Source organism: Leuresthes tenuis, unplaced genomic scaffold (genome assembly GCF_036924035.1).
Source record: "Leuresthes tenuis unplaced genomic scaffold, fLeuTen1.0.hap1 SCAF_17, whole genome shotgun sequence".
Taxonomy (NCBI): Eukaryota; Metazoa; Chordata; class Actinopteri; order Atheriniformes; family Atherinopsidae; genus Leuresthes; species Leuresthes tenuis.
Genome location: NW_027325371.1, coordinates 4,610,913 through 4,671,860, shown reverse-complemented (window position 1 = coordinate 4,671,860; position 60,948 = coordinate 4,610,913). Strand labels below are relative to the sequence as shown.

The 60,948-nt window shown below is 41.3% G+C and overlaps 2 protein-coding genes across 2 annotated transcripts in view; both read right to left on the bottom strand.

Annotated features, from left to right (window-relative positions):
• Window positions 1-524: 524 nt before the first annotated feature.
• Window positions 525-41,418, bottom strand: gas7a (growth arrest-specific 7a). Its single transcript, XM_072369167.1, has 14 exons — window positions 41,371-41,418; window positions 34,586-34,712; window positions 30,824-30,901; window positions 27,802-27,887; window positions 25,122-25,184; window positions 20,321-20,410; window positions 17,956-18,071; window positions 14,007-14,081; window positions 11,000-11,078; window positions 9,262-9,393; window positions 6,779-6,902; window positions 5,432-5,511; window positions 5,062-5,160; window positions 525-2,297 (listed from the first exon to the last, which is right to left on the bottom strand). The coding sequence occupies exons 1-14, from the start codon at window positions 41,371-41,373 to the stop codon at window positions 2,184-2,186; spliced, it is 1,266 nt and encodes a 421-aa protein (XP_072225268.1). The 5' UTR covers window positions 41,374-41,418; the 3' UTR covers window positions 525-2,183.
• A 5,682-nt stretch (window positions 41,419-47,100) lies between these two features.
• The window catches only part of LOC140273252 (myosin heavy chain, skeletal muscle, adult-like), a 16,515-nt gene continuing 2,667 nt past the window's right edge, over window positions 47,101-60,948 (bottom strand). Inside the window, exons 5-38 of the mRNA XM_072368771.1 lie at window positions 60,821-60,932; window positions 60,658-60,750; window positions 60,488-60,551; window positions 60,315-60,413; window positions 60,125-60,228; window positions 59,908-60,046; window positions 59,719-59,837; window positions 58,712-58,861; window positions 58,312-58,482; window positions 57,917-58,223; window positions 57,750-57,841; window positions 57,135-57,222; window positions 56,927-57,044; window positions 56,695-56,818; window positions 56,472-56,608; window positions 56,133-56,388; window positions 55,805-56,047; window positions 55,333-55,509; window positions 55,118-55,263; window positions 54,950-55,040; window positions 54,482-54,871; window positions 54,267-54,393; window positions 54,070-54,188; window positions 53,800-53,996; window positions 52,379-52,562; window positions 52,130-52,295; window positions 51,921-52,045; window positions 51,498-51,806; window positions 50,213-50,416; window positions 50,002-50,127; window positions 49,739-49,909; window positions 47,566-47,670; window positions 47,393-47,488; window positions 47,101-47,319 (exon numbers count right to left, since the gene is read on the bottom strand). Of these exons, the coding sequence (XP_072224872.1) occupies window positions 47,101-47,319; window positions 47,393-47,488; window positions 47,566-47,670; window positions 49,739-49,909; window positions 50,002-50,127; window positions 50,213-50,416; window positions 51,498-51,806; window positions 51,921-52,045; window positions 52,130-52,295; window positions 52,379-52,562; window positions 53,800-53,996; window positions 54,070-54,188; window positions 54,267-54,393; window positions 54,482-54,871; window positions 54,950-55,040; window positions 55,118-55,263; window positions 55,333-55,509; window positions 55,805-56,047; window positions 56,133-56,388; window positions 56,472-56,608; window positions 56,695-56,818; window positions 56,927-57,044; window positions 57,135-57,222; window positions 57,750-57,841; window positions 57,917-58,223; window positions 58,312-58,482; window positions 58,712-58,861; window positions 59,719-59,837; window positions 59,908-60,046; window positions 60,125-60,228; window positions 60,315-60,413; window positions 60,488-60,551; window positions 60,658-60,750; window positions 60,821-60,932 (5,368 nt within the window). The remainder of the gene's footprint in view (window positions 47,320-47,392; window positions 47,489-47,565; window positions 47,671-49,738; window positions 49,910-50,001; window positions 50,128-50,212; window positions 50,417-51,497; window positions 51,807-51,920; window positions 52,046-52,129; window positions 52,296-52,378; window positions 52,563-53,799; window positions 53,997-54,069; window positions 54,189-54,266; window positions 54,394-54,481; window positions 54,872-54,949; window positions 55,041-55,117; window positions 55,264-55,332; window positions 55,510-55,804; window positions 56,048-56,132; window positions 56,389-56,471; window positions 56,609-56,694; window positions 56,819-56,926; window positions 57,045-57,134; window positions 57,223-57,749; window positions 57,842-57,916; window positions 58,224-58,311; window positions 58,483-58,711; window positions 58,862-59,718; window positions 59,838-59,907; window positions 60,047-60,124; window positions 60,229-60,314; window positions 60,414-60,487; window positions 60,552-60,657; window positions 60,751-60,820; window positions 60,933-60,948) is intronic.

Below are 60,948 nucleotides of genomic sequence, written 5' to 3'. Positions count from 1 at the left end.
AACCTCTTCTGAATTACCAGATAAAAACTGGATTCTTTATTTAGTTTAGGTCAGTTATTTCTTTCTTTAGAATCACATCATTCATTTATTCATCAGTTTATTAACTTATCTTCAAAGTCACTAAATTGATTTGTACATTCTTCTTTTCACTACAAACATTGAACCAGTTTGTGTCTATTCTATCACAAAAATATGTTAATTAATGTCTGTTTTGACTGCAGGATCCATTATAAACTGATGTTTTAATATCAAGAGAATTTAGGGGCACTTTTGGTTCAACAGATTTTGGCATTCATGAATAAATGAGAGATTTCAGCATTTATAAGATTATATGTGCTGATGTATTCCAAATGCTTCCTTCTAAAGAAGTAAATAATATTAAGTGTATTGCTGTTTTGGAGCACATGCAAATTGAATTTGTTGACTTGTATAAGGTATTAAATTTCATTTTTAAATTGGACATCCTACAGATGTAACTGAAATCCCAACTTCCCAGTACGGTTACATAATGACACAATGGGACATTCAATTTTCAGAGAGATTTATTTTGGACACTGCATTCCTCAGTACAGTCTGGACAGAGGTCACGTATGATCAAACATCCTTAAAACATCGGATTTAATGGAAACGTTCACCACACGGGGGTAGTTAACTCAACCGTTACGTCATCGTGAATTCAAGAACATTTATTAAGAACATAATGACACTTGTGCACAACACTGACACATTAAAACCTCTACAACAGATACACTATTAGTTTGGGCTGAAAGCAAAAGATGTCCTGCAGTTTACTGATGACTTTTAATTATGTACCACAAAACAAAAAAAATGATAAACATCTCTCTCTTTTCTTTTTAGACGTAATATTTTGTGCCTCGCAGTTCGATTTGTTAATCATTTGTCCTTTTGAAAACTTAAAGAGAGCTGCAGGTGAAAGGTAATGATGCAAATGAATCTGGAACAAACGTACCACAAGTTTAATGTAAAGACGACAGACGGACACACACATGTAAACACGGACAAAAACTGTACATGCAGTCTCTGATCAAATGGATTTTATCTGCTTTTGCTCAACCAGATCGACCGAATCCCACAAAGCAGACCTTTGACCTTTCTGTGAACACGAAACTGGTTGGTTTTTGCTTGCCGCTGCATGTCAAGTCTTTTACTGAACACCACCATAAAGATATTCCCTGCACATTGACCAAAAATAAAACAAACAACATTGTACAGTGCAAACATCTGGTCGGCCCTGAACATCTGCGGACCTGTTAAAACATTTGACAGCAAAATACATCGAGCCAGTATGTACAAATGTACACTGATGCAGAGAAGAATATATCAAGAACATTCCAGGTATATAACCGTTAGGCACTAAAAGGTGTTTCAGTGTAACTTGGACCACCTTTTTCCTCCAGACAGATCCAGAAAAGACCCCGGCCTAAATCTGATCGACCACATGTTGGTACTTAAGACGACATAATCAAATTCACCTTCCAAAACTCCACGTGTTTTGAACAATTGAGGTTACTGGATATTAATGCAGTACACTTTTTTATGTGTGTGTGTGTGACAAAGCTCCTAAATTAATTACAAGATACAGATTACCTTGTGCAAATTCAATAAACTACACCAAAACAACCATCATGGTTCCACAAATTGTGCAGCTCTCCGTGTACGATAAAAGCAAGATATTCAAAACATGCATTTCCACCAAAACGAACCAGCAAAATATGAAAATATATCATATTCATTCTAAGATCTCAGTATGCCTCAGTATCTGTATCTAAAATAAAGGTAATATCAATTATCACTTTTTTTTTTTAGTTTACTCATACTGGAAAAGTGTTTCTTGAAGCTAAAGAATTTAAAATACATGTTTTTTTTTATCTTTTCAACTTTACAACAAGTAAACAGCAGAGTATGTTAAATGGCATTCAGTAAGCTAATGTTGATTATGATAGGGTTAAATTTAGAAGGAACATGCTGGTACTTTGATCCATTTCTGGTTCCTGGACTGCGTTGAACCTTTTACTCCTCGTGGTTCCAGTGAGAGAGGATGAGCAGACCTCAGGAGTCTGAACATGCACCGTCCGCAGATCAGTGTAAGCAGAAATGTTCTGGGACTCTGTGGACGCATCATAATACTGAAAACAGGATGGCTGATCCCAGGTCAGGACGGTTTATATGTCCATGTCCACAGGTCGAACCTCACTGGTTTTGTTCTCTTTCACCCACAGCTCTCTGTCTTTGGCTGGATCCACGTTCTGCAGCAGCTGGTCCACCGGCTCCACCATCTGGAAATACATGAACAACAATACGGCCCCATTAAATTCCAGCATTTAAGTGATGTTATTCAGGCCAGACACATGAGTAAAGAAGGAGTCAAGGGTAAAGTATTCCTCCTCTGCACTGATGGTGCTGCTCCGCCCTCCTGTGAACCTATAACCTCCAGTCCGTAGCTCTTCAAAGCACCACCAGCACCGTCAGATAGCAGGATCTAGCACCGAGTATGTTGTGGAGTTTAGCAATGATGCCCAGTAGCTAATTGTTAAAGTAGACTGGGTCTCTGAATCTAAATAAGAGGCGATATGTGTGTGGCTACAGACAGCGTTGCAGTGAAAAAGTCAGTCAAAGTACTTTTAATAAAAGTGTGAATCCATCAAAGCACAAACGTCACTGTTCCAGGAGCTCCACATTTACAATTTAATCACAACGTTTCCTCCTCAGCTTAACAAAGCACAATGTTACTGCAGAGCGCAAAGCCAGCAGAGATATAATTAAAACAGTGGAGAGAGAGCAGCAAATAAACAGTAGAGACTCTCACTGTGAGCTGAAATTAAACAAGTGCGAATATAATATGAGAATTTGGCATCAGCTCCAACGTACAACTTGACAGGATTGGTTTCTTAGGTTTTCATATGTATGAATTTCTGACAGTTTGAATCAGTGATTTTTACACTACCGTTGGTGCACTTCAGATGGAGATAGTCAGTCATGGGGCTAACGCTTAGAAACCTCAATTAGTAAGAGCCAAGAAAGTCCAAATGTGAAAGGAGTTACTAAAATTTTAACATTGCATCTATTAACCCAAAGTGTTGGCCAGAAGAGACGAAACAGAGAGAGGTCAGAGAGCAGCAAACCGACAGTAGAGACTCTCACTCTAAAATTTAAAAAAGTGCACATATCATATGAGCATTTAGCCCAGATGTTGGCCACGATTACAGTATCCCTTCCAGGTGTTAAAAATGTGAAAATCCCTCACCAGAGCATGTGTTTCCTTTGTTTCTGAGCTACCATAGGAACAATATAGCTGATTTTCTAGAGGAAAACAGCACTGTTTGTACATGCAAATGTCTCAAGATAAAGAAAACGTGTTTATCTTAATTTTAATCTAGAAAGGACATTTTGTAGATATTCAACACAAACACTGCACACCTCAACATTCACAGCCGGCTTTGGCTAAAACTAGAACCTTTACTTGTCTACTTTAAACAGCCTTACTTAACTATCAAGTTTCATATAAAAGACATCTATAAAATGTCTTGTACATTGCTCAGTGTGTATCATATCTTTGGAATTGATCTTGACAGCTGGCACACAGAGGAGCACCATGTTATGCCACATCCCTACAAAGCTGACAGAAAACATCTCATCAGATTCGCAGGGTTTACTCTGCACCTCTAAATTGAACCGAGCACCAGCGACTCTTTCTCCGAGGCACCGAGTGATCACAGAGTGTTGATGGAAGGCTGTTAAAACATCGACGCTCTCCTCAGGGCTCAGTTGAAGTGGCACGCAAGTCAAAGTGGCTGTAATGACTGTCAATTCGAATGATTTATGAAAACCAGCCATCATTCAGGCTGATTAAAGCGGTGTTTGGTTTGTAAAACAACTAACTTTTAACTTTTTAACTTTAAATGCAAATAAACAAAAAGGTTAACCGTGATGACAAGTGAAACTAGAGGAATAAATAGTTTGAATAAAGGTTTTGGGGGCTGTACTGAGGAGAAACTCATCTTAATAAAACCTTTAGAAGGGATTTAACCAGTTCTTTTCAAGAAAATGTGATGATACTATAGAACCAGTTTGATACAGTGGATTTGTTGAACAAATTGAGCTTTTAAAACAAGATAACTATAAATCTGTCTCACAGTCTCACAGTCATGTTCTGCCTTATTGGTTCGTTGACACAAAATCATTTTTAGAAATTGCTTTTTTGACTCCTGTGATTTGATTTCTTTTTTCCCTTCATGGACCTGAACAGGATAAAGTGGGTCTTTTAAGGCTTTTTTTCTATCCCTCCCTAAAAAAAACAGCAGAGACTGAAAGAAAACGAATAACCAAAACTACAATCATCCAAAAAAGATGACTAAATGACTGCAAACAGACATAAATGGATAAAAATAGATAAAAACATTAAAGATACAAATATGCACACAGCTACAGAGACAGAATAGTTGCATAGAGGCATTAACAACCACAAAGAGACAGAAAACAGCAACAAAAAGACTAAAACAACAGCAAAAAAGCATAAAATGGAAGGTTGCAAAATAGCTAAATAGGGGATTAATAACTCCAAAGATTTGGAAAAAGAGAAATAAAATTATAAACAGGCACACAACAAAGTGAAATAGCAACAAAAAAAGACTAAAAACAACACAAGAAGACAAAATAGCTAAACAGAGGCTGTAAAAGCCACAAAGAAAAAGAAAAATACGACACAGGGATGAAAAACAACTCCAAAGAGAATGAACAACAGCAAAAAAAGCTAAAGATGGAAGTTTGCAAATGTTCAAGCAATTATGAAAAGACAAAACAGCTTCTAAGAAACCTTACTGTCTATTAAAAGATGGAAAACAAACACATAACACTAAAGACAACAACAAAGAAATGTGTACAAAGAGATGCAAAAATAATGCAAAAGAAATCCCAAATAGTCCCAGAATCCTAATAAAACAACATGAAATGACCACGAAAGCAACCAACAGAAGAAGAAAAGTCACACATGATCTAAATGTCTGGTTTCATTGAGGAGGCCCATTAACAGCGGAGACTCACACTCTGGTTGAACATGTCGGTTTCATGTCGCAGAGTCGTATACTGACGTAGGTGCTGCTGAATCCACTCAATCCGCTCAACCTCCAGCTTCTCCAGCTCCTGCAGGGGAAGGAACACGACCAGAAAAACATGTACCGTTGTTGTTCAAAAAGCCCCCTGCTGAGTGCCGTATGTTCAATAATAACAGCAAAGTCAGGTTTTAGAGAGCATTAAAATCAGCTGTAATTAATAAGGTTTCAACCATAATCTGCAGCAACTTTCTGAAAGATTTCACGTGAATATTTCATTTCATTGAACATGAAACACGAGATTAACACAGGTTATTTGAAGCGTTAAAGTCAGCACTTTAGTGTTATTATGGAAGCTTTACCATGCTGGTGGTGACCATTTCCTCAAACCACTTGGACTGGGTTTGATTGTAGAGGTCCACGCAGCGCATCAGATCATCGCCTGGAGAAAACACAGCAGATCTGATCATTCTTTCCAGCCACGCATGCTGCTTGCAGTTCCGCGGTGCTGGTCAGCAGGGGGCGCTCAAGGATCACCACTTATCTAATCTGCTGCAGAAACTCAGACAACTCTTTGTTTAACGTGAACATAAAACATATCCATCAGTTTCGTGCTTTATTGGACTGTTAGACAGCATATCAGCGTTAGCTTTGAAGCAGTACATGTGAAACTAAAGCTGAAGAAACATTTAATAAAAGCACGTAACTCACTGCAATGAATATTTGTAACTTCTCCTGTGAAAACATATTGTTTAAACACACACGTCAGTTTATTTGGTGCCATTTGGTGATTATAAATGCTATGTTTTTCACAGATTCTGGCACTATTTCCTTTTATTTTCTTTTAAAAAGTCAGAGTTTCACCACTTATCTCTGTTTAAAAGAGCAGTTTGAGGTTTCTTTAACACTACAGACGACTTCCTTTAATGGAGTTTTCTCACTCTGGTGTGCTTTTACTTTAATCTTTTAAGTTTAATCACACAGAACCATGACAATACATTCTTAAAGCCTCTCCATGTGGTTAAGGATTTACGATCTCTCTTAAAATCCGAATTGGATGCACTCTCCTCTTTCACTGTTTCACTGCTGGCTAAACTCTGCAGATGCACATGTCCTGAAACAGATACTGAGGCTTAATGAAATTCATTCAGTGCAGGTAAAACACATCCTCGTACCTGCCAGCGACTCGTTCTGACATATTGCCCAACCTGGAGGCAGCAGCAACGCGGAGCTGACCTCATTTAACTCTGCTTCATGACCGCTATTGATTAGTCCTGTGGACTGTGACTAATCTACTGAGAGCAGCAGAGAAAGATGAGTTCCTGCAGAGTTCGTCCTGTTCTGTAACGGAGAAAGACTGCACCAGGAGCGCTCTGATGAAAATATCAAACACAACCTGGGTCGGACAGGATTTCCTTCTTTTACTGAGCTTCTCATTTTAGTTTTTACACATTCATTAAAAACACGGAGAGCCAAATTATGATAATCGTGCACCCACACAGTCACCAGGACATCACATTGAATATGAAACCTTCATTCTGCAGACAGATATGGACAACAATTTGTTGTCAACATGCTTATTTAGCTTAATGTCAAGCAATTTCTCAGACTTTTGACATTATTAACCTCAATTTTCAGTTGTTTCCTGCAGCAGGATCCGACTATTTAAAAACTTTCCTGAGATTGGCGGCACACAAGCGACCTCTGACCTGCTTGCGTGGATTTCCGCCGGGCCTTCTTTATGTCCTCCTCCGTCTTGTTGCTGAGTTTGATCTCCAGCTGCTGGGTCTTCACCTCCAGATCCTTCTGCCGGTCTGCCAGAGCTTTACGGGACTGCGTCGAACACACAAACACATTGAACACACATTACAGAAGCCATGAGCCACTCTTTGTAATCCTCAGATTTACTGTACCTATGTCTGTTATAATCATTACAGCCTGTTCACGTTGACGACTGACATCTGTGCTGCAATGCTGGTCTCATCCTTTAATCTGTTTTTTAATCCATATCATTGAGTCTTTTCTCTTCTTCTGTGCAGAGGCGCCTCTCCAAGGTTATATGCTGTAATAGTGTTCAAAATAAACATACTGTATGTGTTTCTTTTACTCACTGAAAGCTCATTTTTCAGTGCAAATGTAAAGTCGGGCTCATTTGTGCTGAGGAGCCAAGGATTTTCTACTCTCACAGCATGTTGTAAGTGCCAGCTGATTTGTTTTGGATCGCTTTTAATGAGACGTGCGTGAAAAGAACGGACATCCTCATTCAGTTGGTTGTAAGGTTTAATAAAAAGAAATATATAGTCCTTACCAGGTCTCAAATTGAGGTAAAAACATCCTCAAATGACCAACGAGACACGACATATTAGAACTAAAGCATATTGCAGAAGAAAAGAAAAACTCTCTCCAGCGTTGCTTCAGCTCATTGAGGTTTGCAGCATTGGTTTCTGCACAGCTCTCTTAAGGTCCCACCACAGCATTTCAGTCAGGCTGAGGTCTGGACTCTGACTGGACCATTGCAGCACCTTGATTCTTTTCTTTTTCACACATTCTGCTGTAGATCTGCTGCTGTGTTTGGGATCATTGTCCTGTTGATGAGCCAGTTTCAGCCCAGCTTTAGCTGTGGGACAGATGGCCTCACATCTGACTCTAGAATACTTTGGTATCCAGAGGAGTTCATGGTGGACTCAATGACTGCAAGGTGCCCAGGTCCTGTGGCTGCAGAACCAGCCCAGATCATCAGCCCTCCTCCACCGTGCTTGACAGCTGGTATGAGGTGTTTGTGCTGATATGCTGTGTTTGGTTTCCTCCAAACGTGCTGCTGTGCATTATGACCAAACATCTCCACTTTGCTCTGGTCTGTCCAAAGGACATTGTTCCAGAAGTCTTGAGCTTTGTTCAGATGCAGCTTTGCAAACCTAAGCTGTGCTGCCATGTTCTTTTTAGAGAGAAGAGGCTTTCTCCTGCAGCCCTTCCAAACAAGCCATCCTTGTTCAGTCTTTTTCTAACTGTGCTGTCATGACCTTTGCCATGACCTGGAACACCTCTGACTGTGGCCTCATTGAATTTAGGGCGTTTCCAACTCATCACGACTACGGTCACACCTACATTTATTCCACTTGTGATTTGATCACTTTGGATGCACGTCAGCAGGACTTAACAGCCCCACAGTTACAGACTGGTTTAGTTAACAGAGAATCTTTACTTTGAGCTTAGCATCAGCACAATTATGAAAGCTTTTTATGATTTATTGTATCTGTTATTGTTTTATGTTTCATACATTTCATATCAAATGGATGTTACCCTATAGAAGGTAATTAAAGTTAAAATGAACTGCACAGTGGTGTGGTTGTTCGCGATTGTCACCTCAAAGTAAGAGAGTTCCAGGTTGAGATTCCAGCCTTTCTGTGATGGAGTTTGCTTGTTCTACCTGTTCATATGTGGGTTTTTTCCGGGTACTCCGGCTTCCTCCCACAGTCCGGTACATGCATGCATGTTAAGTTAGACCAGCGTACCCTCTCTCTCGCCCAATGCAACCCTACATTTGGATTAAGTGGGTTTAGAAAACGGATGGATAGATGCTTTGTGGGAATGAGCACGTGCACTGCAGCAGAAGAAGTGGTGAAATACTGAACTAAGTGTGCCTTTTATTCTTCCCTTTACAGGTGTAGTTGAGATAATAAGGCACAAGCAAAAACTCTCAAAACAATGAGCACAAGGATGCCTTTTGGCCATTTCTAAACGTGGGAAATGAAGTATTTATATCTGATAGAATCTAAAAACAGCTGAACATAGAGTATTTATTTACCAGCAACATTTCTTTTCATAAAAAGAACTCTGTGGATGTCAAATGTTGGTGTTGAAGAAGCTTGTGACTTTGCATCTGCTTGATGGGAATACAGCATTCACATATGCAGCCACCCACCACGACATGTTACTGAAATAAGAGTGAAAAATAAAACTGACAGAGAGGACAGAGGCGGCATCCATTCATGAACTGATCCAGCAGGTGGGAGGCAGCAACAGAACACTGGGCCTACATGGACGGAGCGGAGGAGTTCCTGAAATTCTTCTTATTATGTCACCTCTCTGATGTAAACAGGCCCTTGTGTGTGTGTTGTGCAGTGTTATCACTGGGCTCAGGTTTGGGAATTTCTACACATTTGAGCTCTCTGCTGCCATGCGAGCGTCGTACCTTCTCCACGCTGGCGTAACGGCTCGCCAGCTGCTTCCTGAGGTCAGCGATGTGGTGGTCGTACTTCTTCAGGTCCTTCTTGAAGTTGTCGCCTCTGAATGTCAGCAAAGGTTTCTCCACCTCAGAGTGCAGCTGCGGACACAAACCACCAAGCCGTTGGTTAAGTTAAGCGTGGTGTCGGAAACCGCTTTTCTTTGAGGTGTAAGAAGAAAAGAAAGAAGCGTTTTTGCGTCCTGAACAGAGCTCTCTTCAGGTCTGGGCATAAACAAAAAACAACATGATTTAAATTGAATATTTCTTTTACATCCTGTCAATATTCCCACACTGCAGCTGTCAGGCTTTCTGCAGATATATCTGTGATGATGTGTTTCTAATTTCCGGTAAATTGAAATCTTCATGTAGTTTATTAGCAAGAAAACAGGGACGAGTTGATTTTGCAGCTTTAACATTTTGTAAACAATAAATAAGATTTCTGAAGTTTAAAGAAGTTTTCTGTTGACAAAGTGTCCTGCTCCAGTGTTTACGTACTGTTTACCAACTCAGCTCCTCATCTTACTGTTTACTCCCGTTTCATTGCCATTATTTCTTTATTAGTTTTGTGCTAATGCCTCGGTTTAAAATCATTGCACATTGGAAAGTGGAGCTAAATGGTTTTTTATTGCTAATAGGCCTGTTTTCTGTTGTGCAGATGCATCATCATGAGGGAAAACAATAACATTTTTAGTCTCTGCTCCTCTTTTCCTTTCCATTGGAGAGAAAACAGTTCTTTAATGACACTTTAATAAACACAAGATGCCCGTCAGCAGGGTTGGTTTTCATCGCAGAATGCTTATCGTGCTAATGCCAAAGCTGGAGTGTACTTTATTAAAACTCAGAGCAAAGGGAGCTACAGTTTCTGTAGGGTTGATTAATCCTCTCATTCACCTCGTAATCGTGGATTACCTCAACCTATAATTCAGTGGCACAGAGCCACAGTGGAGCAGGCCTGTGGTGCCCTGAGTGGGGGCTCGTCAGAACATGTAGCTAATTAATTAGACAACAGAAGGCTATGAAAAGCTCTGAGGCTGCTTCTGCTTTTGAAGCCAGTGCATGCTTTCTGCATCACTGGTAATTGGACTGGGGAAGGGTCATTTTCCTCGGTCAGCACAGAGAACGTGAAGGTAAACAAGGCCCATCACCTTAGGATGTGGTCGGATTGAGTATCTGTTCTTCCAGCAGGCTGAAAACATTAAACACTTGAACTGAAGGTGCAGAAAACTGCAAACCAAAGGCTATGACACAGGGATGAGAAAAGTCTCGACTGATGCAAAGAAAGTCATTTCAACGTCTATGTTCTCTCCGCATTGAGAGGAGCCAGTTGAGGCGGTTCGGGCACCTGATCAGGATGCCTCCTGGTCGCCTTCCTTTGGAGACGTACCAGGCAGACCAACTGGGACAAGGTCCCAAGATCGACCCAGGACTCACTGGAGAGATTATGTCTCTCCATTGGCCTGGGAAAGGCTCGGGGTCACCCAGGAAGAGCTGGAGGAAGTAGCGGGGGGCAGGGATGTCTGGGCATCTCTAGTCTCCGTATTGCCACTGTGAGCTCATGTGGACTCAGTGGTTAAGAAGACGGATGGATGGATGTTCTCACAATATGATTAGTCACTTTGTCTTTCAGATGAGTGTTGAGCACTGAGACTGAATCGTAGTTAATAAACTAAATCGATTAGTTGACTCTTGTTTTAAAAGTAGATACCTTGTTGGAGAACTTGAGGTGAACTTCAGCTTCATCATGGAGGCTCTTCTTCAGCTGAGTCCAGGCCTCTCCGAGGGTCCTGGGAAAACAGCAAAACTTGTAAGATTGTAAGAACTCAGAGAGCAGGTTTGGCATTGAAACTGAAATCGATTCAGGAACTGAAAAAATAAAATGTACATAACATCAGAGCTTCTTATCTCTGCTTTGATTTTCCACAAAGCCGCTTGAATCTGAAAGGAACGTAGTTCTGCCTCCAAAACTTCTCCCATCAAAAAGCTCAAACTTCTTTAAGAAATAACAAGTAAATAAATAATCTCCCAACAAACATGAAGCTGTAATTGGCTATTTTCACTCCTTGTAATCAATGTTTTAGTGGTTCATTTGAAAATAACTCCATCTCTAAGCAGGTATTAGCCATGAAAGGGAGGTAAGCTGTAATTATCTAATTATTCAGTCAAATGGATTAAATCTCAACACGGACCTTTTTCAGAACAGAAATTTATATTTCTTGATGGTTTGCCGTTGTGTGTGTAATTTTGGCATTAAGTAGTGAGTGTACAGAGCATTTTGTCTGTTAACTAACAAGCCAACTGGACAACTTCCTACACCTGGACAGTCTCAGCATCTCGGAAAAAGAAAACATTATGTGGTACATGTGACAGAAGCTATTTTCCCTCACGTTCCTAAACATGAAGGCAGAGTAATCTATCATTAATAGAAAGCTGAGGGTTTAACCTATCAAATGGTTTTATGTTGGGTTGACAGGATAGCAGATGCAAACAGAGGACACAGCAAAGTGAAATCCAATGGCCGAGGTTTATGAAACAAAACGGGGGCCAAAACCAGCAATTCAGTGTGTGGGAGAAGCTCAACAGATGAGGGCGAAGGCAGAAGGAACAAATGAAACATGCACTGATAATATGGGTATTTCAAGAATCTCTTAGAATAAATAATGCAAAGGATCAAGGCTGGAAAGGCACCAAGAACAGAAAATCAGAAAGAATGCAAAGATTTCAGGGCGTGGATGGTGGGAATAGAACGGTGATCAACAAAACAGGTGAGAAGCAAAGAAGCAGAGACTAAATCAATTTAGATCTTAAACAAAACTGAATCCGAAAGGTTTCTTTTTTTATTTATCTGGTTATTGCTTGAAGTTTCACCAGAAACTGAGAAATAAAAGGTTTGTTAGGATTTGTGGACTTTGGCTTTGTTTTCCATGTGTTTGTTTCTCTGTGTCTTGTTTCTATTCAGTTCTTCTTGTCTGTCATTGGTTGTCATCAGGATTTATTCTGCTTGTATTTCTTTAGATTTCATTTGTCTTTTTGTTCGTAGTTTACTCCCTGATTGTGCTCTGTTCTTGTTCTTTTGTTTGAGCTTAGTTTGTGTTCTTGAGTTTTAGTTTTTTTTTTTGATGGTGGTTTATAGTTTTGTTTTTGTTATTATTACTTTGGTCAGTTAGTCTTCTCTTATCTCAGTTTTGTTTCATTTTCTTATCCATAGTTTTCCTGAGTTCCTCCTGTCTGATAATTAGCTCCACTGCCACACCTGTTCACTATCCTCAGCTGCAATCACTCACTACTCAGTTCCCTCTCACAACATTTGTCAGATCTTTGTCATTAAAACCTCAGGTTCAGGTTTATGATTTGTTACAGTTCTGGTCAGTTTATAGCTTCAACTTCAAGTTTAATTTCTTGGTGTTCTGGCTTGGTTGCCCTTTCTGTTTGAGTTTTAAACAAATCAGTTCAAGTTTCCTACAACCTCCTGCTTTTGCCTTTGTCTGTATTTAGGTCCACATCTCTCCATTATCCACCAAATTATAACAACGTTTTTGTGCAAAGTTTAAAGAATTATAAAACCAACAATTTTAGGGATCTTTTTAAAACAAAACATTGATTTATCAAGGCTTTAACTTGACTAATAAGCTTCTCCACATTGTCCCTAAAGACTGCTTTTCATGTAACTGCCCTAAATTCATCTGCACTGGGTTAAAGGTTTGCTGTAAATTTTGAATTAACCGGTTTAGCCCTTTTACAGCAGCATGAACACTGGACACAAAAAAAGACTTATTTTTGTCACACTTGTCCTCAATAGGACAAGGTCCCTGTAAATAGATAATACACATAATAAATGTGTTCTGAGTTTGTCAGTCATCTCCTTGTGAACTCCAGCTGGCAACTTATGTAACTGCAGTTAAAGGAGTACATGAGGAGCCCTCTAGCATCTTCAACTCTGGGCTCTTCACAAAATAAACCCAGCTCTCTTTCATCTTATCGTGCCAAGAAAATTTAAATAAGAAGCCATAGTTGTCCTGGTAGCGCTGGCATCTAAGGAGGAAGTGTTTGCATGAAAAAGGCAACTAATTAGTGAGAAATTAGATGCATAGCTAGCAAGCTAGGTTAGCAAGAAAAGGCAAATGTATAAACACTATTTAACAGGTGATTCAAAAGTTCTTTATGGGAAAGATAATAAGCGTTAAAACAAAGTGCAGCAACAAGAAAACATGCAATAAAAAAGACTATTGCTTAAAAAAAACTTGCTAACTAGTTAGCAAACTATTAGCCACTGATGCTAAAAAGACACAATTGTGTCATTTATTCAAGATTTCTGGACAGCCCAAAAGATCTTGAACAAAAAAATGATGGAAAAATAATTAAATTCTGTAACTCCACAATTCAGTGCAACATAGTTGTCAGTATTTTCACCTGTTTCCAACATTTATTTCCAAACACAGATATGTTTTACAGCAAATTCGACTTTCTGGCTGATATACTTGAGTGAATGCCTTTTTCTTTCTGTCATTTTTCTGACTGGCAAACATGATAATTGAAGTAGCTTTTGAAAGAGCAAAACACAGACAAAGAATTCTGGGAATAAGTCTGTTTTACAAAGGCCTATCTTTAGTTGGAGCTATTGTAATTACTGCCACTGTACGGTTCTGCTGAGGGAACTTTTGAGCTGCACTAGCTGATTCATCCCTCAGCTTTCAGCTTCTGTTTACAGCACTCACCCTTCCTCTTGTGCTGCCAGGGGGCTCAGAGACAGCTTGGAGAGGTTCTTGGCATATTCCTCCTCAATCTTTATCCTGAAACACAAAGATGTGAAGCAGCAGCTGTCTGGCTGAAGGAAGGACAGTACCTGCTTTGGTAAAATGGAAAGAATGCAGGCTTTGAATAAGATACTTCTCAGACAACAAACCTGACTCTGGTGAACTGCAAATTATAAAATCCAAATGGTTTTTATATCTATTCAGTTAATAAACAATACTTTTGTGCTCCTGCTGTATTTTACAGAGCAGGTCATTTTCAGAGTGGCTGTTCATATCCTTATCTACATTTTAAAGACAGAAATTAGCTCATATTCAGCCAGGGTAGCCATGTTTGTGCCCTGTGTGACATTCACTTCCTCTCCCGGCCTCACATTTACCGTCCACACCTGAGTAAATCTGTCACCTAATGAAGGTCACAGGACTCTTTGACTTAATGTTCAGATTCTCATGGGCACCAAGCAGCTTGGCGAAAAACAGCAGCAAAGATCAGCACTGAATAGAACTCTGCTTTTCAGGAGTTGTGAAAGTTTATTCAAAGGCTATACTTCATGAACTCCCCACAACTCAGAGCGGGATGTGAATAGAGCGCTCTGTTTTTCTTTTCTAAAGTGGCGCCAATTAGTTTATAAAACGATGCGTGAGATCGGATGTTAAAGTTCATTAGTAGTGCTTTTGGGATCCCGATCTGGATTCTTTGCTGAGATCTATAGCTCTTTGATTGCAGGATGCAAGGAGAGAGGGCAATACCCTTTTGAACCGGAGTATCTGGGTTTCCATTGCAGTATTTGATTTGCATTTTGAAGATGTGAAAAAGAATAGGAAATCGTAAAAAATCTGAAAAAATACTACACTCGCTTGGGGGGATTTTTTTTGTCTGCTTTTTGAAGAAGATTTAAAACGTATTTGTGGGAATGGACACAAGTTTGGCAGATGATCTGACCTGGCAATGATTCACCAGCTGTTTCGGGTCTGAACTGGAATTCAATAAACTTCTGACTGACTGGCGTCCTCCCAGATTGAAATAATTCCTAAAGAAGAGCTCTCACTATTTTCCTCTTGTGGATATTCAGGGCAGTTTTTTGTTTTTTTAAATATTTCTACTCAAGGTTTTCCTCCAGTTAGGGCAACTTCTTCTACTGAATTATTGCACTCGCAGCGTCGCCCATACTGCTACACACCGAGGTGTGTCTGATCAAAATATTGCTTCAGATGTGCACCACAGCCTATTCTGCAGGAAGGAACTTTGGAGATGATGCTGAAGCACAGCAGAGAGGGAGGGAGAGGTGCCTGCAAGTTAAGCTCATTCAAATATTCAAGTCGACCTTCCTCTCAATGAAATGGAAAGCACAAAATAGAATCCATTTGTTTTGCATTTGTTTTGAACTTTTAACAAGATGTTTTTCAGCCCCTTTTTTCTTAATTTTAGTTGCATTTGAACTGCATCTTTAACAAGATTGAATCTATAATTCTTCTTCTTCCATCTTCAACTTCAAAATGCTGACACATTTTAGCTCAACCCAAGTGTTTGCACTTGTTTCCTTATTTGAGAAGTTGTTTACTCATCATGAAACACAACTGGTCAGCCTTTTATGAGAGGACTTTCGCTGTTTGGAGCCTTTATTATTTAGTAAGTTTTGCATCTGAGATGAAAATGCTTCTGATGACGTGCTCAGATTTGATCTGCTTGATCCAACTGATCTGTCTCCAGAAGCTGTTGCAGAGCTCCATGCACAGCTCCTCTACAAACCTGCTCAGAATAATAATCGCTGAGTTCTCAGGTTTCCCACCATCAGGATACTACTTAGCCAGGCATGTTGTGCTGGAAACTGGAGGCAAAATAAAATCTAAAGTATAACGATCAAAGCAACGCATCTGCTTGTGTTTTATTTTTCTTTTATCCAATCTAAAAGCAGTGCATAAATATTCCTTCTTTATCCTAAATTATTTATCCTCAATGTTGATAATGACGATAGAGAGAGCAAACCCAATTCGAACACAGATAAAGTGAATTAATTGATTTTTCTTACCACAAAAATACTGAATTTAAAAGCAGACTGCACCAAATCATTTTATACTGTTTAGCAATATTTATACTCTAAAGAGTTACTATTTTTTCCAGTTTATTTAGCAAATAAACATGACATCATCTGACAACTCGCAGCAACATTGTAACTGGTCACGAATGAAATTTAAGGTGTTTGTAAAACAAATCAATGATGCTTTGTTAATGTTTAGTGACTGATTATGTTCTAGCAATCATACACCCATTCTAAGCTCAGAGTAGCTCATTTTTCCACCCTGTGCATTTATCTATTATAGTTTATGCTGATAAAGAAAAATAAAATTAAACTCCAGTTGCAATTTGTCCGTTTTTATAACATTCTGAGGAACAAACCCTGGTGTTACAAACATAAACAAAGGTAAAAACAAGTAAAAACTAAACTGAAATCTATTTTCACTAGTAAGCTAAATCTTTAAAACTTGCCTAAAATTAACCATTTAATTTAGGGGTAATTTTATTAAACAGCCAGTCACTTTAGTTTTTTTTAGCAAATGCTAAAAAAGGCTATAAAGTATGAGGCAGAAAAAGAGTTCTAAGCAGCTTTAAAGTGAATATTTGGTCTGAGCTCCTTTATTCTCCAGCACAGCCTGAACCCTCTGAGATGAGCTTTCTGTCATTTCTTTAAGGAGTCTTCAGGAATAGTTCTCCAGGCTTCTTGAAGGACATCCCAAAGCTCTTCTTTGGATGTGGGCTGCCTTTTGTTCCGTTCTCTGTCAGATGATCCCACACTGCTTCAATAATGTTGAGGTCCGGGCTCTGGGGAGGATTCATCCCTCCATAAGACCTGTTGCCACTGATTTTCAGTCCACTTCTTGTGTCATTTGGCACAGCTCAGCCTTTTCTCCCTGTTTCCCTTCCTTAAGAATGGCTTCTTGACAGCCACCCTTCCATGGAGCCCATTTCTGATGAGGCTTGGGCCAACAGTAGATGGATCAGCTGATAGTCCAGATGCATCTCTCAGGTCCTGTCAGGTCTTTGCTGGATTTTTTCCTCTTTCTTAAGGACTTGATCACTTTCAGATCCTGTTCATCTGCTGTAGATAGTTTTTTAGGCCTGACACTTCTTCTTTTGTCCTCCACTTGTCCAGTTTCCTCAAATGTTTTAAGGACACACTGCACACCATGCTGAGATATGCCAAGTTTTCAGCTAATAGCTCTTTGGGAATCACCTTGTTGCTGCAGAAATCCTATTTTCTGTCTGTCAAACTGTGTTATCATTGCTGCTTTTCATAGATGCAACTAAAGAAATGTTTTTGTGACAGGCTACTAGTAACAAAGTGCCTAAAGATACCATTTACACAACACTGGTACATCCCATCAGTTAGGTACCCTTTATATGCTTGAATTATTCTTATGACAGTGACTTAACAAATAAAAGCACATTCCTCTTGAAAAGACAAATACAAGGATTGGACTGAAAATTAGCAAAAAAGCAGCAAATGTCCAAAGAAAAAGCTTGAAAAACTATTGCTCAAGGCCACTTTAAAAGATTACAAGAAAGTCTGGATGCTTGGAAGCAAAATAAACAGAAATTAGAAGAGAATAAAGATTTTTGCACAGTACTGTTTGTGATGAGTTGGGTTGTAGGTCTCAGGATGGCAGAAAGAAAAATTCAGCCTTCTTTCCTTGATGGAGGAGATAACTGATTGAATAATGAGCTCAATGACCCTATATTTATGAGCTTGCTCCACATAACTAGTTTGTAAAAGAAGTCATTTTCTGCCTCCTGCTTGGGATTTTTTCTTAATCCAGAGCAGCTCTGAGTCTGACACTCTGGTTAGTTAAATAATTAAATCTGCTGGCAACAAACTGAATTTCGTGAGTGGAGCTGTGTCGTTAAAGCGGTTACCTCTCATGGATAAACTCAGCCATCTCTTTCTGCATCCCTTTCCCCTTCAGCTGCTTCTGCAGAAGAACCTCGAAGCCCGCCACAGAGGTGGTGCCCTGCGGGTCTTTCTTGTCGGCCTGAGGAAGAAGACAGAGTTCATGGACAGAGCGTCCACTAATACCTCTTAGCAGTTTACATGTGAGGGCCTGTAGGAGTTTGTGAGAATGAGCTCATGGTGGTGAGTCAGAAAATATATGAATGCATGATTCATACCCGCATGTCAAAGAGGGCATGCGTTGGTGTTTATGCGTCAATCACTGATGGGTGGATGAGTGTTTTTGAGCACATATTGTGTGACGCTCTCTTGTGTCTTGTTTGTAATAAGACAGATTTATGCTGCTTTGGGCTGCAGGTCAGTGCACGGACACAACAAAACATCACAACATGACGCAACAAGATAAACGGGGAGACAAAAAGCAGCACAGGAGCAGCAAACGCATATCAAATTTCTGTCAATTACAAAGGCTGAAGAGCTTTTCAATAGAAATCTAATTTCAAATGGACGTGTATGGAAAAGGAAAATTACACGAGCCACCGGGGAGACATAAAACTGGACAATCACTGTGTTTGCATGTAGCAAAAGTACATTTACAATTTTTTTGTGCACATAATCCAGTATAAACATTTCTCTTTTATCTGCTCTACAGATTTACCAACAAAGACTTGTTCTGAAGGGGATTAGAAGATGTTTGACAGGTAGAAAATCTTAGATTTGTTATAAATTCAGGTAAAAACATGGCTGTGAGGTGAAGTTTGAGTTAAATTTGCAGCAATTCATCTCCAGTTCTGCTATGATGTGGATTTAAATTGGAGAAATTTGAGTTTAGCTGCAGTCATCAGTTAATTGAAGGATTATCTGATCAAAATTAAATTATTTTCAGTGACCTTTCAATCAAAAACAACAATAAATGTGAAGGTTCCAGATTTCGACAGAGAGAGTTTTGGGTGATTTGGTTCTTTTTTTTTAAGAATTATTTTCGGTTCTTTGATAAACTACAAGATTATGGGAAATACTGAAAAACGCAGCACAATAGCTCAATACTTATTCTGATTGACTGTTTCTCTAGAAGCCAAAAATGAATCCCTGTTAACCTGTTCTGTCTGACCTGGCTGTGACAAACTGTGATTAAGTTTGCTTCTTGTAAGCCAAGCTGGGAAAACCTGTAAAACCTGTTCATTCAACTTCGAGTGCGAGAAACAAGTTTTTAGGACTTTGCTTTTTAAAGGTCCAGTATATAAGATGTACTGGCATCTATAATCGAAGCGGAGGAGGAGCAGGCGTCTGCCACATGTCGAAGAATCCTTGGGGAAGGACATGGTGAACCCCATGTTGCCTCCAGCGTTCATCTGCTTGTGAGTGTGTGATAGAGTAAAAGTGGGTAAGTCCTACATTGCATGTCGTGTAAAAGCACTTTGAGTGGCTAACAAGACTAAAAAAGCAATATATAAATGCAGCCCATGTATCGTTTTACAGTCTAGTGCCATAAATTGCTAAATAAAACAACTAAATATCTCTCATATTATCCTCACCCTCCAACTGTGTTTAGGAATAAAACAGAAAAGCCTCTTCTGGAGCTGGCGCTTGGTGTGTCCATTCTGGGCTACTGTAGTGATGTGGCTGAGAAACATAGATTCTGGACTTCTTCTTTTTCTTGGTTTCACCTCTCATCAGAAAAGGCTTCTTCAGCTCCAGACGAGTTGGTGGGAGTATCGGCTGTTTGGTTGTGAAACTGCCTTAGTATGAGCTTTCTTTTAAGTCTCAGACAGGGGCTGGTTCACCACCGAAGACGCCTTTCAGATGAGAGGTGAAACAAAGTCCAGTTGTCCTGTTTTAAGCTATACAAACTGCTCACTTAGAACTTAAACAAGGATTCAACCCTTATAAAACATGGTTATGAATATCTTCTTGCTTTCTGCAGTAGGTCTCATTAAATATACACACTGGAACTCAGGTATGTGTCGAGCTTTAGTCATTTTTCCCCACAGTGCCCCCTGGTGTGCGTATTCCAGCATCTACAGCGTGTTTATATGTGCAGCGACTTGTTTTTAAAAGGTACACGGACAGGTTACTGACCAGAAGTTTAAACTCAACCCAACCTTCCCTTCATTGCAGACTAATGCTGCATTTACACAAACTCAAATAAAGTATTTAGATGGAAGTGTTTTCTCATATTTAAGCTGTAATATTTACATGAGAGGAGGAAGGAAAGGGGTGGTTTCAACTTCCATTAGCCTGGGTTTATTCCCTTATTTGTTGCCAGGACACTTTATTAGGGCAGCCCTCATCATCCCAGTATTTTTGCACTAGTGTTTTTGCAGAACTCACCCAGAAATAATCGCAGTAGCTCCATTCGTCCGGCTTGAGGAGCTGTTGCTCGGGACCTTCTCCAGGCAGGGGGAAAGTCACACAGTTGATCTGATGCAACAAAAGAGGAGAAGATATAAAGATGAATGAGTGAGGTTGGAGGCCTGAGCATCATCTGGATCATTCAGATGGGAGGGAGAAGGTTGGACGTGAGTAAACACACGGATGAGGCAGTGCAGAAGGTGATCTGAGGGGCTTCAGGGATGGGAGAGAAAGCACAGAGACAACACTGTCCACTCAAAAACAAGAAGACAAAGAGAAACCTTTCCCCCTTTTATTTCTCAGATTAAACACACATTACACACTTGAGACGATGTGTTGTTGCAGATAAACACACCCAGCACTCAGCCTGAATACAGACTCCACGCTCCGTGGCGTCTTCAATTACTCCCGTGGCTTCAATTATGTAATGTTCACCATCTGCTAGCCCTCCCTCTTGGCACTGCAAGATACCCTCTGTGCCATGTCAACCGCTGCTGCAAACTGCATGGGCTTCCAGACATAATGCTTCACCCACAAACATACAAACGCTCTGACTCACGGTGTTTACAGCACGAGTTCACCGCTGCGCTGCTGCCACAGCGCCTGACGACAAGCATCCAGCCGCTGTCTCAACTCCGCTGCTTCTCCCACAGTTCAAAATGAAAACAAGCCAGAGATCATTCGAAGCATCTTAACAACGTGATGCATACAGCTGTCTCACAGAATGTCAAAGGTTAATGTACTTTATAGGAAAACTGATTTGTGGAGAATTGGTTTCAGTTTGTGAATCTTTCGAATTGAGTTTTACGTCGAAATCTTACAACAAGGAAGAAAACAGATATAAAACCTGCATAAACAACTAAACCAAGGAGGTATTTGGGCCATTAATGTGTCGCTGCAAAGATTGAGTCTAATCTGAATGTGCTTCTCTGGCCAAGTGAGAAGTGATTCTTACTTGCTCCTCATAAAGTGTTATAGATTTCCCAGTTAAACATCTATTGACTAAACTTCTGTCAGCTTGAGGCCAGCACTTCTACATCCCTGCTTCTAAAATAACAGCACACTCTGTACATTTAAAATGAGCAACCAGAATGATTTACAGACTGCACAACAACAATATTCTAAATGTTCTCCTTTTGATTTTGATGCCGGCAAAGTTTTATTAACCTGTGCATGGGATCAGCTACTCTTTGATTAACATAGTGGGCGACGTGGGGTCCAGCCGAAAAGTCTCCCAAGTTAATAAAACGACCCGCAAGGCTTTTGTGCTTCCTTTATTTTGTCTTTTGTCATCGGAAACACTGGATCAACCCTTCATGACAGACAGTGGATAGTTCTGTCCCACAGTTCCTCGCAAAGACAACGTTCAAAGTTGTATTTAATTTAATTCATCCAGTCATAAAAACTGTCATTTGTGTGGATGAATATGAGGACAGGAGGAAAAATATCTTCTAAACTACCAACCATGATAGTAGAGTTATTTTTACAGTAAATTATACCTCACTATGCTAATGTGTTATATATGATATAGCCTCTGTGTAACAACATGACAAGTCTGCATGAAATAAAGTATCTCGAGCACTTTTTGTAGAATATTTGTGAATCTGTACGCTCAGTGATGCAGATCCACTTGTTGTGTGGTTGTCTTTTCCTTTTTGATAACTCAACTGTACACATGGAGGAATGTTGGTTTCGGCTGTCTTTAGGGATTCAGATTTAGTTTATTTGTTTTTTGAATGGGGTTGTGTGAAATGGCTGTAAGTATTCAGCAGCAGTCAGCGGCCATAGCGCTCTCAGTTTGGAGAATAAATGAGGGATGCTGATGGGAAAGCTAACAGCTACTCAGAATGGGGACAAGACAGCAGTGAATTTTTATTTTTTACACCGCATCACTTCTCTGAACACCTGCTCATTTCTACCTGTGTCTGTCTCTCGTTTGCTGCAGGCTCTGCAGGAAGGGTTCAGCGTTGCTTTGGTCTAAAATCGAGCTGCGTGAAGCTGAGCAAAGCTGCGGTTTTCACTGGTAACTCTCTGTTAATAGCTTCTGCTGCTTTTATGGTTAAATAAAAGAGCTCTTATTGTGCTTCCCGCCACCTGCTTTTGTTATGCAGATCATTTCATATAATGTGATGTTACAAGCTAATTAGCTCTCACACAACCTGTGTTTAAATCGTGGATCTTCTTTGTGACTGGCCATTTATTGTATTTAGAGAGCCAAAAGGGCCCTTTCGTACTGCACAGACATGATAATATTGTGCAGCAGCTCTGGCAGGGTTTTGCCTCCTCTGACGTGCATGTTTGCAGATAACTCTTGCTTTGAGCAGTGTTTAACATGAAAAGTTATCTCTGTCACAGCAACACTTCATCTGAACAAGCCCAAAAACTGACCTCAAAGACAGATGAGAAATACTTTTTCTTTGTTACGTAACCATCAACATCAAGAGGCAAAATTGCAAACTGTGAGTGAAGCTCACCGATAGCGAACAAGCAACAATGAGCATAAACAACACATGCATTAACTCGGAGTAATCTCAAGGAGCAGCGTTGTGATTTACTCTGTGTCTCGACCAGTCACTTTGTTCATTTTCTGCCTCACAGATCACACTGATTGTCATGGGCACCGAATTTTCTATTACGCTGGCTCCACATTTATCATGAGCGTTGTTTATCTGCCTCTCACATCCTGCTCAAAATGAGACCATTCATCTAAAGGGAGCCTTGTCTGGCTAACTTACTCCTCCTTTATGGCTGCTTAGTGAGGTGCTCCAGGGTTGGGAATTAAATATTAATACAGATTACCTTTGTGACACAGCATGTAATAAATCTCTCTCGGAGGGATCTGAGGCCATTCTGGGGGATGTTTGAAGTCCAGGCCATCAGACTCTGGATGCTGCAGCGGCTTTGAATGTTTGAATTTGGCTCAAAACAAAGCTGAGGGCAACAAATAAGATTTGTTGAGTGAATGAGGACATTTTGTCATCACTCAGCTGTAAAAAAACAAAACCTCCCCCCTAATGAGGGTGTGGATATAGGCTGCAGGCAGAGCTTGTTTCATTTGTATACATTTATTTTGCTCCTTTTGTTTTGTTGATGAGCAAAAAAAAACAGTGCTGATACAGTCGGTGAACAAAGCCCGTGAGAGATGGTTTGACAGTCAAACAACCAACATCCATTTGTGGGCAGCATATTTCAGCAGATGAGGCTGTAGGCTGCTCTGCCTCTCCCCCTCCTCCCCTTCTTCATACTACAGCTTTCTATAACAGAATAATCACATACTTCCTCCCTGTTCTCACTTCATTCTTTCCTTTACGGACCAATCAAAACTCCCGCCAACAAAGCCGGATCACACGGCAACAAGTCGAGCCACTCGTGAGCGAATATTCGATTAAAAACGGCAGCGGTGAAATTTGATCGGTTTGGTCACGCGCTCGCTGAAGGTGAAAACAAGGTTGTACAGCAGCTGCTTCCCTCTGATGTGTGAAGAATCGGCATCCTGGAAGGGTCCATTTTGCCAACAGTCATGGATGTGTGCATCTCCATGACAACTGTGGAGGGGTTGTGTAATGTGAGGTGCACCGCGGTGAACAAAAAGACGCCTCTGAGGGCCGACATCACCGATTCAGTCATGTCACCTGTCTCTTTTTTTAATATTCAGCTGCTGGAGAAATCTTTGATGTGTGTCTGTTTTTGTTTCTGTTGCTGAAACACAAAACTTCTCTGCAATCAAGTTTTCAAATTGAAAAATAAATAGAAATTCCTCAGCTGCACATCAGACTTCAGTGGATACGAGAGAAGCTAAAGCACAACAATGGATCTGTGAGCGGTGAAACCCTTCAAAGGCCAAGCAAAAACAAAGAGACAATCTCTTTTTTTGGCCCGAACAGCATGTTTTCAGTGAATAACTGAATGGCTCTCCCCCTTCTCCAGTGGCTGCGTTTTCCATTGCAACACCCGTTAATCAGTGCTATTGCCTTTGTCACCATGGAAACTGGACTTGCTGCATCTCTCATAGGTCTGGTGGGGTTGTTCACAATAGCCAGACTGATGGCTCCCGTGGATGCAGCAGGTCATCGAGCCCACAGAGAGCAAGACACAAACCCCCCTCTGTCTGCCTTCCCCAACACCAGCACACCTCCACCCCCACCCCACCCACAGCCATCATTATGGACAGAGAGATTACATAACCACAGCCACCATCTAGGCATCTTGACATAACGCTACAGTTTACTTCCCAGAAACAAAGCAAAGAGCGTATTCTTCCTCCTGCTACAGGAGCAATTTCAGATCTACTCCAGTCTCAAATCCTGTGTGACCTGCACTGCCCCAGCAGATTTCCCTGTGAGGTGGATGCTGTTCCACGCTGAACAACAACTGGATGACAGAAACATTCAGAGATTACTCCATCTGACAGACAGACGATTCTAAAAATACCAACAGGAGTCTGCAGGCTTCTCAAGCAGCTCCTCGCTTTTCACTCACTTGAAAGAAAGGAGGATTTCAATTTTAGGGTCTTCAAAGTGTGAATTTATCTTTGACAGGCATGAATTCAATAGTATAGATTGAGAAGTCAATGGCACATAAATGAGTGCTGTATGACTTCTTCATTCAGACTATTGTGGAGGGATCCCCCCCACGCTACTCCATGAGGACCCATCATGAGTTGAGCCGCAAGCTTAAAGACGATGTCAACAGATGGAGGGAAAAAGAGGAAAACAGGAGACAGCGGTAAGACAGCAGCAGACAGATGAGGAAGAGGAGAATTAACTTCCAGGATACTCACAGTGGTCTTGGTCTCTTTGACCTCCTTGATCTGCCTCTTGGCCGGCGACACGGAGCCAGGGGGCTGCGGGGCGAGACAGGAGGGATCGTCAAAACTCTCCTCAGTGTCAAAGCTGGCTTCCATCATCATCCCTCTCACCTCCTCCTGCTGTTTCTCTATTCTGGGAAAGCCTCTCTCCGCTCTGTCCCTCCACACACCGAGGCTGCCTTCAGTCTCACAAAATGCGGAGTGAGTGGAGTGGAGTCGCGTTGCAAGAGGGGGAGGGAGGGAAGGTAGCGTTGGGGGTGAGGAAGAACAGGAGGAGGGGAGCTGCAGAGGGAAATCAGTGGCGGCTGTGGGAGCGTGACGAAGTCTAGCCTCCAGTTAAGCTGCTGTCACACGAGTTTAAAGGTTGGAGGCTACGAGGAAAAGGCCACCTAAACCCCCACCACCTTCCCTTCACCCTCTGCCTCTCTCAGAGAAAGAAAGACCACTGAGCCAGCGCTTGGATGAAGATACTGGAGGTGAGGATGTCACGGAAAACAAGTGTAAAGAAAAATACAGGTTTAGGAGCGCGTAAGAAGAGGAGGAGGGGGATTTATTTACATGATCCTTGCCACACCTCCTTCCCTAGGGAGCAAGATAGTGGGGAGGAGGGAGCAGCAGTGGCGTAGGTGTTGGTGGTGGGGGTTGGGTTGATGGAAATGGCCATGAGAGCATCTTTAAAAGACTAATTACAAATGGGAGGGATGCTTGGAAAGGGAGGAGAAGGCAGCCAATCAGATGCAACGGCTCTGACTGTGTGTGTTTGAGCTGCACACATGTAAGGGTTAAACGTGTCCTGAGGAGGCAGATTCAGCAGAGATACGTGCGAGTGTGCGCATCATCTTCCTCACAAGGTAGCACCTCTTGCTAGAAGCATCAAACATGAACTGCATGCAGAGTGAGGCAGCGACTACGCCTCACGTGATCAACTCACACCTATTCATACCTGCACCGGTCTAACAACACCACAGCCTGAACATGAAGAAGCAACCGGATTCTCACCTTCGCTGTGCAAAACATGGCGGCGAGCAGCTCCGACCGCCACTAACCGAGTCCAGGTTCTGTGATCTGTGGCCCAGGTGCTCCCAGCTTGAGTTTGGACTGTTCTGGCTGACCCCTTTTTCTGACAAACTCTGACATTTGGAGTCCAAATATCAACCGTGCATGTGGCCCAACTGTCTGCCCATTGATTCTCTCCGGAGCGATCATGACACGGTGTGCCCTCATCTGACTCAAAATTAGTCACGTGGGTTGGCAGGCAAACGATGTTGGCCCAGGTTCATCAGAACTGCGGGAGCGGCCCTGCTTTCTGTGGGCAGAGATGCTGTTGTGATCTGAAAGTGTTGCTTGTTTTGAGTGAATTGCTCTGATGATTTTTACATTAAGGCAAGACAACAGGGCAGAGACTGTTATCGTGGAGGGCTTTGGAGTTTTAAGTGTTCTTTCGCCCAAAACTGACCCACTGAGTTGTTTGTATATGAAAGTACTAACAACCTATAGCTATTTCAGAGAATATGCTACCTCAAGTGCCCCCAAAATTTGTTTACATAAGTATTCATATAGATTTTGGGACAATGACACAGCTGGATACCGGGCTAGACTTATTGTTAAACCACACGTAATGTTATTTGCTTTCAATCCTGCCGTCATAGCAGTGGCTCCCTGGATTATGACCAAGCTAAAGGGTGCTAAAAGCAGAGCAGACCGTATCTTATTTCAGTTTTCATTGCAGTAGAATCTTATGAGATGGTGATGATTGAGCTATTTGTCAAACATGCTTTTGGCTCAGTTATGGCTCTTGAAAAATGTCCGATATTATAGAAAATGTAAAAAATATAAATTAAAAGTGACCACGCAGAATAAAGCCCTTGATGTGTTCATAAATGGGAATTTGTGTACCACGTCAAAGACTTTAGTTCATTGATTGATTCCTCATAATGTATTATCCCAAAATAAAGGTCCCTGAAATCAAGTGGAAATCCCCACAGCTGTAGAATGAGGTCGCACTGATAATGGTTGGTCTGGTTGCAATGAAAGAAATTAACAGCAACGGACGAAGCAGCAAGATGCACCGTTTTCAACAGTGTGACGTGATTTCAGGGCCCAGATACACCAACTGCTGTTTGTTTTTTTGGCTTCTGAGTTTTGTCCAGTTGATAACACAACAATACGCTAGTGAAACCCTTTTGTCTCCTCCCTGGCTGGTTTCAGGATGTAACATTAATTGTTACAAAGCCACTGGCACCTTAAGAGATGCCATTTTGCCAGCTGTCTTGTTGACATGCCAACAGAACAACATGTGAGGATGCCATTTAGCCGTTTCCTGGTTGGGTTTAGGCATCAACATCACTTGTTTAAAGTTGGAAATCAAAGTGACTTCAGGTTAGAAAACCTTAACTCTGCAGAAACCCAATCTTTTACTAACCCTAATTTATCTGAAAAAGCCTGTTTATCACAGAAAAAAAACACAAATCTATCAACAATGACACACCGAACATTTTGTGTGTTCGAAAGACTTGTTGGTTTATGAGCCAGTGGATTAATCCACTTGCTGCTTAGAAATCCTGAAGTGAAGCCATTCAGAGCAACACTGTAATGGCTTCTGCCAGAGACAAGCAGAACATAATTGCATGCATAATAGCTTCTCTTTGCTTACCTGTTTGTACATTGCAGGTTTCCTCAGAGAAACATTAGTGGTCTCTGGGGCCTGACTGGTCTTTGAGCTGCTGTTGCATCCATTGGCTGAAGAAAAACAAACAGTTAACCAAATGTTAGGGATTAAAGAGCAAGCCAGCGAGCCGTACTTTTCAGCAGTAAAGACAAAAGTGAGCACATGGTGAAGAAGCAGCTGAGATAGTTTAGTATTCACAGCTTTTCCTTACTAGTTTTAGGGTTGGGTGACATTTGTAATGGCATGAGTTCAGTTCTAGATTTAAGGAACTGATCAAATTTAATGTTTTTATAAATATAGATAAATAAATAAATATAAAAATATATAAAATTTTAAGGTTTTGGGCGTGTCGATGACGGCCAAAATGCTGACTCAGCTGGCATTTTTATTCAACAGAACTAAAGCTACTGCAGTGGCAGCGGATCGAAGATCAACATGAGAAATAACACAAATGGCAGAAAGCAAAAACCAGATCTGGCACTGAGCAAAGGGAATCTGGTAGTACATCCACGGACATACCAGGAGAAGTGATGAGTAATACAGTTTACAGAGTAATACAGGCAGAGCTTTCTCTTATCTGGGCTCAGAGTCTTTACACTGAGACATGGTGTGAGACAAGAACAGGAAGCAAAACATGAAAGATGAAAAACTTGAACAAAAAGACAAACGTCATGGATTTTAGTGGTTTCAGCTCCACATGAACTGTAATACTTGCTTGATTGAATTATAGTGTTTATTTTTTAATGTGAACATCTGGATATCAGGTAAATTAGCACTAAAGGTGATAAAATTGCTGCTATTGTTCAAACTGCACTGCTCTCTTTCCAGGTTTGTACAGTTGCCTGTTCTTATATTCACATTCATTCACACAACCCATACTGAGAAATGTTATTCATAACTGATCCTCGGGGGTTCACGGCTCTGTGCTATCGTCCCCGGTTTCACCCTACAGGCCCCATAATGGTTCTTCATCGCCTGTGATTCATGAGCTGTCTGCTCCTTGCATATCAAACGGGCGCATCTCCAGCTGAAGGTAAACACGTGAGCTGGGCAGCGCGACCCCCAAGGCTGCACGTCACAGCCAGGGCACTGGTTGGAGTGTGGCAACTCCAGCACACAGAGGTGACTCCAAAAATAGAAATGATGATCATTTTGGGAGCATTAAAAAAAATCCATGACCCCTGTCAACTGCTGTTGATGGATACGTTCTGACACATGCAATTAATCACTTCTGCACAAAAGAGATTGACTGGAAAATTCTGGTCCACCTGGAATCTTTGCTGTTAGTTTAAAGATGAAAATAGAGACCTTTAGGTTTTCCTGGAAGTTCTGACGTTGCTTCAGATGAGATTAGCTTAGGTTAGCTTAGTGTAGCTTAAAATCTGGGAACAGGGCTTAACTATGTCTAAATATAACAGATGTTCCCATCGATATATAACAAAATCTGCAGAAAATATTACATTAAAACAACATTCTACATCTGTCAACACAGTAATTACTATTTTCTACTGCAATGTACTGGAGTGCCACACATACAGACTGCATATATACAGTAAGAAGTTCTGTTAGGGTGTGTTTGGACCTGTCTGCAGCTCCAAGCACCCGCAGATAACAAGAGGTTAACTCTGAGCTCAGAGAATAGTCTGTAAAGCTCTACGTCTAGGTTAGAAATGTAACTTTATGGACCCAGATTGTTTTCCTCCCTTTCTAGAAGCCTTTTTAGCTGAAAAAGAAGTGCATATTTCAGGAGAAGCTACAATCAGTGCACCACTACATCTTCATATGTATCATCAAGTAGTTGCTTGTTTCTTTAAGGCTCAAAATATTAAGTTAATAGAGTTAACAAAGACGGAGAGATGTAACTTCTGAAGCTATTCTTCTGGAGGATTCCTCTAACCATGTCTAAAATCAGGTGCTGTGTTTTGTTTGTGACATTTGCCTGAAAACAGATCCCTTCTTCCAGGACTTTCCAGGAGACTTTCACTGCTAAATTAAAAAGCAAATTAAATTAACTAAATTAAAAAGTTGATACATCGGTTCCCTTTAAAACTGGAGGAAAAGTTGAAGCTGGATGATATCTGGCTCTAAAACCATAACTCTTCTGGTGAAAGTGTAGCTTCCAAAGAAAAATACCAAAGTAGATGATGAATTTCACAGCTAAAAAGAGAAATATTCCTCTTAAGAGTTGCATGTTTGTGTGTCTATGCTGCTGCAGCATATTTTCAGCAATGCAGTCGAACAGCATCTACTTCTCCTCTGATCCCCTGCTTCCTGTCCAGAGTTTGAAACAGACGTGCAGGCAGCTCATATCTAAACCTGGCCCACATCAAACCTCTTCCTATCAGTGGAGGATCACACTTGTCTGGTTAAATGCTGACAAACTCCCCTGCAGCTGACTGCCTCCCTGCTCATTCTTCCTCTAAGTGTGTTTGGGCCACATGCCAGCAGGAAGAAGAAAACCATCTGCTTTCTGCCTCGATGTCGTTGAGCGAGTGAGGATGCTGGCAGTGATCAAGCATAATAAGGCTCTCATTAAGAAAGAGTAGGATTCCCTCCAGTTGTGCTTGCAAAGCTTCATAATCATGTAGCAGAGAAATGTATAATGACGGATTTGTCAAAGGTTTTGAAGTAAAATTTTCAGGTGAATGTTACTAAGTCTCTGGGAAGAACAGTGTTGTTGTGTCAAAGTGAGCTGAAGGAAAGGGTCTTAGCATAATAAGCAGATTAGTAATGATCATGAATGATTGCCTAAAGCCTGAATTTGAGTAATGTGGAAAAGTTTGGTCCTGCCTTATAGCTCCAAAGGAAACAATCATCATGAATAGAGCAATTATAATAATGCTCGTTATCAGGTCTTTACCCATTTTTCTCAGTTATTCTTAACCATATAAATATATCTTTAGCCTCTATTTTTGCTTTGTGGGTTGTTGTTTTTTTTGCGGTGCTTATTTTCTGTCTTCAAAAATGCCAAAAATGGATGGCTGAGCGAGGAAAGGCCCAGTTTTACCATATGGTGAGGAGTGTTGTCGTGCCAGCGATCTCTGTGGGGCCTCAGATGACGAGGAGGGATGTCGCCATGTTGTTTCTGGAACAATACAAACAACGGGAGGGATGAGAGCGGAAAAAGAGAACGTAGCAGCGTTTCACACATCACCTCCTTCATGCTGAAGTTTCTTCCTCTGCATGGGCAACATTTAAATGATAATTTCATCTACAAAACAAACTGGATACAGAACATCATCATCACAACTTGTTTTAATGCCATGTACTGTCCTCTGCAAACAGTTTTGATATGAATGACCGGTGCTACTTCATGGATATTGAAATAAACACTCAGATACTAATAATCATAACTCAGAATGAGCATATCTCTGAAAGCGAATGAGGAGACAGGAGAAGCATGTATTAGGCTGCATATTGAAACTTTAAATGTGAAGATTGCTCTCATTCAAAGTGTGAGAACCTTCTTGGATGATTTCTGAAAAAAGTAATCACAGATCATTCCACTGTAGAGCAAGAAGTCTTTTCCGCTCTAATACAGGTGACATAACTCCATGGGTCAAAGATGCTACTTCTACACGAAATTGTTACTGTGGTGGCACGAAAGCAAATATCCAAATGTGTGAGGATGGAGAAGCAAGAATTGGGAAAGCTTGCATATTTTGAGTCACTAAAGTTGAGATTATACAGCAATGTATGAATCTATTGTCAGTTTTTGCACATTTCTCAACACATGCTTACACGTTAGGGCCCATTTTTAAAGTCACTACTCTGTTGAAATGTGTGCATTGAACCGTAATCTGTCCTAATAGCAGTTATAACATTTCAGTATTTAACAGTCTTTAAAGTTTAAGAAAAAGTAATATTGTACCATTTCCTGTTAAAGCAGAAGCTTAGGTTTCTGCTCCCTCCCCCAAAAACCCAATCTCCTCTGATTGGTCAGTTTAAGAAGCTCAATCAGGCTCCTCCCACCATTACACATCAGCTTGGCCATAACTGAAGCATTTGACTGGATGCAAAATTATTACACGTCCTGATATAAGATGAATCATCCTGAATTTTTCAGTGTTTTCCAGGTAATTAAAAACTAAATTATCTCCAAAACTTCTTTGTTATTGTTTGCTTTTTAAGCATTGTGCTTTGGCTTTAACTCATTTTCAAATATTTATCTAATTGAAGAAAATATCTGTACATTCAGTTTTGTATCATCTCTGGACATCTATAGTTTCCTTGAATCCTAATAAGTATGAGTATTAAGAGGCAAAGGAGTAGGGGCCCAAGGCCGGAGCTTTGGGGAGCTCCATAGGTTTAGCTGAAGTTTATGTCACGCTTTAGTTTTTCCATATTCATGGATTACAAGAGCCGGAATCTTTATTGACAAATGACTAGTTGACAAATTAATGCTGACTTTACACCAAAAGATCATTCAAGTGATTTTACTGTTGCAGACAAATGTCCCATACTAGAGTAAACTGACAAAAGTTTTAGTGGAAGGTCTTGGTAACACTCAGCCCGAGCAGTTTGAGGTCAGTCTTGTCTGGATGTTACGATAAAATCGAGTATGTTTAATATTGTTCTAAGTTCTTAACCTTAGCATCATGCAAACAGTGAAGCACCAAAAATGTGCACTACCCACCCGCAGCAAACAGGAAGCAAGCAGCAACTCAGACAGTAAACATGGAATGGACTCTGGGGAGGTGAAAGAGTGCCGACTGGCAACAGTAGAGAAGGAGGAAATGTGTGCTCCCCTTCTCTAAACCAGGGCCAGGTCCATATGTTCTGCGTTTTCTTACCCTTTTATTTTTTTTAGCATTTCCTTTCTTAACAATCAGCATGATCCTGTGTTTCAGGAGTTCCTTCACATGCATTATGTTGAAAAAAAATCTGAAATAGTGACTGAGCAAGATCTCCACTCTTTGCTAAATCTTTAAACGTTTACGACTAAAAGAAAATGCTGAGATTTATGACAAATTGTCTTTAGATATGTGAGAGTCTTTTCAAACTCTTCCAGTGTACAGAAAGCATTAGTTGTCCGAGGCACTACTGCCGCTGCAGCTATCAGATGTGCTCAGTCTGCAAAATCTGCATTGTTTCCCCTGTTGGAAAATTAAGCAATTCATCATAATTGACTGAATGTCAGAAGCTGCTCAGTTAGGTAACGATATTGCTGTGTGTTAACGCCACAGAGCACTACCATTATAGCAGTAAAATAACAGATTCTATGTACAATACACAAATAAATTTAGTGAGGCAAATCAGTCAACAGAGAAAACATAGTTTTAGTCTCCAGCAGTGAACTCTCACTCTAAATGTCTCCTGGTAAAGAATGCATACCGAGGGTTGTTTAATATTAATATTAGTTCTTGCTTTGTTGGCCGATATAGATGATATAAACTGGACCCCACAAGACTCTTAGAGGGTACATAATTTTTATTCTTTATGTACCCTCTGAGGCACATCTTGTACCTCCACAAGATTTTCAGAGGCCTAAATCTAAAAAGACACAGAAGTTTACGGCCAAGTGGCTTCTTCTTTCAGCTGACAACACCACGCCTTTATGCACAATGACAGTTTTTAAATAGTCAGCTAATTAAGCTTTCTCATTATTCCAAATCCCAGTGTCATATCTGCAGCTCCAAGTGGATTAAGTGCAAATATTTCAACTGATCCTCCTTTGTCCACCCCCTCTATTAAATAACACAGATTGAAAACAACAAGCTGCTTTCTAATAAACACTGTAATGCATGCTGACATCTTTATAACACCCACACACACACACATGCTGAGCCGTGGCTTTTAGAAGCTCTGTTCTCTGACATGACACCGCTAAAAGCAAACAAGATAAAAAGGGACCGCTGAAGAATGTGACTTCTGCGTGTAAAAATAACTGGGTGAATGTATTTTTTCCTTTCTGTGTGTATATGTGTTTGATGTGTTTGTGCTGTGAGCCAAAGTGTGATCACTGCCAAAGTTGCTGTTGATGCAGCCTCAGTTTGTCCTGTGGGAGCCTGTCCTTTCCCCCTGGATTCCTCCCTAAATGAGGTGTAAAACACACACGCACCACAGCAGATGCTTTTGAGAGGTCACCTGCCTTCGAGCCACTGCGTTAATATGTCGGCCTCTTGTGAGGGAGCAGCCTATTAGAGCAGAAGACGATGAACAGAAACATCCCTCCACCTCTGATCTCACTGCAGAGATACTGGACGAGCTGTTCGGCATTCAAGTGCTTCACATTTAAGATAATCAGATTAAAGTGGATCGAATCTGCAGGCCTGATGAGACACGATGACGGGGCAGGAATGATAATGAGTCTTCATAGTTCACAGTGTTAAGGTGGTGAGAGCTGGATGAGTGCAATTAAATCTCAAGTAAACCATTAAAATCAGCAGCTCTGAGATGAAGCTAAACTGAACAGGTTGAGGGCGTAAATACTAATGTTCGATTAAAGTAATCTTCACTGTGTAGTTATATTCAGTCACACTTTGAACTAAGAGAGCAGCTACTTATTATTGGCTATTGATTGTTAATTTTCAGGGTGATTGGTGATTAGATTAGTTAGTGATTAGGCAGCAAATCATCCCAGAGAGAGACTTGAAATGAACAGAGAAAGCACAACTTTCCACTTTAAATCAAATGCTTCGAATTTTCATGTTAAACTCCTGTTTTTTTTTAAGAGTATTTTTGGGCACCAGTCATTCCCCAGAACATCTTCAAGAGAAGACAAACACTATTGTCAGAGAGTAGCTCTTATATAGGGCAGGGTTTTTACCTTTGCTGGAGCTGTTGACGTAGTACCGCTGTCCCTCGGGCGAAGTGTAGCTCCTCCATCCTGGGGGAAGAGGCTGCAGCCCGTCCGTCTTCTCTCTGAGTGCAGCAGGACTCACAGCTGCTGGCTTCTGTCATGTACAAACACCAATTTTACATAAAGTTAACATGCTTTCTGGTCTTACAGCGGCCTTGAGGAGAAAAATGTAGCAACATTTGACTAAACACAGAAAACGTTTTCTCGAATATTGTTGAGTTTTGTGGTTCTGATGCTGTGTTTTAAACTGCTGGGACACCACAAGAAAACCTGTATGGAGACCTAACAGATCACTGCATCTCCAACGATGTATTAAAAGAATTTGTCTCCCACAATTCTCCGTGGTTTTATGTTGATATTGGTGCCCTATAAGTGATGTTGTGGGGCTACAGTCTGCTCTTATCAGTGATTAACACAGAACGTATGCAGTTGGATCCATAAATAGAAGTAACTTCTCCAGTTTGGTGTGATGATGTGGCCACAGCCACTGAGGATCTTAAGCTAATATAGCTAATACACAGCTGAATATTGGTCTTTAATAAAGTCTGTAGTGAGATGTTACTGCTTCATCATTAAAGTTTATGTAGAGTTACAACAGTTCCATAAACTTGCAGATGCAGTAAATATAAATAATGTAGATGGTGGAGTCATGACAGCATCTGCAAGATGTAATGTTATCAAGATAAAACTCTCATTTTGCTTTTTAGCAGTTCTAACTTCCTAAATAACTGTGTTAATCATATGGTGAAATATGATCTGTTAAATACTGATAAATGCTCTCTCCACGTTATCAGCAATCCCCAGGAGCCTCCACTACCATGAAACAATTTAATTCAGTGTGCGCTCTGATTACCGCAGTGTGCTTTACAAGAGAAAAGTCGTTTTTAATCTGCAGGCATCGCTGGCTGTTCATCTTCACATGTGGCAGAGCGTGGCCTGCTCGGATCTGCTGGCTGAATCTGACAGAGGGATTTCTGAACCTCAGGACGGTGCTCTCCAATCAGACATCTGAGGGGGGGTGGGCGGATGCGATGGGACAGATATATAAATGGGGAGATTATTGGCAGAATGATAAAAGAGTCGTATCATGTTCCTTTGCTCGCATGGGCAATAGGGCAGAGTGGGTGGAAGGAGTCGATTGATGTGGAACATTAAAGAGACTCGCTGGTTCTGTTCTATCTCTGCTCCTGGTTTGCTGTGAAAGCAGCAGATAGCTGCAGCTGTGGGTTTTCTGCAGTACTTTAGCTGCTCTATTCACATAAATTGGATGTTTACAGCATAGACAAGATACGACTCTCTTGACAGTTGACCCACGTAATGTGGAGACTGTCCTCTTGTAAAAAGAAACGACTGCAGAGGTCATTTATGCAGCAGCTTATTGCCACATATAGTTACGATTTATGGCTAAGCAAGCTGCAACAGTCATGTGAGACCTAACTCAGCAACAGCCCAGAAGCAATATGTTGTATATCAGTCAAGTAATAGCACCCTATAGTGGCTGCAGTACTTATTACAAAAGCAAAATAAGTTAGGTGTCATTGCTAGGAACCATGGGTGTTTTAAATTGTACTGGGTAACATATTATGGGACGCATACATTTTCATATTTCATGTTAATAGGGAGGAAATGGAGTGAATAGATGTGACAATAAAACACTGGACTTCCATATGGGAAATAATCAAAGCATCACGACTTCACCTAAATTTATTGCTGCATCTATGCTCAAATATATGCTTTAACAAAATTAATTTCAACCAAAAGCATGTCCAACCCTGAAAAATACTAATTTCACTCATCATATACAAGTTGGGACTCCTCGGTGCACATGTTACACTTTTACAGGAACATTATATTTCGAGATGCATGGTAGTCCAATGTACTTTTAAAGAAATCCTTCAGGTAAACAGAAGAAAATGCAAAAGAAAAGTATCTCTGACATGTGGATTATTGACCCGATCTGAAAGAAATGCATCAAAAAAGCACAAATGCTGAATTATATATTGATTGCTCGTATTGTATTCAAGCAAGTACCAGCACCGCAGACACAATGCTGATTGAAAATCAATGTTCAGGCTCCTCTTAGTGGATTGATGACTTCATGTGTCCAGAGATAACTGTCAGCGCATAAAAAGGAAGCATAAAGACCCTCAAAATCCACTTTTGGTAAAAGGAAAGGAAATAACTCATAGTAAACCATATAAAACCTATTCATTCATTTAGCAACTAATGTCAAATTTATTCAACCCACCCAATTAAAATGAGACCCAGTCCAATCAACCCAAATAGATTATTTTGATCCAACCCCAACAAATTAATTCTATACAACAGAACTGCTTAATGCTTAAAGAAACAAACCTAAACTCACTGTTTTTTTTCTGTACAGTTTTGTCTTTCACATGAAAGTTGAAGCATGAGGTTGCTGAAAAAACCTTATTCAGTACAGGGTTCTCCACCATCACTGAGATGACATTTTCCGCCATCTTTTTAAAAATGAGGATTGTGAATTACCACAGTTGAATGGGAAAACTGCTAAAATACATGCTGAGACACATTTATACATGTTGAGCACTGAGGGCCGTAGTCTGTACATCAGATTACATCTTGAACCAAAAACACAATGTGGAAATGAAGTGTCAGGGTTTACAGACTTAAGGGTAACTAAACATCAAACATCTCTGTATATTTCGCATGTCAAACAACCTGCATCTGTGTGGTTTTTTTTAAGTGAAATGCTAAAAATTTGAAAGCTCTAACAAGTATGACCGTGCAAGTGAGCAGAACCCAAGAATTCCTGTTCTGCAGCTGAATGGTCCCAGTGTTTAAAGATAAGATCTTATCATAAGATTTTTATCGACCACAGATCTCCTTTTTGCAATGATTTCACACGTCCTCTGGCTTAGAAGTAGAAGTGGACCCCGATTATATCTGAACTTGAATGGAAACTCTACACATAGACAGATCTATAAGACGCCTTTGCCCAAACCCCACACTCCTCCTGGGTGCTGCTCACAATGTAACCCTGAAATCAGGATCTGCACTCCACTCGTTAGCTCTGTGAACACCACTGGAAGAAACTAACAAGACGGGCTCTATTGGACCGATCCGATCGCTGCTTTCCAGAGCTTAGGATCAACAGGCAAAGAGGGAATTCACATCCGTTTATACCCGGAAAACAGGATTTAAAAAAAAGAATCTGACTTGCACATGTTTTATATAAATATTGGTAAATTAAAACCCTTATCATAGAAAAATAAAAACACCCCTATTCTACTCAGATTTCTTCATCTTAACGCATTGTTTAAGCAATCTTAAATGATCAGCTGGGAAAAGTGCCTGTGTCTTATTTGAGGTGTTCAAACAAATGCTAAAAACAATGTCTCCCTTGGTTTGTTACAAAGCCCCGAGGCAGCAACAGCGAGTTCGAAACAGCAGCAATTATAAAAAAACAAGAGGAAGCCTTGCAGAGGAATGTACAACCCCTCTGCACAGGATGTTGATAAAGGAGAAAAAAGAACAAGTGGAGGGCTTGGATAAAAGAAAGAGCCCTTTATTCTCTCAGAGGCTAATGCTCATTTAGCCTTGCAGGTTGGCTTTGGAGGTTCCTCCAAAGATAGATGGAGCTGCAGCGGATAATTTGGCCTCTTGAAACAGAAATACTAACAGCTGCAGTTTGACTGAGGTAGCTACATTTAACAAGCACAGGTGGCTGACTGCAAAGGTTTTTGTTAGCTTCAAAGATGATCAAAAGCATGACCACTTGTTAACGAAAGACTCTTCTTCTACGCTATAGTTTGTTTTGTTTGATGTGCAAACAGGAAGTATTACAATTGTGCTTTGACTAACAAAAAATATCTTATATCTAAACATATATGTCTAATTCTGGCATCCCTACAGCCACTGCTATTGAAAATACGACTGAAGCTAAAGTAATGCTTAAATGTGTGTTACCTGCCACTCTGACTATTATCACTGAAACTGCACGCTTCAAATTATAAAAACTGGACCGGCGTCCTGGCAGAATCAAATTCAAGACACTCTGTGGGAGACCATTGTACCACATGTAAGTATAGCTGAATCCACTGCACGGTACCAGCAAGTACCAACGAAATTACAAATCTCCTGCTGATTCATATAACACAGGCCAGCTGTGCCAGGGTGCCGTCCCCTGAGCCAAAGGGAAGGATGGTAAAACAAATATTGCCCTGATTTGTTATGCATGATCATAAACCCTTTAGAATTGATCTTGATGTCTTTTTGGTGTCGTTCTGATGTAGAGTAAAAATAACCTATATGAAAAGCGTAATGAGATCCCCCACCATTAGCATCCTTTGAGCTACAGAAAGGAGTAAAATTTCTCGGGAAGTGGCAGCATGTCATGTTGAATGTTTTGTACTTTTGCTACAAACTCAGTGCTGCAGGAATGTGGAGGTACAAACTGTTTGTCCCCTCCTCATGGTGTCTTTATGATGATCCAATTCAGTATCAAGCAAGCTGTTTGTGTTTAGTTGGGCAAGTAGATGCCCTTAAAGCCAGATTACTACTTTGAGAGAAGCATAATAGGCAGTCACTGGTTACTACAGCTCGATTCGGCCATTTAACTGGACCACTGACTTAGTAATTGCATGGGAGGAGAATGAAGCTTTTGACTGAAGCAAGTTAGACGCCATGGTGCTGTGGAAACCTTTCAAGACACTCTGCAGCTTCTAAATGTGTCAGTGGGAGATCCCTGTACATGTCAATACAGCTGAATTCAATGCATGGATGTTTTTTAAGTTTCTTGAATGGCTCACAGGAGCTCCTCTGGGTTCTGCGTTCGCCCCCTTTTCTTTACACTCTGTACACTTAAGATTTCAGGTACAACACAATATGCTGTCACCTCCATAAGTTAACATAACCACCTGCGCATAAACACCAACTAAACAAAGCAGACTTCCACAGGTTACACCATACCTGTGAACATGCTTAATGCTGTGTACGACTGCTTCTGTCACTGCTTTTATGGCTGATTCTGCATGGATCTGCTGGCCTGGAGCGTGGAACAATGGGCAAAGGAGAAAGAAATGGTCTGTGAGCTTCTCAAGGTTTATTTAAAAGAAGCTCCTTCGTGAGCACGATTGGTCAGGAACCTTTCGGATCGGTTTTCACACGTCGGGTACCCTTTCACAATCACACTGGAATACACAGAGAACTGCTCTCCAGCTGCATGTTGTCAGTTATCCTGCACCATCACCCTGGAACAACCTTATACCTGCTAGTTTTAACTACCTTTTTCCATCTGTCATTGACTTCCTACAGCTGCACTGCTTTTTTATGCATTAAAACGTGGTTAAAGTCCACACTGCAACGACAAAACATCCTGTTACTCCACCTTGTGAAGCCCTGTAGCCCTCCAGAGTGTTGCTTTGAGGAACCTGTTCATTCAAAAGCAGCGCAGTGGCTTCTGACCGGCCATCAGAATGGGTTGGCTTTTCTATAGAAATACTACTTTGTGAAATGCTTCCTTGTCAAGTTAGTTTTCTTCATCAGGATAAAGTGTTACTTGATTAAACTCCATGTTTCCATCGAGGTATTTTGACTCACATTACCAAATATTACTTTGGAAAAGGATGATTAAAACAAAACAACAAAAACCTAAAGTGGTGTTATACTCTTGTCCAGTTTGGACGATCATAGATTTATTTTGACATGTCTGAATTATGTGTTTAATGTAAATTGTCCCAATATTACCTGTAAGGAGACACACAAGTGGGTGACTGGTGACCTTAAAAGGACAGGCAATGGACCCGAATTTGACTGGCCATTATCTAGGTTTAGCTGGAATTTAGATACATCTCTGGGATGCACTGGGATGCATCATCAGTGATGTTCCTGGGGACATCAGACCCTCACACGCAGGTGACCAATCCGGGACTTGATGGGCTCGCCCTATTTATCCAAAGTGTGGCTTTTTCTTTGGCTTCAGTGATGGGATGTATGTCTCCGGTTATTCCAAACCCTGCCAGAGCAGATTGAACAGCCAGTAACCCCCCGGCGGTCCACTTCAATCAAGGTTTGGTCATTAATAATAGTCCGAAAAATACAAAGATACATGGTTTACATTCATCATCATGGCACAGGAAAGCTGCCTTATACTAAACAGCAGGAAACTTAATCTCACAGTTTTGTCTCTTTGATTGTGACACGATCATGTTTGTGGCCAAATTAAGCTATTAAATGTAGTGGAGAGAAACTGAGCAGCTAGTGTCATTCCTCAATGGTCCTCACTTCTAGAAAAGCATCTGCCGAAAGGGTAAATAGCTAAAAAAATCAATGATGTCCCTCAGAATATGTAGAGAAAGTCTTTCCTGTAGTTTTGTTGTTTTGGAGCTGTTATCAGGCAAAGTAGGACTTTTTACACTGATGCTTTAATAGGTACGACCTATGAGGGATCACCAGAAGGATTTATCCTGCGAGGGTTGTGGAAGTCTGCACAAAACTGTGCGGCTGTCCATTATATAGTTGTATTATTTCAGTTTGGACAGAGGACATGCTCAACATGAAGGATGATTATCATATCAGTTCTTTAAGAAACACCAAATTTCCCCCCAAAAAACAGGAAAAATGAAAATTTATTATGCAACAAACAGTTTGTCTAGTTAATTTGCTGGTGAAGATGCAAGTTAAATAGGAAGCTTCATAAACAGAAGTCTATTTGATGAAGAGCACCTCTTATTCTTTTTTACACACAAGGGAATTAAAATGAAAGTTCCTACCATGCCGTGATGCTGTAGCGAGTCAACCAGCCACCGGAAATATGAATGAAGAGATAGAAGGGATTAAGAGATCTCATTATTTTTCACAATGATCCGAAGCCTGCAGACACAGCTGAGGACACAGAGGGAATGCCTTTTTTCCCCTCTTGTAGCATTAAAAGGCCTGGCCCGGGAGACATGCTTCAGCTTGATCAATGCAAGACATTTTCTATGAGTCATTGTGTGGCAGAAAAGTCCAGTGGTTGTCAGTCTGTGTTGGAAAACACAAAGGCAGACACTGTCAGACAGAGCATTAATGGACTGGAACTCCACAAGGACTTTTCTGTCTTGCCAGCTTGTTTTCTTCTGTTAATCGAATTGACTCTGCATATATTGAGTGTCAGTCTGCTCATACTCAGTCCAAACAGACGAGGTCTGTCTCTTTCGGAAGAATGCAGACACTTATGGCCACTTCAGATGTGCATGCAGACACTTTTCAACACAAAAGGTGCCTGTTAAAAGTTACCATCAATCTAATGAGGGGTGTAGTTCGACAAAGCACAACTTCTGAATAATAGACTGACATTTTACCTCCTTGAAAGTTTGAATTTAGAGCGGATGAAAGTCGTTTCAGGCTCTTATTAATTGAAATGTCTCATTTTAACGTAAAGGAAACTCAGTTCTTAATTTCACGAATGAAACATCTGTGACAAGCTATCAACACACACAAGTACAGAAACCCTGGATTGGCCTGAAGAGGACAGGTATTGTATTGGGTAAGTCACTTATATAGACCACACTCACCGGCCACTTTATCAGGAACACCTGTTCAATTACCTGTTAACACAAATAGCTAATCAGCCAATCGCATGGCCGCAACTTAATGCATTTAGGCCAGAGCTATATATACTCTGTAGCTCTGATTTAGACATGTAGAGGCAGCAGAAGACCACACCGGGTGCCACTCCTGCAGCGAGACAGGAAACTGAAACTACATTCGCAAAGGCTCATCAAAATTGGACAATAGAAGATTGGAAAACTTCACCTGGGGCCTTTCTGTGTGGAGTTTGCATGTTCTCCCCGTGCATTCTCTCCGGGTACTCCGGCTTCCTCCCACCGTCCAAAAACATCCATGTTAGGTTAATTGGTGACTCTAAAATTGTCTTTACATGGGTGCTTGTCTCGTTTGTCTCTGTGTGGCCCTGCGATGGACTGGCGCCCTGTCCAGGGTGCACCCCGCTGGGATAGGCTCCAGCCCCCACGACCTGACCGACGGATTAAGCGGGTATAGAAAATGGGTGGATGGATGGAAGATTGGAAAAACGTTGCCTGGTCTGACGAGTCTCCATTTCAATCGCAGTCAAATTAGTGGCGGAACGTAAATATCCGCTTGTTCCAATACCAGATTAATTAGCAGGCTCTCAAAATTAACGCAAATTAACTGAAATATAACATTTTAACGCAAAATTAGCTTTTTAGGTAAGATTAACGTGCGCACGTTCTATATGTGCGCACCGGGAGATTGGCATCATAGATGTGCAGCCGACAAATCTGCAGCAACTGCGTGATGCTGTCATGTCAATATGAACCAAAGTCTCTGAGGAATATTTCCAACTCCTTGTTGAAAATATGCCACGAAGAATTAAGGCCGTTCTGGAGGCAAAAGAGGGTCCAACCTTTTACTAACAAGCCTTATCTTAAGTGGCCGGTGAGTGTACATGTCCTATGTGTGAAATATTTAAAGAAATTTAGTTTCATTAGTTTTACTAATGACTCTTTTCTTATAGAAGTATAAAGCAGCTTGGCCTAAAAATACACGAATGTCCAAAGCAACAAAAGAAAAAGAAAAAACTGGCTATTATTATTACACTGTCCTTTTATTTTTATTATTATTATTATTATTACAGATCAAAATAGCTTGGAAAGTAAAATCCAAAGAGATCTAGTGTATGACATCTTCAAGTCCCAAAGAGACTTTTAAAGCCAAAGATGAAAATACTTTTTCCCTTGTTCATTTAAATAAAAAAGAGAATCTTAATCCCACCTCCTCTGTTTTCCAACTGAGAGTCAAAATGTAGTACAGTTGTGAACTATTATTACAGGCATCCTCTGAACATTTTTCTTTCTGTGTATTGTCAACAGAAGGATGCAGTGATGGTGATTAATGAATGACAATGTTCCAGACTCATGAAATACATCAGGACATTGTGCCAAAGCATCACCCTGCTTGCTGTAATGGTACACGGAGTGTAAAACATAATGGAGCATTTGTAAAATCCATAATTGGGCTCTAAATTCTCAGTTTGTGGCCATAACACAATATTTTGGATCACTCTGTGTCTAATACGGGCAGATATGGACAGGTTTTCAATGTCTGTGGCACTTTGTTCACCTGATCGATGGAAGTTTGCTCAAAATAGACAGTGAAAGACCAATTTGTCATATAATAACCTGCCCTTTTCCAGACAACTGCTTCCCAGATGGTTCTGTCTTCATAAAATTAGAAGCATTTTCAGTGTTAAGTATGGTAAGATGGCTCTACAGGTGACCCGCCCTCCTGCTCTCTGTTTAACTGCCACATCAGTCTTTGATGCTCCAGAATAATTCTTGTTTGAGTCACATTTTCTGTATCTAGATCAGAGAAATAAAACCTCACTGACCTCCACAGTATTTTTTTCCCTTTCTTGTAACCTTTAAGCTGTCCCTTAATAAAAGCATCCCCACATGATCAAGTTTTTATAAGATACTCTGGAAACGAACGGCAGTTTATAAGGTTTACGGTGGTGTTACATGATGTTTCTACGCATTTTGAAAGGAAACTAACTGAGTTCAAAGAGAGCAGCTGACATAAACTGTGTAATCGAAATGAAACAAAGCACTTCACTTCACTCAGTCCTGTCCCTTACTTCATCTTGCTGTGACATTACAGCTAAACTACTTGATAATTGTTAACAAAAGCCTCAGTCGAAATGTTAGCCACCAACAACTTCTCACACTGGACTGTTTGGTTTGAACTGCTGCCACAGTCTCATTGTTAAAACAAATGAATCCCACTCAGGCTTTGATGGCCTTTATTTCCACAGCAGCTGCCAGCAATAATCCTCTAAAAGAAATGCAATCAATCCTCCTCCAATCCACTTTTAAAGGTTGTCTGCTTGTTTGTTTCTGGACACTAATCAGCTCAGTCTGCTTTATCCACCAAAATAGCAGTTTGAGACCCTGAAAACATACAGCTCGTATCAATAAGCTGCAGCTTCATTTCAGCTCTTTTAATAACAGTGTAGTTGTGTTTGAGCTTGTTTATTTCATTAATTTATTCATCATTTGTTCCATTTCAGTCCAATTGAATTCAATAATACCTGAATAATCCCTGATTATCATTTAAAAAATGCTAATGTTATAGAAGATAACAAAATTAAAAATAAATCAGCTGACAAACATGTAGCAACTGAACTGTAGCAGGAGTGAGAGGAAGGTGCGGTCGATTCTTCAGAGGTCGCCATCGGTGGGTTGGGGTGTTGTTTTCGTAGCTTGGCAACAGCTCAGCTGATGATGTCACACAGTCTCAGCAGGAAACACAGGTGAACTCTCTCAGTAGATAACATGAACAGGTCCCACGGTCAACAGTTCAACATCTGGGATGCAGAGACACGTCTCCTCAGTCTGTCCATGATTATATATCCCTGATTACATCATCTGTTGTTAGAAAGCACTGTAATCCTCCTCCTTTACTGTCTGAAAGATGAGCAAAGAGGTGTTGGTTGTTCCTGCAGCCATGTCTCTTCCTGATCCTCCTGCTGTGTCCTCATCAGGGGTCCAAGCTTGTCCATTTTATCTGCCAGTGATCTCACACTTTCCATGATGATCAAGGGAAGAAATGGTTTAACCCTCTTTTCCCGATTTTGCTCCGCTCTGCATCCACAAAGTCCCTTCTTCAACTAATCTTCATTTGGGGTCTTTTTCCAGGTATTACTTGGGCTTTGGAAAGCTCAAGTTGGCAGCTACAACAGATTAACAACTTTCCTGTTGCCATGGTTATGCATCATAACAGATATGTGAAAAATTGCCGACTACCAGCTGAAGTCCTTCCAGCAGCACAGCATCCAAACCACTGTTTTCGCTAAAAGAAGCTCAGAAGATGTCGTCAGCAGCCAGTCCCTGCAGCCAGGCTCTGTGATGGTATGGGGTTGTATCAGTGCCCTTGGCAAAGCTCATTTCCACTTCTGCGGGTACGGGTACTGGCCTGCCTGCTGGATGTAAGGATGTATCCACCCATGCATATAAATCAAATTAAATCAAGTTGATAAGATGGATGTCTTGGGTTCATGTTGTCTGCAATGTAACTGATTTGTCTCTGTATACTGATGGAGCAGCACACATTGTGTGACTGAAATGTGATTAAGAAGACAGAACACATTAGGGTTTCATTTTTCAAACATTTATTACTGCTCTAAAATAAAACGAAAAGGAGACGAAAATGAAGCAAGACAACAAGCTAAACTTGATAATGAAGGCAACGGCAAAAGGGTAAATAATAACTGCGACTGGGATGACAAAAACAACGATAAAACTGAATAAAGCAGAAAGTCCGGGACAAAATTGGAGCTGTTGGTTATTTTATATGAAACTGTATCACTCTACTAGAAAACCTCCTGTTATGTGGCTTCACAGATTGACCGATCGAATGCATGTAGATAAAGAAAAGGAAACTTTCCACCCCAAATAATTTCCATACAAGAAACCTGGAGCTTTTGTGGCCCGTTCTGCTCCAAAGGTCCTGCAGGAGTTTCACCAAACTCATTTAAACATAGATATAAAACTGGAAGTTGGCTGGGATGAGAATCAGCGCCTCCAAATCCGAGATCATAGTCCTCAGCCGGAAAAGGGTGGAATGCTCTCTCAGGGCTGGGAATGAGATCCTTCCCCAAGTGGAGGAGTTCAAGTATCTCGGGGTCTTGTTCACGAGTGAGGGACGAATGGAGCGGGAGATTGAAAGGAGGACCGGTGCGGCGTCTGCAGTGTTGCAGGCTCTGCATCGGCCTGTCGTGGTGAAGAAGGAGCTGAGCCAGAAGGCGAAGCTCTCGATCTACCGGTCAATCTACGTTCCCATCCTCACCTGTGATCACTAGCTGTGGGTAGTGACCGAAAGAACGAGATCGCAGATACAAGCTGCCCAAATGGGCTTCCTCCGCAGGGTGTCTGGGCCTCCCTTAGAGATGGGGTGAGAAGCTCGGTCATCTAGGAGGGGCTCGGAGTAGAACCGCTGCTCCTCCCTGCTTCTGGGCATCTGGTTAGGATGCCCCCTGGACGCCTCCCTGGTGAGGTGTTCCAGGCACGTCCCACTGGGAGGAGACCCCGGGGAAGACCCAGGACACATTGGAGAGACTATGTCTCTCGGCTGGCCTGGGAACGCCTCGGGGTCCCCCCGGAAGAGCTGGAGGAAGTGGCCGGGGACAGAGACATCTGGGTTTCCGACCCCCGGAGAAGCAGCAGATGATGGATGGATGGATATATATATATTTGCATATATGAAAGTAATTTAAACTTTATATTAAGCCATTAACTGTGGTGCTGTGATGTTATAACTCAATAAATAAGGAGGTTGTAACATTTCGATAGATAAATACTTATATTCACACTATGACACACAACTATGATTCGTATCCAGAGGTGAAGTGTTTATGCTATTCAGTCGGTCCGTCGGGAGCCTGGAAAACAAACATTAATGCAAAAGATTATTCATTTGTATTTTCATGAGTTGGCTTTCACTGAGGAGTGTTTGTTCTCATCCTTCTGCTTTTTGACTACAACGTGCATGGCTAACATGAGTGTAGGGTACACTACCTTTGTTTGGCTCTTGGATCGCATCTTGTTGGCCAGCGATTCAGCCACGTCAGCTCTCTCCTCGGCCTCCTCCAACTCATGCTGGGCCTTCCTGAGTTTGGCCATGTGCATGTTCGACTGCTCTTCCTGGAAAAGAATCGTTCACAGTGAAACGGTGACCTCACTCTGTCCCTGAAGGTGTTGGTCCCGTTTCACTCACGGCTTCCTCGGCGAGTCGCTTGTAGGCTTTCATTTTGATCTGGAGTTTGTCTGCCAAATCCTGCAGACGAATGTTGTTTTTCTTGTCTTCCTCAGACTGAAGGAAACAAAGGTCTTTTTGTCACATATACAATAAAACACTGAAATGCGAGCTGGTTCCCATCTTAGCTTTACCTGATAGGTCAGCTCCTTGACCTTCCTCTCATATTTATGGGCTCCTTTGATGGCCTCAGTGGAGCGTTTTTGCTCGGCTTCAAGCTCATTCTCCAGCTCACGCACCTGAGGAGAAATTTAAACATTTTAATATTACAAAGACTGCTGGATTTGAACTCTGGACATGTTTTTAGGGCCATCTGGAAGTGTTTCCTGCCCCACATGTCCTGCAACAGGTACCAAATCCCTCTTTCCCTGAAACAGATTTACACACAGCACTGCTGCAGTCTGTGCTGGGTGTGTTTCAGTATTTACAGTAGCACTAACAGATCTTTCTTTGCTGTCTTGGGGCTGCAGTAACAGATTGGGACATCAGCTGTTTTGATCACATCCAGAAGTCTGGGAACAACACAGTAATTACTTTAGGGCTGTTTTCAGTCTCCACCAACTCCTCCGCTAAAAGAACGATATGAAAGCAACAAGAGTCCACCAACACAGTGCAATATGAGTTTATGTTGAATACCTTGGTTTGGACTTTGGTCATCTTTTAATAGGTCTTCATATTCTTATATACTTTGTTTCCATCGAAACAGTAGAAAGGTTGCAACATCCACCCTTGAAGCTATTGTGATGGTAAATTTTATGTCTCAGGACTGACAGACTCTCCAATCCACATTAACCATTTGTATCACCCAGACACGCTAATTGTTTTAAACTATTTACCTCTTAATTAACACTCAGACAAGATAATTGTTTTAACCTCCTGTTTCTTAATTATCATCAAGACTGCATCCTGCCCCCCTCCCCTGAAGATGTGATTACACATCTAAAGAACAAAGCCCCCCCTCTTCAGGTATAAATACTCTGTATTTCTTTTGTTTGTATCTTTTCATACCATTGCCGCTGAATGGTGTGGACTGATCTTTTTCCTTGCAACGAAGAATAAAAACTTAGCCGGCCGGCAGAAAAAGTAAGTTTCTCTATTTCATTGCTCATCAGAGATATTAGGAAGGAAGCGATTGAAAACTTCCATAACACTACACAATACAGTAATACTAATAACTAAAGTGCATTTCCTCATATTCTGTGATTCTCTATCTGTCTCCCTCTCTGTTTACAGATGGTGAAATTTATTCAGTGCTCATCTAACAGACTGAATCCTGCACTCATTTACGTTTTTTCTCAACCCGAGAACGTCTCTGTTGCAGCACAGTCCGAACCACGCTGTGTTACTCGGACTCACTCTGAAAAATGTGTAAAAATCCACAATATAGCGTTAGCCCAAACCACTAAAAAGTTGAGAGAAATAAAAAGTCAAAAAGAAAGGATATTTGTAAGGTTTCAGTTGTTACAGGCAGCAAAAAAAGCTCTTTTCATGGTCCCGGTCCGAGTAGCTTTTAGCTTGGTGTAAACTTCAGGAGTGCTTCACACAAATAGCCCATAAAATGTTAATTTACAGTTTAAATATTTGAGTTTCATGTTCTTTGAAGTTAAAAAGAAAAATCCCACTGCAACACCTGTCTGCAACACTGTTTTGGGCCCTGTCTCTTTAAGACCTGTCTTCCAATGGGCCCAGCCAGCTCTGATTGGTCATCTGACTTTTCCAAAGTTAAATCACCTGCCAACATTAATTGGGCCAAATCAGCCATTAGGCCGGGATTACGCAAACTTGCTACACTGTCACTGACATCATTATTTAAGGAGGAAAAGTCTGGACAAGAAGCGACTCTGGATCAGTGTCTGATGTGGGGATACTAAATGATGAGGTTTTATAACTCTGCAGAACTTCTATGAGAACAAAAAGATATAAGACAGAGTGAAGGAAATGGAAAACCCCCAAAAGCATCACATGACCTCTTTAAATTAAATGATTTCTCCTCGAAACAGAGCAAATCAGCTGCTTGTCTGACACTAAAGCTGCTCACAGCCAGCTTCTATTCCGGATTATGGTTTAACCCAATAAAAATAAGACAATTATCCCAGTCCAATCACAGTAGATGTGAATAAACCCTGCATCGTTCTGCAGCCAGCCGACACACCTGAAGTTATCATTTGATCTATTATTGAATCATAAATATGGAGTTTAAATACAGTTATCTTTAAATTGTCTTTAACTTTTTCCTCAGCAACAGTTTCTGGTGAAATTACATCAAATGCAGCAGGTCTATTGTTGAACTGAACACAGCATACACACCCTGGCTTCCAGTTTCTGGAGCTGTTTCTTTCCACCCTTCATGGCCAAGTTTTCAGCCTCGTCTAAGCGGAGCTGCAGGTCTTTCACTGTGACCTCCAGGTTCTTCTTCATCCTCTCCAGGTGGGCGCTCGTGTCCTGCTCCTTCCTCAGCTCTTCAGCCATCACAGCTGCCTGGAGGTGCCCGAACAGGAGCATTCATTCTTTAGATCATCAAGTCTCTCATGATGCAAACAGAAGCCGTGCGTGTTAAAAGCGAGTCTTACATCAGTAACAGCTTTCTTGGCCCTCTCCTCGGCATTTCTGGCCTCTTGAACAGCTTCTTCTGTTTCACCGTGAAGTTGAGTCACATCTGCTTCAAGCTTCTTTTTGGTGTTTAGGAGACTCGTGTTCTGCCAAAGACAAAAAAGATACGAGCTGCGAATTCGGTGAACTAAAAGGGCATGACTTACAAGCTGAATCTGGTCACTCTGGTACCTGAGAGTGTAGAAGTCCTGCACGCTCGCTGACATCAACCAGCTCCTGTTCAGCTATTTTGCGGCTGCGCTCCGTCTGCTCTGCAACTCCTCGGAGTTCCTCGATTTCAGCCTGCATCAAGGCTGCTCTGCGCTCCATCACGGCCACCTGCTCCTTCAGATCATCCTGTGCTCTGAGCGAGTCGTCCAGGTGGATTTGGGCATCCTGAAAATACACATACTTGGAGGTTAACGTCTGCAATTTGAATCTCACTGGTCCAACATGAGTATCAAGGATCATTCTGTCGAATGTTGCCAAACTGTGTTGCTGTAATGTTTGTGAATTTCTCATCACACGCGATGGCAGTCTGCCTGCAAGTTGACAGCGACTCAAATATTTCACAAAGTGTTTTATAGATTGATATGACTCTCCAAAGTGCTGTGTCACATGTTTTGTTCATTTTATTAGTTGCATTTCATTCATTTAAATAAATGTGGTGCAGAAGAAACTCAGCCCTGGCTGCCAATTTCTGATGACACTATTTAAGCTAATTAGTGGTAATTTGAATAATTGCTTTGAATGATTTGGAAATCACACAGTTATCAGCTGACCAAGCCCCATCAATCAATGTTTGGCCAACATGGCTGCATTACCACAACTTTCACCTTCTTAACTTTCATTTTATTGGATTATTATCGGATTGCAATGATTTGGGTTATAATTGGTTTAAATTGAACTGCGTCTTTAAAGTGACTTCAGATGATATTTAGTAGGATTTGATCCAATGCGGATAAAAATGAACTGAGCTGAATGGAAAAATGTGATGCACACGGGCCAAACATTTGTTGCACGGGGAGCAGCTTTAGAGATGGTGAATGTATTTATTCTGAGCACCAAAAATCTATTAAAATGACTATTTTTACTGTCAGAACTTGATCAGATGTGGTTCAGTAATATCTGGCAAATGAGGCTTCTCTGTAAACCTGATGAATCACTCAAAAATGATGTGTGTGTGTCATTGTTTCAAAAAGATCTGCGTGTCAGCCCTTCATCAGAGTTTCTGTGTTATATTATATATAAATAACTGCATATGGATGAAAAGTCAAGCACAGAAGAAAAACCTATGATTTAAAGTGTGAACGAGGCATTGTCTGGTTATTGCTTTGCACAGAGCTGATGGTGGGAGATTACTTTCTTTCATCGTGCCATATTAATATTTAAGGAATTTTCCAAACTGTGGAATAAAAAGACCCAGCTGGCAGTGCGCTGCTCCTCTATTTTACGGTAAAGTAATACATGACGGTACCTTGAGTTGCCCCTGAACATTCCTCAGTTGTTTCTGAGCCGCGGCAGCCTGCCTGTTAGCATGGCTCAGATGGATCTCCATTTCATTCAGGTCCCCCTCCATCTTCTTCTTCACTCTCAGAGCGTCGTTCCGGCTCCGGACCTCCGCGTCCAGCATGGCCTGCACAGACTCCGTCACTCTCTGGTGGTTCCTCCTCATCTGGTCGATCTCCTCGTCTTTCTCCACCACTTTCCGGTCAACTTCAGCTTTGATCTGGCTCAGGTCCATCTGCACATGGAGGATCTTAGACTCCTCTTGCTCCAGGGAAGCCTTAAACGTATTTGTTCCATGTAAACTGCAGTAGTCACTTACATTTTACAGTATCACACATCTGCTCTTTGGTATTATTTTTACTGATATATTGTAGTCTTTAATAAGCTCTACCTCAGCTTCTTCCAATGCAGTCTGCATGTCACTTTTCTCCATCTGCACCTGCTTCTTAAATTTCTCGAGCTCATGGATCGTCTTTCCACTCTCTCCAAGTTGCTCCGTCAGATCTGAGATCTCCTCTGTTTTGAGGCATTGGATTACAGGAAGGTTTCAAAACAACGGATTGTAATCATTGCTTCCCACAACAAGCGGATGTCACTCACGTTGCAGGTTTTTAGTTTCCCTCTGCATCGTCTCCAGATGATTCAGGGCTTCCTCGTACGAGTTCTTCAGTTTGAACAGCTCAGTGCTCAAAGATCGAGATTCTTTCTGAGTGCTTTCCAGCTCTGCCTGAGACTCCTCGTACTTCTGCTTCCACTCAGCCAGAGTCTGAATTCAGTCAAACATCAGCCGATGTTAACTGTCAATGGTGTAATTAAGGAAATGTGAGGTGTGCAGATGTGAGAAAATACCTTGTCAAAGCTTCTCTGCTTCTTGTCAAGTGTAGCAGCTGAGTTGTTGGATCTTTCCACATCAATCATCAGGTCCTCCATTTCATTCTGAAGTCGTTGTTTGGTTTTCTCCAGCGAGGCGCACTTTGAGTTCACTGCTTCGATTTGTTCTTCAGCTTCTTGAAGACGCTGGGCGAGTTTTTTCCTGTGGCCATTGAAACCAAGTATTTCTTTAAGCTGAAATCTTTAAAAAGATGCAAACTTGTCTGGAGATAAAATTAATCTGCACGCAGTTTCCTTGCTGCATAAGGATGCAAATATACTTATTTTTTAGGTGACCGGCTATGTTGTTATAGAATTGTTGCTAAACCTGTTATCAAAAGATTATGCACACTAGAGGATGCATGAAAGCTTCTATATACACACATTATAGATTAGTTACTCATAGACCAGCAGCAAGAGCGTCTCCTTATCACAATATACAATGACAGGTCAGCCACTCTCCGTATTCAGCTTTTCATTCAGCAAGCCAAGAAACACACAACCTGTAACAGACCACAGTATTCACAAGCATCCCAGCCTTAACATTTGCATTTCTTTGTAACTTTGCTGCTGTTGAGCACATTGCGTGTACAAAACTTATGTTTTTTAACGAACAAAGAGTGGAAACAAAAGCAAAGTATAAAGCTAAAGTTGGTGTAAGAAGTCCTGGGTTGTCAAGCTTATATTTCCTTTTTCACTTGTTGAAACTGGCGAATTCCCTCAGAATGAGAAAGTTGTGCCACAGAACATGAATAAATAATGTTTTGCGACAGCTCTAGACATCTGTGAGACTGTGCCGATACATAAAGTTTTGTCAAAAGTTTGGAGATCCAAGCATTTATGAGGTTTAAATCTTTCTTATCGGTGAAATATATTTGCAAAACCCACTCACAGACTTAAAGGGAGACTGATTGAATCATTGGATAATGAAAGGTTAATCAGTAAGGGTTTGAACTGCAGCCAGTGTGGCAGCTACTGGTGCTTGTGGAGCTTATTGGGGGTGAAATTGATTTCCCAACAATTTCCTCTGAGATACAAATTCAATGTAGTCTAAAAGCAGATGAATGCATCTAACATCCAACAGCAGCTTGCATTTTGTATAAATGAAAACTCTTTTTACAGCATGCATCAAATGTTTATCACATTATAGACATTTTTAGTGTTTTTCATGTAAAGCTGAGGTTTTGTTAGCAATCGACTGGATTTAACTGGCAGCAATTACACAATATAGTTGTCAGTAGTCATATTATCTAAAAAATAGTTTTCAGTGTAGTTTGTTGTTAAAATATAAAGCAAATAAGATTAAAAACAATATGTAGACCCTCACACTGCCAACAAAAACCACTGTGTGACATTTAGTTCAAGTCAAATCTGCTGCTTTAATCTTAATGCGGGATTACTTTGCCTCCTCGAGCTCTTCGGTGCGTTGAATAGCATCCGTCTCATATTTGTTTCTCCACAGAGCCACCTCGGTGTTTGCCTTTGACAAACTGCGCTGCAGCTCAGCTTTGGCCTCCTGCTCCTCCTCGTACTGCTCCCGAAGGAGATCACAGTCGTGACGAGCAGACTGCAGACTGTGAGCCAGGGCGTTTTTAGCCTGTACAAGACACCAGTGTGAAACATCGTGCAAACACACCAGAAAAGCGACCGTTAGCAGGAGCTTTGTTTGCCTTGGTTTCCTCCTCAATCAGTCGTTTTAACTCGTCAATCTGGGTTGTGAATCCTTGCTTTCCTCTCGACAGCTGGGAAATGAGGCTCTCTCTTTCTTCCATTTGCCTGGAGAGTTCAGCTGCAACCAGCAAAATCAGAACATTTTCAGGACAAGTTTGTCACTGATAAAATACAATAAAAGGTGGAGCAGAATTACCATTCTCAGTCTGAAAACGAGCTCTCTGATTGGTCAGATCTGAGATTTGCCTAGTATTTTCATCATTTTTGATCTTCAGCTCCATGACCTGATCTTCAAGTGAGCGACACATCTTCTCCAGGTTTACCTACAAGTGTGCACATTAACACGAATTCAAACAGTTAAATGAGTCCCTTTTTGCTTAAATGCACAGATTCAGTTTTTATAAATCCCACCTTTGCCTTTGCAACGGTTTCCATATTGCTGGCCAAATCATCCACCTCCATCCTCAGTTCGCTCTTTTCCTTCTCCAGCTTCTGCTTGATTCTTTGGAGGTTGTCGATCTGCTCTCCCAGCTCGGCCATGCTGTCTGCCTGCTTCTTGCGCAGAGCGGCGGTCGTGGCCTCATGGTGCAGCGTGGACTCCTCCAGGTCGCGCCGCAGCTTGAGGAACTCGGCTTCGCGCTTCTTGTTCATCTCGATCTGAGCTGTGGTGGCTCCTCCGGCCTCCTCCAGCCTCTCACTGATTTCCTCGAGTTCCCTTGTGAGGTCGGACCTCTGCTTCTCGATCTTAGCTCGAACTGCTCTTTCAGCCTCAACTTCCTCCTCCAGCTCCTCTATACGAGCCTGAAAATACAGAAGAATCTGAGTAAAAACCTTCACAAGAGGACAATCAAACCCTAACTGTAATTGCAGTTGTATTACATGGAGCTCCTTCATCTTCTTTTGGAGTTGGTTATTTGTTGTTAGCTCGTCTGAAATCTTGCTTTGTAACTGGTTGTTGTCGAATTCTTTTCTGTGAAGACAAGAAGACGTATTGTGTCAGTTTAAACCTCAGTTATCACATCCAAGCTGATCAGTGCGTGTGCTTACTTCTTCATTTTCTCCTCAGATTGTTGTTTGTCATTTTCTAGATCCATCAGGGATTCCTGCGCCAGCTTCAGATCCCCTTCGAGCTTCCTCTTGGCTCTCTCAACGTCCATCCGGACCTTCTTTTCTTGCTCCAACGAGCCCTCGAGCTTCACAAGCAAATAATTAGTTTATGAAGTCTGGTAACACCAGTTTTCTAACATATTACACAAACTCACATCGTCCACTTGCTGCTCAAGCTTAGATTTGGCTTTGCTCAGGGAGTTGACTTTGTCTTCCTCTGCTTGGAGGTCGTCCAGCGTTTGCTGTTGGGCCTCCTGAAGAGATTTCTTCTCCTTGGTCAGTTTGGTAATGTTTTCATCCTGACCAGCCATCTCTTCCACGAGGTTTTTAACCTGCAAACACAAATATATTAGATTATTTTCTTAAGGGTGAACCATGAATCACGTGGGATCTGTTCTGTTTAGTGATGATAAATTTTACTATTACAAAATAACGATATTACTTTTTAAAATTATTTCTCTATAAGTTGCCCAATTTTTTAAAAAGGTTTTTGTTCTGTTTAACATCAATCCCCAAAGCACCTTGTGTTTCCATCAGGTCTTTTTTTATTGAGTGCCTTCTAACTACTGTCTAAAAGTATCTTTATTGTAGAGTATCGTACCCTCGAGTCTGTTTGACTTGACAAACCTTGTTTTCGGTTGCATGTTTCTCTTTCTCAACTTTTGCCAGTGTGATCTCCAGGTCATCGATGTCTTTTTTCAGCTCAGAGCATTCGTCTTCGAGCTTCCTCTTCTTGGCGGTCAGCTCTGCATTGAGCTCCTCCTCGTCCTCCAGCCTCTCGGTCACCTCTTTGAGTTTGGCCTCAAACTGGATCTTGCTTTTGATCAAGCCCTCACATCTCTCCTCTGCATCACAAAGATTCTCTGAATCCTGAGGCAAACGTACATCAGTGATACATGAACACATGGAAACAGATTTGATGAAGATCGGGTGGTTTTCATTCGTTGATACTCACTGATTGCACTTGCAAGAGGAGGTTATTTTTCTCCTGCAGCAGAGAAACCATTTTCTCTTCGAGCTCCTTCCTCCTGGCTTCTGACTTTGCCAGGTCATCTTTACATTTGATGAAATCCTCCTTCATAGTCGCCATCTCCTTTTCCGATTCTGCGCTCTTTAGAAGTGGCTTTATTTTAAAGAACAGCTTCATCCATGGCCAGTGTTTGACATTCATGAATGAGCGCAGGTTATACTGCAGAGTCCAGATGCTCTCCCTAAAAGACGAGCAGCAGTGGCTTTAGTCTTTATTTAGTTTTCTTTTATCAATTATCAAGGAGCATTTCTCATGATGGCTCACTTTCGTGCATTCAGTTTGGAGAATTCTTTCCTCATCACATAACCACGACACAGAGCTTGAGTCTGAGTCACAAGAGAAGCGAGCTTTTCATCTCGCAGTTCTTCCAGCGTGCCGAGCAGGCCGGCTTTGAAGAACACCTGAAACGATGCAGTCAGATAACACTGGATCCATTCCATTAACAGAAATCAATTTACCACAATCCATAAGGGATTCGGACACGTACCTTTGTTGAACCAAAGCGGTACTGTGTGTGGTCGAGGTCAATCGAACCAAGAAGCTTCTCAGAAGCTTTCTTTCCATCTATGAACTGTCCCTCTGGGATGGCATTCGCATTTAGGATTCTGTATCTGATTGGAAGTGAACGATGATAGATAATCACAAACTGGAAAGATGTACATGAATTTACATTATTAGTTTGCTGTAAATTGTTCTTCGAGGTAGGATTTAGTGCTGACCTCTGCTTGAAGTCGGCGTAAAGGATCCTGCTTGGGAATCCTTTTCGACAGATCCTGATGCCCTCCAGCACGCCGTTACAGCGTAGCTGGTGGATGACCAGATGGTTGTCCATGGTGCCTGCCGTGAGATAGACACAAATTGATTGGAATCAGACAAAGGAGCAGATTTTTGGTAATGTCCGTCTTTAACTACATCAGCAAACTGTACCTGGTGTTTTAACCTCATTTGGAATCAGGCATCGCACAAAGTGTGGATGTGTGCTCCTCAGGTTAGTCATCAGCTTTCCGAGATTTTCCTACAAAGGGACAAGCGTCAAACACAGTTTCGCGTTTATTCTTTCATTTAAGCCCCCATTAAAACTCAATAATACAATCAAAAATTTTCAATAGGTAGAGCTTATTAGGGGTGAAAACTATGTACCATCTATTTAGTTTTGAATTGGAAAACCATCGGTTCATGGTTTTATTCATCATCCAGAAATGTAATTCACCTTAACTGTTTCTACGTTGCCACGGAGACATCTTAAAGCATACTTTTTAAAAGTTAAATAATGGAAAATAAACTTTCTATGACCTGGTTTGACGTTGATACACTAGACACCACAGTTTGGGCAGCAGGTGGCGCTCTACGCTACTTTACACTTGGCTGTAATAAACAGTGAAGTAGTCGCTAATTAGTTTATATTAGTTTAAATATTTATGATACATATAAATATTGTGTTGATAATACACACATTATAATATCACGATGTGTTCTCTGAAGATAAAAATGACTATAGGAGTGTATGCAGATTTCAGGATCAACACATTCAGGACTTCCTACCCTGAATACCGCAGACACAGTCTGAAACGACCCCCCCTTCTTCTTTCCACCCTTCTTTGCACCTTTGCCACCTCCAGCATCCCCACCTGACTCTACATAAAAGGAAACAGAAACATTAAACCCTGCCAGTTGCTCCAGTTTCACTCCACACTTTGTAAATGCTGTACCTTCTCCACCGGAAAATGAGGCGTACAAGAAAGCCAACAGTTTCATTGATGACTTCTGGTAAAGCTGCACCACTGATTCGTTCAGCGGGTCTTTGTTCTTCTCCAGCCAGCCGCTGATGTTGTAGTCCACGGTGCCGGCGTAGTGTACCAGGGAGAAGTGAGCCTCAGGCTTTCCTTTGACTACCTTTGGCTTTTGGAAGGCATTATTTTTTCCAAGATGTTGGTCGTAGAGTTTGTTCTTAAAGGAGGTGTCTGTAGCCTTGGGGAACATACACTCCTCTTCAAGGATGGAGAAGATGCCCATTGGCTGTTGAGCATATCATGAGAACATATGAGATTTTTCTGTGGTGTCCAGAGACAGGCTTGTACATTAGCGGCTCAGAAGTTTATCTTACCTTCTCTATAAGCTCAATGCAGGCTGCCAGGTCCATACCAAAGTCAATGAACTCCCAATCAATCCCTTCCTTTTTATACTCTTCTTGTTCCAGTACAAACATGTGATGGTTGAAAAACTGTTGCAGCTTCTCGTTGGTGAAATTAATGCAGAGTTGCTCCATGCTGTTGTACTGAGACAAGACATTTACATTAATTTAGCTTTAATAAGAGGTTTCACCTCTCATTTTATAAGCCGATACTCCCCCACCATCTAGTTCAGAAGGTGAAACGTCTTCAAGATCCAAGAAGACGTCCAGTTGCCCTTATTCAAGCTCTTATGATTACCATGACCTGGATGTCTGAGAATCTTCATCAACATGTCTGGCTGAAGGAAACCATCGACTGAAAGCAGAAACTCACATCAAATATTTCAAATCCAGCGATGTCCAACACGCCGATGAAGAACTGCCTCGGCTGCTTTGTGTCCAGCATCTCGTTGATTCGAATAACCATCCACAAGAACATCTTCTCATAGACAGATTTGGACAGAGCACTAACTGCATTGGTGACCTTATCAAGAAAAACAGGGAAGTTTGGGGTTAAAACTCACAATAAATATAACGATTTGCAATCCTACAACATTTACAGGGGAGGAAGTATGTTACCTGCAGGTCTGAGCACTAAATCCCGCATGAGTTGCACAAAGTAAATGGTAAATAGATTGTACTTAGTGCGCTTCTCTAGTCTAGCTTGCCACTTAAAGTGTTTTTACAGTAAAAGGCACATTCACACATTCACACATCTACACTCACAGAGCACCTTTTAGTCCATAGTTCTACAGACTACAGAGCTTTTTATCAGAGGCAACGTAGGATTCAGTGTCTTGCCCATGGACACTTCCACATGTGGTCTGGGGAAGCCGGGAGTCGAACCACCAACTGAGAAACATCTGCCAACTGAGCTACAGCTGGAGCCACAGCATTAGTCACCGGGGACTTGCATTAGAATAGATCTGCTCTGCTGTCTGATACCCCGTTTTGACCAAAACAGTTCCAGTGCTGGTTCCCACTGGTGTATTCTGAATTTCTGAAGGGTTCCAGTAAATCCTCACAGATCAGTCCAGTTAATAAACTCAGCTCCTGACAACATTTATAAACAAAGCTGTAAGGGCTGTTCATAGATCCAGCTGAACGTGGTAACTCAAAAGTTACCCCAAACATTAAACAGTTACGAAATTAAACTCCCTTTAAATTAAAAACGTGGCATTATGAACTAAAAGTCTATGAAAGTTGCCCACAAATAAAAGCAGGTAAATTGTTTCTGATTTATTATAAAGGGAATGAAACAAGTACCTGAGTGAAGGGTGAAATGCTGCTTTCATCAGCACACGCTGTTGTGTGTTAGAAATCTTTCAGGTGTTACTGTACCTGTGGGACTGTCTGGCTCTTGGTGACGTATTCATTCCCCACTTTCACTCTGGGGTTGCAAAGGCCTTTCAGCAGGTCAGCGGAGTTCAGCCCCATGAGGAAAGCGACTTTGTCTGCCACTGAGAGACAAACCAGTTGGTTCAGATCACATCACATCGGTGCTGATTACAAAAAGACTAAAGGACTCACCCTCAGTGCCGTCCGGCTCTGCCTGCTCCTCCCGCTGCTTCTGCTTGAACTTCATGTTCCCATAATGCATCACAGCACCTGTCAGCTTGTAGATGGAGAGTTTTTCGTCACTGGTGAAGCCCAGGATGTCAGTGGCAGTCTGTTGAATGAGAAACAGTCAGCTGACCCGCTTTAATGTGCGCCATTAGAAGTAGTTAGAAGTGAAAGTTTAGCTCACGTCTGTGGCTACCAACTCCTCTTTGTCATCAATGCTGGCCACAGAGATCTGCCCCTGACTGATCATGGGGAAGTCATATGGGTTTGTTGTGATAAGGAGCATTTCTGCAGAGACACCAGAAGAGAACGACTATCATTTAAGTTCTGCCGTAAAACCGCATCTCCCTTTAAAACCCGAGTGTTCGCCTTACCAATGAGCTCTGGCTTGTGTCCAGTCAGTATCTGATAGAAGATGTGGTAGCTCCTCTCTTCAGTTAACTGGAAAGTGACTCTTGACTTTTCCAGCAAATCTATGTGATATTACAACCAATGATGAGCATTTGGAAGTTTATAGATCATTTTAATACTTGAAAGGCAAACTTACAAGTTTCAATATCAGCGGAAGACAGTTTTCCTGTGGTTCCAAAGTGAATTCTGATGAATTTACCCTATGAGACATTAATTAAACCAGGAAAGGTTCTCCAGAGAACTGTTTGAGGTGTAAGTAAAATGTATGCATGATTAATAATTACATTTTCCGATTCAGAGACTTACAAATCTCGAGGAGTTGTCGTTCCTCACAGTCTTGGCATTCCCAAAGGCCTCCAGCAGAGGGTTGGCTGAAATGATTTGATCCTCCAGCGTCCCCTTGGAAACATATCCAACCCCGTTAGAATCACAAAAGGAAAAGTTAAAGGGAAGGTCGTGGATCAAATACCTGTATTTTGCCGGATGACTGCTCCTTCTTGTCGCCGCCAGACACTGCGATTGTCGCGAAGTACTGGATGACGCGCTTTGTGTTAACGGTTTTTCCTGCTCCAGATTCTCCTCTGTGAGCACAGAGTA

Excerpts from the sequence above, each read along its gene's own strand:
- gas7a (XM_072369167.1), bottom strand. Across the intron at positions 27,888-30,823 it reads ACAACACTCCTCACCATATG|CCAATGGATGCAACAGCAGC; the intron begins GTAAAACTGGGC and ends GTTTTTCTTCAG. Across the intron at positions 5,161-5,431 it reads AAATGGTCACCACCAGCATG|GAGCTGGAGAAGCTGGAGGT; the intron begins GTAAAGCTTCCA and ends CTTCCCCTGCAG.